The 64,360-nt window shown below is 48.9% G+C and overlaps 1 protein-coding gene across 2 annotated transcripts; it reads right to left on the bottom strand.

Annotated features, from left to right (window-relative positions):
- Positions 1–14,359: 14,359 nt before the first annotated feature.
- Positions 14,360–55,499, bottom strand: TMEM185A (transmembrane protein 185A). Of its 2 annotated transcripts, XR_011998294.1 has the most exons (8): positions 55,230–55,484; positions 30,729–30,905; positions 27,975–28,182; positions 23,620–23,703; positions 20,319–20,495; positions 19,671–19,794; positions 18,098–18,527; positions 14,360–16,184 (listed from the first exon to the last, which is right to left on the bottom strand). XR_011998294.1 is itself a non-coding variant. In XM_025989322.2 (7 exons), the coding sequence occupies exons 1-7, from the start codon at positions 55,265–55,267 to the stop codon at positions 18,283–18,285; spliced, it is 1,053 nt and encodes a 350-aa protein (XP_025845107.1). In that variant the 5' UTR covers positions 55,268–55,499; the 3' UTR covers positions 16,847–18,282. The 2 variants fall into 2 exon arrangements, 1 of the variants encoding a protein (XP_025845107.1); XM_025989322.2 differs by lacking the exon at positions 14,360–16,184 and having other exon boundaries at positions 16,847–18,527; positions 55,230–55,499.
- Positions 55,500–64,360: the final 8,861 nt, after the last annotated feature.

Here is a 64,360-nt window from a genome sequence, read left to right as displayed (position 1 = left end):
AACCAGCTGGCCAAGTCCACCTTCGTCCCTGTGTGGGTTCCACCCGGATCCTCATCCCAGGCAGGGCATTGGGACAGAAATGGGTTGGGAAGCAGCAAGGACGGAGGGGTCAAAGGACCGGGTCGGGTCGTGCAGCCAATAAAAAGGAAAAGTCTTTTGTTCTGGCTTCCTGTGCCTCCTGGCCCGTTCATTCTGCAAGGGCCCAAGGAACCCGGACCCGTGTACTCCGTCATGGGCAGGGGCTGGTGGAAAGGACGAGAAAGGGCCCGCGGGAGGCCAGGGGAGCCCTGCTGGCAGCTCCCTCAGGGCCACACAGGGCTGAGCTCTGCTCCCTGCAAGGCCCTGTGTGTGAGCAGTGAGGACACGAGGGGCCCGGGGCCACGCCGCCTTCCGGGAGTGTAGAGGCCGCCTGCAGGGAGGTGGCAGGGGTGCCCTGAGGCCTGCGCCAGCCCCATGGGGCAAAAGGGTGAGGGGGGTGGTGCCCCCGGGGCCTCTGTGAGCAGGGCGACTCCTCCTGTACAGCTGAGGAGCAAGCAGCGGGTGGGGGACAGAGGCCGGCCTCCACTCTGTCTCCACTCTTTCTGTCAGGAAGCGGGGAGCTGAGTCTTTTGGGGGGGGGACGCGCGCAGACTGCCTGGCGAGGGGTGGGTTGCGCCCAGGCCGGCCAGAGTCCCGGGAGGAACCCCGGGAGGTCGGGTGGGGGGCCTGACCTCCCAGCCTGAAGGAGCGCCCCGCCAGCCTGCTCCCCAGACGCCCAGCCCAGAGCCCATCTCCGCTGGACCCACCTGCTGGGAGCGCTTGTGACCCCTGGCACGGGGTCCGGATGACACGTGGGCCACGTCTGCCTTGGAGGTCTGAGAGAGCGGAGGGCCTCGCGTGGGGGTCGGATTGGGGTCCCCGCCGAGCGAAGGCGGGCAGGCCCGGGCTGGCGGCAGCCAGGGGAGCAGGTAGCGCCCGGAGTGGGTCCGGAGGGCGGCTGGAGGGGGCCTGTCGGGAATCCCGAGAATCCACCCGGGGGAAGGCGGGGCCGCAGCCTGGAGCTGAGGGAGGCCCAGAGGCAGGACAGGCCTGGGCCCTCCCCAGAGCAGGGTGAGGAGCTGAGGGAGAACGGCGGGGGTCCCCCACCTCACCTTCATGCCTCCACTCCTCCCTGAGAGATGGAGGTACTGGGCCCCCACCTCGGGGCTGGGGGGCGGCCCTGGGGAGGCCGGACACATGCTGCCACCCAGGAAATGCGCCTCGGGGGGTGGGGGTGGGGACCGAAGCCCACAGAGCTCAGGAGCTGGGTCTGAAGGTAGGTTTGCGGGGCCTGAGGGGGGCAGGGGCTCAGGGGGTGCCTGTGGGGGCGGGGTGGGAGGGCAGGGACACAGATGCCCAGGACAGAGGGGATCTGGCGAAGGTCAGGGCCCACGGTGAGCCCGGGAATGCCGCGGAGGAGCGGGATGGAGCCAGATGGTGGTGGCGGGTGTGGCAGGCCTGGCACCACCGGGTCCCCGAGAGCCTGCGGCCTGGTGTTGCAGGAGCAGATGCTGAGGGGGTGGAGGGAGGGTCCAGGGCTAAGGAGAGGCGAGGGATGGACCATTGACAGGGACAAAGGGGACCCCGTCGGAGGGTCATAAGAGCTGTGAGGCCCCCTGGGATGGGGACTTGCCCTCACTTGGGAGTATGGGTGCTCAGACTTCCACATCCTGGTCTCCCGAGAGACTGGGGGCCCCTGGCTTCAGGAGCAGGGCCTAGGACACGGGGGCAGAGGGGAGGGCCCCGGGTGCTGCTGGGATTCCCGGGGAGGATGGGGAAGAGGCCTAGGGGACCCCACACCCCAGCCCAGAGTCGTCCCTGGAAGGTCGTGGGGGGGATGGGAACACGTGGTGAGGCCCCACTTTCGCATCCGGGCTCTGAGAGACCAGGGGGCTGGTGTTCAGAGCAGGGCTTCCCTGAGGGGGCAGAGGGTGGGCTCAAGTCCTGCTGGGTTCCTGGCAAGGATGTCCATGGAGGACGGTGGGACCCCGCACCCCAGTCCACAGTCAGTCCCGGGAGGCAGGCCGAGTGGAGCCCGGCAGAGGCCCAGGCACCCAGGGAGCCCCACCAGCAGGGGTGGGGAAGAAGGGCCCAAGGAGCCTGTCCACTGCCCCGCAGCTGAGCCCCCTCTGTCAGCCCTGGGAAGCCCCCAAGCTGTGTCATGGTCCTGATGGAAAGAAGGTCACTCCCTGTCCCCGGTGGGGTCTGGGTGGAGGGGAGGGCCTGGGTGTGAGCGGCCTGGCCTCCAGTCGTCTGCCGAGGGGGCCAGGGTCAGCTAGGGCTGGAGGCGAGGAACCCCAAGGGACCAAGACCCCCGAGGGAGTGGGTTCCCAGGGAGCCCCCAACACCACGGCCCTGCCCCTGCTTCAGTCTCGGGAGCCTGCCGGGGGGGTGGACAACTCCCGAGCTGCATGAACGCTTATGCGACAGGGCCTCCCACACTGTGGCCATTGGGCTGGAGCACTGCCTCCAGGGTGTGGGAGGCGGTGGGGTCCGGTGGGGTGGGGGGCAATGGCCCTCGTGGGGCTGGAGGCCAAGGCCAGGACCACAGGGGCACAGCAGTCCTAGGGACGCAGCCTAGAATGGGCCCTGGGAGCCCCCGGGGCCCGATGACCACCTGGGGCGTGCCCTGGCTTGGCAGCCAAGTCTCCTAGAGCCTGGGGGCTTGGAGGAAGGAGCAGGGTTGGAGACTGCCCAGGGCCAACCCGGGGCCTGAGGGGATTGAAGGTGAGGACCAGAGGGAGGACTGACGGACCCTGGGCCCCAGCACGTGCAGTCCAGTGAGGCAGGAGTTCCCAGTGCAGGATGAGCCCATGTTACGGTCCTGATGTCCACCTCTGAGTGTTAGGGCCTGAGGGCTTTTGCTTCAAAGGAACAGGGCCTCGGGGTTGGTTGGAGAGGGTGTGTGTGGAGGGCGTATGGCCAGCGGGGAGTCAGGGTGAGGACCTTGTGGACGTCCTGGCTGGCCCCACCTGGCGCATGAGCAAAGAAGCCAGCGCAGTGGTGTAGGACCCTGCCCTGTGGGTAGCCCACGGAGGATGGGAGAGCGCTGGCCCTCAGTGGCATGCTCACTTGTCCCAGGGGCAGGTGGGCGGCAGGAAGGTGGGCTGGCCTGGGGTTGGTATGGTCTTGGTGTGAGGGGCACGTGTCCTCTATGGGAGGCTGGGGGCCCGGAGGAAGAGCAGGCCCTTGCAGGATAATGTTTCAGGGAGGGGAGGGCCTGGGCCTGAGGGTGTGGACGCAGGTCAGCAGAGGAGGCGGGTGCCCTGCCCTGGCCGTGGACCAGGCACTGGCGACAGTCGACGTGACATATGAGGGGATGCCTCCCACAGCAGGATCCCTAGGGACCAGGCCGCCCCAGCCGTTTGTGTGGGCCTTGGGGAGAGGCAGGACGGGTGGCCCAACTGATTTCTCTAGACTTTGGCTGGTGGGGGGTCGTGGCAGGGGCCCTTGTAAGGAAAGTGCAAGGAGGGTGGCCTCAGGGCTAGCCGCAGAGTCTTCCCAGGCCTTGTGTGGGGTCCAGGTGAAGACCCAGAGGTGCCCCCCCCCAGCCCAGATGGAAGCCAGAGCTGGCCCATCCCTTATGCATGATCCAGGAAGAATCCTGGAGACTTTGGCAGGTGTGGCCACGGCTGGACCCCTGACTTCCTCCTGTGGAGTGTTGGGGACCTGTGTTCTTGCAGGGACAGTTTGGCCTAAGAAGGACCAGAGCCGGGGCAGTCTTTTGAGAGGCTAAGGAGGGGACTCCCCACCTTGACAGTTGGAGACCTCCCAGAGAATGTGCCAGCCCTCCTGTCCACACTGGGCCCCAGGGCTGGGCTGGCAGTCTGCACCCTGAGGACCATCCTCCTTCCCTCCTACAGGGACTTCAAGAACTGGCAGCGGAGGCCTCGGTCTGAGGCGGGGGTCCCTCAGGACACAGAGCTGAGGAGGCGCAAGGCAGAGCCACTTATCCAGGTGAAGTGCACCCTCTCTCTCAGCCTGATGTCAGGGGTTCTCCCAGCCCAACACAGGGGAGACCTCTGCAGGGGAGACGGGCTAGGCCCCCTGTCAGACCTGGCACCTCGGGGAATCTTGGCCGGGCTGCCCCCTGACAAGCTCTCCCAACTCTGTCTTCAGGTTCAGCCCAAATCTGACACCATGCCCCTGAGGAATAGCAGCGAGCTTTGGAAGCAGGGAGAAGACCTAGAGGAGGCCCAGGGCCTGGTGGATGCCCAGCTGTCTGGGGCTGAGGAGGAGGAGGAAGGGGAGGAGGAGGCTCCACCTCCCCCCTCTCCCCATTTCCCCGTTCCCCCTATCTCATCTCTTTCTGTCCCCCTCCTCCTCCTCCTTTTTCTCCTCCTCCTCTTCCTCCTCCTCCTCGTCTTGCCCTTCATTGTCCTTCTCTGGCATGGTCTTTGGCCCCCTTAGAGGAGGGGTCTGCTACTCCCATGGCCCTGAGTGCTCCCCAGAGCTCTCAGAGTGCTGACTCCTCCTCCAGTGTTGAGGCAGCCGGTGGCCTTGCCTAGCCCCAGCCTCCTGGCCCCAGCGGCCCAGGGGAGGCACGAGATGAGGAGCCCTTGGTGGAGGGCAATTTCCACATGAAGACGGCTGCCTTGGTGGTATTCCTGTTCCTCAAGTATCGCACCAAGGAGCCCACCAGCAAGGCAGAGATGCTGGAGGTCTTTACCCCAGAACACCAGGACAACTTCTCCACCATGTTGAGCCAAGCGTCCATCTGCTGGTGGCTGGTCTTTGGCCTAGATGTGATTGAAGTGGATCCCAGCAAGCACTCCTACATCCTCAACCCCATCCTGTGGCTCACCTGGGATGGGATGCTGAGCGATCAGTGGGGTATCCCCAAGACCAGCCTCCTGGGGCTGGTCCTGGTGTTGATCCTCCTGCAGGATGGATGTGTCCTCGAGGAGGAGGTGTGGGAGACTCTGGGGTTCGTGGGGGTGGCAATGGCCAAGAGCACATCGTCTATGGGGAGCCCAGGGGCCACTTCACCAACGTGTGGGTGCAGGAAGGCTACCTTCAGCGCCGGCAGGTTGTGGACAGTGACCCTGCCCACAACGAGTTCCTGTGGGGGCCCAGGGCCTACGAGGAAACCAACAAGTTTCCACCGTAGCCACGTGAGTGTGTAAAGTAGCGACAATGAGATGTGATCCTGCCTTGGAAGCACCCACCCCACAGCTGGTGGGCATTTGGGGGCATTCTGTTGATGAGCTGCTGTGTCCCGCAGAGAGGGCCAGTGGGCAGTCCTTCCTGCCACCTGACCCTTGGGTCCCCGAGACACGGCCATCAAACCCCTCAGGCCCCGCACGTGGTTCCTTTGGGAGGCCGGCAGCCCAGTGCCCCGTGGCTGGGCCAGGATTGCAGACATCCTGCTCCTGGGGCCCAGCTGGCAGCTCCCATAGCCCCTGCTGCCCGCCCTGCCCTGTCTCTCCTGACCGTGGCTTCAGCCTGTAGATCTTTGGGCTTGGTCCTGTCTCCCTACTGCCAACTGCTCCCTCCCCAGTGCTGCTGCTCAGGGCACTCATCTTGCTGTCAGGGTCCCCAGACGGGGATCCCCTCTCTGCCTACCTGTGCTCCAGGAGTGCTGACCAGGCTGTGCCGCCTGTGGTGCGTGTCCTAGGGGCTGGTAAATGACACTCCTAGCTGGTGACCCTGGCGACTGTGCCAGGTGGATATTGTCAGAGAACTCCTGGGTCATAGCCATCGTTCTGTGAAGCTGGTGTCCTCGTGAAGGCCACTGCTAGGTTGGCTCTCTGAGGCTGATGCCGAGACAGGGTGTCTACCTATCAGCCATCCCCAGAGCTGCCGGGACCCTAGGGTCCCGAAATGGCACTTTGAGCAGAGGAAAGTGTAGTGGGTGATGTCGGTGGTCACCTGGATGCCCCCCCACACCCCGCAGGTCCCCAGGCTCACATGAGGATTTTGTAAGCAGCCGGGCAGGAGGGCCTTTGGGTCCCCTGGTGACAGGCAGTGCAGAAGGTCGGTTGCCCCACGAGAGGGGGGAGGAGGAGCACCCGCCGTCCTGAGGCTGGTGGCCTTGGCACAAGTCCAAGGAGCAGGCCCAGTGGGACAGTCCTGGGGGGAAGTGACTGCTGGGGCCCGGGGTTTGATCCAGTTCACCAGGGAATGCTGACAAGCAGCACTCAGGACGCCCGAGCACCAGCATGTGGGTCCTCGGGGAGGCATCTCCGGGGTGCAAGGTCCTGTCCCACAATATCTGTATTCACACACAGCGGCCAGGTGTCTGGCAGTTGTCAGCAGGCCAAGATGGATTATGCACGATGTCCCCTGTCCCCAGCAGGAAGTCCTGACGTTATGTAAATGCCCTGAGCTGGGGTCCTGACAGGCTGGCACAAGGCACCTCAGCCATAGTCCTGCTCCTCAGGAGACCTCATTGCAGAGCGATGGCCATGCCTGCTCTGAATGCACCCCCTTGGCTGGTCTCTGACCTGCTATCTGGCCTCCACCTGCCTGCCCTGTGTGACAAATACCGCTGGCTCCCGCCCTGGGGTCATTCCTGGGCCCGACTTGGGCCTCCCTGCCTGTCTTCAGGCACTGAGTTGGTCAAGCCAAGCTGGCCCCACCTTCAGAGAGAGGGGGTATGCCACGGGTCCTCGGGACTGTCCCCTATGGGGATGTAGTTCGGGTCCTGAGACCCCCTGGGTGGTGTATTGATCTGCTGGCCTGTTGGGTGGCTGATGTGGCCTGACCAGGGCAATGAGCCTGTGGGATGACATGGGGCACCAGTCAGCTGGGAGACAAGGGGCCAGACTGGGCCAGGGTCAAGCCTGAACCCCAGGGAGGTCCTCAAAGGGCCACAGCTCCTCCACCCCCCTGCGTGTGCGATCCTCTCCCTCCTCCCACACTCAGTCCTGCTCCCACACGGCCCCGTGGCCTGGCAACGAAGTAGAAAGGATGGTGACCCTGAGGCGCTTCTAAGAGGCCACGTGGGTGGGGGTCTGTGTCAGGCTGCGTGTGGCATTGGTGCCCCACCCTCCCACGGTCCCCCAATCATGGGACGTAAGCGTTGGTACGATGTCCTCCCTGGAGGACAGGTGGACTCCTACAGATGGCAGGGAAGACCCTCGGGCCCAAGCCACCAGGCTTCACCCTTGGAGGGCGCTCAGCTGGACGGGGTGTTGTACCGCTCCCCCTGCCCCGATGGATGCTTCGCGAGGCTGACCCTGTGCATGGTCACACGGGTCACACGGTCACAAGGGTGACACGGGAATAGTCTCCCTGTAAGGTCAAGCATTGCTGTGCGTTGGGCAGGGTGACACCCGGACGTACAGGGCCCGGTCCACATTGGCATCTACAGACCCCGCAGTCGTTAGCATGCATCTCGGGCCTGCTTTCCCCGGGTGTGGAGATTGGGAACCAGGCAATGGTTGTCTTCTGATCCCTGGGTCTGGGGAGGAAGGAGGTCCTGCTCTCCTGCTGAGGATGTGTTACCCAGGCCTGTTCCCCTCCCAGGTCACAAGTGAGCAAAAGTGGTCCCTCTTGCCTGGAGCTGGCTAGCGTGACTGTCAGGTCCCTGGATGGGACACAGAGAGTCCAGCGCTGGGCCGGCCTCTAATGTCCCTGGGCTCCCTGTCCTGCTGTGGACGCTCAGCCCAGAGTTCTCAGAGCACGGTGGAGTCCCACCTGGAAGCTGTGAGGACGACACCTGCTCCAATGCACCCCCAGGGATGCTCTGATGCCCCCTTCCTTGGACGGGCCCCTCCTGAGCATCTGGTTTACTCCAGGCTGCAGGGACTCAGCTAGGCAGCAGGTCCTCATGGGGTGCTGAGCTGGGTCCTCGAGATGCCCTGGCTGAGAACAACACCTGCCCAGTACCCGTAGGCAAGGGCAGGACCGGGGGGAGACCTCGCTGTGCGTGGTGTCTTTGGATAAGGCCTCGGAGTCCTGGGTGGGCCCACGAGGGCTTCTTCCACTGGTGAGGGTGGCGAGGAGCTCTGTGCAGACGCAGGACACAGGGGCGCCTGTGTACCAGGAAGGCCCTTTGGGACCCCCACGTGGAGGCTGCCAATGGACCTGGGCTCTGAGGGAGCCCCTGCCACAGTCCCACTGAGCTAGAAACAAGATGAGTTTTCACCTGGCCAGGCCTGCAGGGAGGGAGCGGGTCCTGAGGTGTGTGCGAGGCAGAGGAGGCCAGAGTGGCAGCTGGGTCCAGCTTTGAGGCACCTGGAGGACAGACGGCTGGAGTCACCCTGTGGATCCTTAGGCGTCCTGCCGCCCAGTCCATCTGTGTGTTGGCTTCGGCTCTTGCTTTTTAAAACGTGTTCATCACCCATTGAGTTCTGTACATTTCCGTGGACTTGATGTCGGAGAGTCTCGTTTGCACAGAAAGTGTGCTCGCCTTGCACAGAGTCTCCGGACCCTGCCGCCCCTGTTCCCCTGGCACTAGCATCGCAGATCTTGGGTCAGGAGGTACGACTGGAGAGCTCTCTTCCTTGGGATAGTATGAGCTCAAGGTCACCAGGTCCTCAGATTGCCTCCGTTTTCTGCTTGCTGCGCCTGTTTCCATTCCAGCATCCCATCCAGGGTGCCCCACCCCAGCGGGTGGTCGCGGCGTCTCCCTAGCCCTCCCCTTGGCTGCGGGAGTCTCTTGGATGCTGGTGTTGATGAGCTTGCCATTTCTGAGAAGTCTGGTCGCAGGCGCAGTAGGATGTCTGTCACCTGGATTTGGAGAGATTTCTCCAGGCTTAGAGGGAGGCTGCAGCTTCCCGAGAGGAAGAGCACAGAGGAAAAGTGCATTCGTAGCACGCCATTGGGAGGGTGAGGACAGATTAGGAGGAGGGTTTGCCTCTGTCCATGAAGACCTTGACCTTGTGGAGGAGGCAGAGGCGGTCAGGTGTCCCCAATGCAAAGTGACTCTTGGACGTGCCTGTTCCACATTGTCCTGTGTGGCAGGAGGTCACTGCACAGCTCACCTCTGGGGTGAGGGACGATGCTCCCCCTCTTTGAGGGCAGATATCTACCCTGGTTCTCTGGACTGTTCCCGCAGGGCAAATTTGTCTTCTCCCATGCATTTGTTCCTTTCCCATCCATCACGTACTTCTCTCGCTAGGGACTCAGGATGTTTCTTTGAGTTGTAGGTTACATTCCTAAATGACTTTATTTGGTCGGTCAGCTGCTCCCAGCGTCGCTCATTGGAAGGTGTCCCAGTTTTCTTTTGAAGAACAATGTGGTTGGATTGGAGTTTTGTTTTGTTTTTTGTTTTTTGGTTTCTTTGTAACCAGGTCCCTACTTGGAGGCACTGCAAGATGCTCCAGATGCTCCGGGCTCCTTGAGAAATTAGAATATATGGATTTCTAGATTTCTAGATCTCTGTGTCTATATTATGTCTGACTCTCTCTCCATCTCTGTCTTTTTCTCCATTGCACAGGTGTCTGCCCCCGCTTCCTGACACAGGCTCCTCAAGCCCTTGTCCACGGGGGTGCTAGGAGGCTCTTTTGCCCGACCATGTAGTCCTTGACCTGTGCTTTGACACAGGGCTCCTAAGCCCTTGTCAGCTCCCAAGCTATAGGAGAATGAGGGGCACCTTTTGTCCTAACCAGAGGCCCTGAGGGGGGCTCCAGGTGGCCCCAGAGGGGGATTGCTCGCCAGAGAGACTAACCATGATTAGAAGGTTGGAAAGTTCAGCCCCATCCCACCATTCTCCAGAACGTGAGAGGCCCCGGACAAGCAATCAATAATCAATCATGACAACACGAGGACGCCTCCATGAAATCCCAATATTAATGGGGTTTGGGGCTTCCAGGAGAATGAACACCTCTACATTCCGGGAGAGTGGTGCCACCCAAGTCCTGGGCATAGGTGGGACTGTGCTCAGGATCCTCCCAGGCCTCCCCTGGGGGTTGTCTTCACCTGGCCGGTCCTGCCTTCTACTAGAAGAGTAAACATGTTCCTCTGAGTTCCTTGAGCTGTTCTAGCAAATGGTCAGCTCCACGGTGGGAGGGCAGAGGGAATCTCTGGTTTGTAGCCCTCTCGGTCAGAGCCGTGGGGAACCTGGAGACCTGCTCTATGGGACAGGCATCGACGGTGGGATGTGGTCTTGTGGGCCTGAGCCCCTGACCTGTGGGGCGTGGTGCTGTCTCCGTGTATAGAGTGTGGGAAGCGAATCACTAATGGAATCGGGACACCCAGCTGGTGCTGCAGGGAATCGCTTGGGGCGAGGGGTGGGGGAGGGAAAGCCCACAGAAGTGTTAGATGTGTTTAGGGTGTGGCCGGGGTGTGGGAATAGAGGACAAGCTCATGGGGGGAACCGTGACCGTCTGTTAGTCGCTCATGTGGCATATCTCCTGCCCCAGTCCGGAATCATCCTGACGTCTGAGGGCCCTGCTTACTTTCCTCCATGAATGGTTTAGACGCCAAGATGTGCCTGCTGGGTGCGCTCCTGGCGACTGGGGTGTTACTAGTTCTTGGCTGTGTCTGCTGACAGAGCGGGGAAACCTATACCCGGACCTCAGCCCTGTGTGTGTCCCCACACATTTCCTGTGCTGTGATCTACTGTTTCTACAGGAAGCTTCCAGTGGCCTCTTGCTGACCACCCCCACTCACATCCAGTTCCAGCTGGATCCTTGTAGGCTCCTGCCCTGGTTGAGAAGTAAACACCCCTTTCAACAGTGAGAAACCCGGCTCCCCCAGTGGCCACCATTTGCATACTTGTCCATTCGGGTGTTTCTGTCCGGCAGCATCAGCGGTGTTCACCTGTGTTCACCATCTCGGGGAGCAGCTCCATGGACTGGAACACTGTGCTTATGTCATCCCCTGGGGCTTTATTCCCGCAGAGTCCCCTGCCTCCAAAGCTCCTTAGCTCAGCACACCACTCCCTGGCCCCTCCCGTGACGGTGAGTGACAGTTTTGTAATACTTCTGCCAGGGTTGGGTTCCTGGGACAGGCTGCGTGCCTCCCTGGGATTTCACCGATGGTCACCGTGATTGCGCATGTGCACTGCGTGTACCTGAAGGTACCCTCTCATGGGTGCACTCTCTGGGTTTAGAGAAGCGCGTGACACCGTAGAGCCACAGGGACAGGGTGGCACCGAATGGTTTCAGTGTCCTAATGTATCCCCGGCCTTCTGCTATCGGGTCCTTCTTCCCTTCGCCCAAACCCACGGTACTAGCCCATCTTTTCAACCCGTTCTGTCATTCAGCCTTTTCCAGATGCCACACACTGGGACCCACAGCGTGCGGGACATTTAAGACTGGGAGTAATTCGAATGCTCTTTCTCTCTCGGTGAGTCTAGCTAAAGGTGGTTCACGTCTCTTGATCTTTTCAGAGAACAAACATTTGTTCACCTCAATCTTCTGTATTTCCTTTGTCTTTGTAAGGCCTTTCCGTGCAGGGAGTCTCCCACCCAGTGTGGGGCTGCAGTGTCAGAGCTGCGCTCCCCCGACGGGGCCAGCCGGGCGCCCTGTTGTCTCTCTGTTCTGTTTCACCTCTGTGCACTCTGTTCTCTCTCACTGCCTTCCCTGTGCCTGCTTAGGGTTCGCTTTGCTCTCTGGCCAGCTTCCCAGTGTTGAGGGCTAGGTGTGTGGGGTTTGTGTTTGTGTTTTGGGCCTTTATACTTGGAAAATTCTCGGGGCTGCTTTGGCCTCATCCCGTAAGCTTCGACACGCCTGCCAGGGGTTTTGTTCATTTCAAAGCATTTGCCAGTTTCCTGTTGACTCTTGGGGTGTCCACTGGTCATTGTTAGGGACCGAATAGCCGTGCCTCCCAGATTCACATGTTGCTGAAGCACAGTGGGCACGGCCCTTCCGGGGACCTGACCATGAGGTCCATCCCAGCAACATGGCCCCCCGATCATTTCTGAGGACCTGTGCTGGGCCGAAGGTGGTTGCCCGGGGTACATCCCTGCACCTGTCACCACGCCACTGACCTCCTTGAGCCAGGGGTATGGACGAGACGCTGGTGGGGCCTCTCTGACACTTACCTGCTGGTGCACACTTCCCCGCAGAGGCCTTCCTCCTGAAGGTTCTCTCCAAACCCCGCGGCTGTCCCCCTCACCCCAGCGAGAGCCTGAGCCCGGTGCCCGAGCCGGGCGCCCGAGCCCCAGCCAGCGTCCCTCCCCACAGGCCAAGCCCCTTTAGTGCCCCAGCCTGCCGGGGCTGTGGTCGACCTCCGCCGTTGATGTAGTTGAAGCACCGGGAATGGACTAGGTGAGGAACCTCAGCACCTGGTCTCAGACTTCTCTGGGGCCCGCAGCCACCATCGGTTGGGGCTGCGAGCTTGGCCACCAGGCCATGGAATGCAAGCTGCTCCCTAGCTGGAGACATGCCACTCTGCCCGAGCGTTGTCCACATGGTGGCCTCACACCCCTGAAGGCCCAGCAGGCCACCGGCTCACGGGAAGGCCAACCACCTTTCTGGAGGACCTAGAATAGGAGACCCATGGGTCTGCGGCTCCCAGGGGCCCAGTGCTGAGCCCCAGTGGGGTGGGCAAATCCATGCTAATCGGGAAGTTTGGAGGAGGAGGCACTAGTAGGCAGACTGGAGATCTAGGGACAGGGCAGGCAGGGGCAGCTGGCTCTGCCGTGTAGCTCCGGCCAGGGTCCCCTGGCATCACCCCCTTCCCTCTCAGCCGGGTAGGGGGACGAGTTGAGGCAAAGCAACACCAACCAAGCTCTGTGCAGACGCTTGGGAGGGTTCTGGAGAAAAATCCTTGCACCTCCCCGCCCGTGGGCTTTATCTGAATCTCCAGCCCCAGGTGTCTGGCTTCTGAGAGTGGCCTGGATCGGGAAGTGGTTTTCCTTTCAGGGAAGGACATGTAAGAATAATTCTTGCCCTGCCAGAGTGTAGAGATGAGGCCCGAAATCAGGTTGGTGGGTCCACCGGATGGACCTCTGTCCTCTGTGGGGAGGGAGCCTCATGGGGGCAGCACAGGCTCCTTCCCCATCTTGTGTCATAACCCCCTCTTGGGATGGGGCGCTGAGGGCTGTCCCTAGCAGTGGGTTGTGACCGCCGCCATGGGGCTTGAGAGGGGAAGATTCACAGAGCTCCAGCTCCTAAGCTCACTGCCACGCCATCCTGGCCTAGAGGATTTTCTGTCTTTGCTCCCTTGCACAACCCCAACTTGGGCCCCATGTTCCGCAGGATGCCAGCTGCACTAACTGTGTGCGAATGACAGATCTCGTGCTTTCTTTTTTGGCGTAATAGAGATATTCTGCTTCTGTGTCTTGTGTATGTTGATCAAAGGCCCTCGATCCTGCACCGGGCTCTCAGGGACACGGGCAACCCCAGGGATAAGTCGGCAGCAGCTCCAGGTCTGCAGGGCAGGAATGCTTTGTGCTTTCTCAGCAGGGAGAACGAGTATGTGGAGTGCGTAGCCTACTCAACGACCTCGTTTTTTCCAATTAGAGCTGGCTCTTCTGCCGTAGTGTTCTCTTGAACCCCTCGACCTGCAGTGTTCCACGGGAACTTAAGTTCCTGACTTAAGTTGCCAGGTCTTAAGTCAGTTGCGCCATGACGTGACCTCCCCCCACTGGAGGATGGGAAATTTGTCTGAACAGGAAGAGCTGGAACAGGAGGCAGGGTTAGGAGAGGCCCCACCGGCAGACAGGTGCCGGGGGAGGCCGGGATGAGTCAAGGGTTGTCCAGACATGTAACCCGAGATTCCTGATCCGGGCCCAGGGCACGGGCCTCACTTTACATACCAGACCCATGCTTTGCTGGGTTGGGCTGGGCCGACCTTGCACAACAGGGCGTGTGTATGTGCATGTGTGTGCCCGTGTGTGCACGTGGGTGCGTGCACGTGTGTTTTAAACATGAGTTGGTGAGGATAGGTTATGGATAGTAACCCTGGACCCAGGTCGAGCTGCCCGGGGATGGGGGTAGGAAGCAAAGGCTGATTGTCTTAACTTTAGCAATTTTGGGCTTTTCCTGGCTTCCAGAGAGACCATAAGACACAGCTCCTTTGCAGTGCCCAGAGCCAGAGTCCTGTCCTGCTGCAGCAGTGATTAGGGTCATGGTAGCGAAAGGATAAAAGGAGGTTGTCCTCACCATGCGGCCAGATCACCACAAACCTACTTCACTTGTGTTCAAACGGGGTACATACCCTGGAACGCATTGCAGGGTGCGTGTCTGCCCCTGGGTCCCTGTCTCCCCTGTTGCAGCCCCCTCTCGTGACCCCATTTGTCTGGGTTTTGTAGGACTTCATGGATGGCTTTCCCTTTTTGGGCCAGGTCTTGGGTCCTTAAATCTTGGTTCTTCCTTACCCCTCTTCTATCCCCCCTGCCAAGAAAAGCCCCACAGTCTGAAAAAGCAAAGAACACTTCCTCCCTCCTTCCCCATTTCCTGTGTGGAGACTATTGCTGGGTGTGATTCATACTAATACACTTGTATTTGCATGGAGTGAACCTGCTTTAGTCTCCAGTCTGACGGTAGAGGGAAGCAGAAGCAACGAAGGGAGACTTGCATGTACACAGGAGGTGCGGAAGACCCAGAAATGGGAGCTGAGGGTCACACAGGAACTTTTATACAGGTGCTAGAAGCTTCTGTCAACGTGGCCGCAAGGCCCTTTAACAGGCGACAGGCGCATGTAACTCCCTGTGGACTGCCACAAACCAAAGCTTTGTGTGAAATCTCCAATTTCTTGGGGTGGTCGGGGTCGGGGTGCATCTGGAAAGCTTTAGCTCCCTGCTCTGAGCCTGCTCCCTTCCCCTCAGCTCTGAACTGCAGGACCCTGGGCCCTACGGGGCTGGACCCCCTCCAGCTCTGGGGAGAGTTTATTTGCTGGGTGATGTTGCTAGGCGGGCACTTCTTTCCCACTTGCTAGTGTCTTGTAACACACATGCTGACCCTTTTCCCTCCTCTCTTCACCCCGGGAAAATACAATAAAAACCTATCGCTACTGGAAAAAAAAGAGCCTCAGAAACTTAGCAAAGAACAGAGGAATAGGACACCTGGGAGGCTCAGTGGTTGGGTGCCTGCATTTGGCTTGGGAAGTGATCTCGGGGTCCTGGGATCGAGTCCAACTTTGGGCTCCCTGCAGGTAGCTTGCTTCTCCCTCTGCCTGTGTCTCTGCCTCCTCTCTCTGTGTATCTCAAGAATAAATAAATAAAATCGTTAAAAAAATTAAAAAATAAATGTATGATTATAAATGTTTTGAGAGAGGGATTCCCAGGTCCAGTTGCTGGGGCAAAAGTCAAGTGTAGGTGCTACCGTCTGGGTACCAGCGAGCACCCCTGCACTGCAACGCTTGAGGGTTCTGGGGGACACTGTCCCCACCCGCATCTTGGTGCTGGGGACTGGGGGGCACCTGTGAGCCCTCCGCTCCAGGGAGACCTGACATCCTGGTGTGGGGAACGCAAAGGCCCTGTGGGACCCAGGCCCCCACTCGACAGGGAAATGGGCCTGCTGGGCAGGAGCACAAGGCCCTGGTTAGCCCTGGGCCCTGATGCCCGGTTCTTGGGCCCACCCAGCGCCTCCACACACCTCTGTTGGAGCAGAGGTGGGACCTCGGGCACCTAAGTGAGCATGCAGGGCCCCACACATGCCAGCGGTGGACCACGATCCATCCTCACCCAGGGCAGCAGTCAGAGCTCTGGCTGCCCGGCTGCTTGGCAAGAAACGTGCCAGAGGCCGGGAGTACCTGGCTTCAGCAGACAACGGCCTGGTCACCGTCCAGTTTATTGCCCTGCCCGCGGTCCGAGCCCTCTAGCTGCAGTAGGGAGAGCTGTAGGGGCAGTCTGGGCGCCCAGCCATAGGTGGCAGGTATCCCAGGAAACAGTGGCACACCGGGCAGTAGGGGAACGGGCCCGGGGAAGGAGGTATGGGGGGCCTGGGGGCGACAGGCCCTGCAGCCACGACGGGCAAACACAAGTGGCACAGAGGTAGCAGCTCAGCCACGGGGAGCACCAGGGGCAGAGGGCGCCTGGCTGCCACCCCGAGGATGGCAGGAGGGGCGGACTCACTTCTGACCTGGGTGGTGGGAAGGTCTTGCTCCGGGCCACCTGCCGGCTCCCGCTGCTGCTCCCGCTGATGCTCCCGCTGGTGCTCTCTGGGGGCCAGGAGCTCCTCTGGTGGCCTGCTGGTGGGCTCCGCCTCTGCTGGGCTTCCTAACTCTTCCGCCTTGTCCTCATCTTGCCTTTGGGCCGCCTTCTCGCCCACTCTCCTCTTCTTCAGCAGGTGGGGGCAGTCCTTCCTGAAGAGAGGGCTGCTGTAGAACTGTAATTGAGGTTCCAAATGGAAAGGGGGACAGAAACTCCAGGTCATGGCAGGGCCTGGGGCACCGGCAAGATGGCTCTGAGCCCCTCCGGGCTCTCAGCCAAGTGTCCCGGGGCCTCCCTCTCCGGGGGTTGCAGCCCCAAAGGAAAGCTGTGCACCTGCTGTCGCCTAGGCCTCATTCGCTGACTTGAAAGCCCCAGCGCCTTTGGCGAGGACAAAAGCCACCTGACCTGGGATTGCAGACAAGCCCACGGGGGAGTGGGGTTGGGGCTTCCTGAAGGAGCATTAGGGGACACTCAACTGCCCCCCGGCGAGCTAGCCAGTAATCACAGGGCATTTTATGACAACGTAAGTGGTTCTCAGCCTCTGGTCTCACCAGGCGATGCCTCAGGACCACCAAAGTGCCCATTTCAGGGTAGACTGTCTCAAGCCTCGAGAATCCTCTCGGAAGGCTCCTCAGCTGTAACAAGGTGGCTCCATGGTCCCCAGCCCAAGGTCGAGTCTCCAGGGTGTCCGTCTTTCCCTCTACACTCTGTCCGTTCAGGCTGTACCTGAGGACTCATCAGAGATGTTTGGCCGCCCAGGGCCACCCGAGGCCATGTGCACACTGGCTGGGAGTTCCCGTGTCCTGGACCACATCTAAAGTAAGATGCACACGGTAGCATGGAAAAGGAGGAATCGGTTTATTGAACAGCTGCAGGGAGCAAAACTAGTGGACTGCGCCACCTTTGTCACACACCAGGCAGGGAAGGCTTTGCCACTCCAGATGCTCCCCCTCTCCCCCGGAGACGGCAGTCTGTCGGGACCCAGGCCCTGGGGTACCTGGGGTGCTGGGCGTCAGTGGGGCCAGGCTGAGACACGTCTGTAGCTCCCTGCAGTAAACCCTCCCCTCCTCTCCTGGGTGAGACGGTCGGTGCCCCTTTCTCTCCTGTAACAAACGGCTGCTTGTTCTCAGGCAGGAGGCTCTCAGCCTGGAGGATCTGAGTCCCTCTTTGCTCATTCAGGGCTCTCCCAGCAGCTCTCGGAAGGACTGTGTTCTTAGTTAAAAGCCTGGGGCATCCGGAAGGCTTTTTGTTTGGGGTAGACAAAAGGCCTCAGACCTTTGCAATTCCACAATCCAGTGGCTCTTCCCAGTCTCCGCAAGTCCAGCACTCTAGTTGCAGGTCATGCTGGATAGTTTTCTGACAAACGAATATTCCCAGAACGTAGGAAAAGCATAAACCATTTCTTGCTTATTGTGGCTGTTCTGGCAGTAGCAGCTACTGTGTATGTGGAGGATTTCAGGGGGGAAATGATGATGTCCCATTAAGGGGTGACACCCCCTTTGTAGGACAGGTGTGCCAGCAACTTCTACTTCTGCAACAGAACATGTATATCTCCAATACAAGCTCGTAAAAAAATACTTTAACAGAATATACTGTACAGAACTAGGATTTAACACGGTATATTACAATGCTAAAATATTTGTATAAATACTATACAGGCTCGGAATCACTCCATTAGAAAGGGCTCACCAATGAGGCCATTAAAAACTGCTGTCAGCCTCACTGGAAGAGCAACTACTTCCACAGCAGGAACACAAACAGTAATAATGACAGTGGGTACTGGAGCTTGATGCTCTCAAGGAATATTTAGGTTCCTACTGACTATTCTGCAACAGCAGATGCTAAGCTACGTACTGAGGCCAGCCTGGTTTAAAAAAACCTTTTCAAAGAACACTTTTGATGGGAATTTTAGCACTTTGAAAACCAATTCCTCCTGTGGCCTGATCAGCCACCCCTAAGAGATCCAAGTTGGCTCCTGAGGCACCTGCCCAGAGGGGGTTGCTTTCTCCTTGTCCCTCGCACTCCCTCCGTCACACCCGCGGCTGCCGACACACACCCCACCCCAGCCCGGCTGCATGTGTCAGTCACCTGCCATTTGTGTGTCCCATCATGGTGAGTCACTGGTAGGCATTGAGTGCAAACAAGGCATGAGATGGAAGTCCCCAGAGCCCCAGCTCCAGCTCCAGTTCTGGGTGGGGTAAACAAAGACGCAGAGGAGGGTAGAAGAGAGCGTGTGTCCCAGTCCACTGGCGTTCTGCCCGCGGGAGTGGTATCTAATCTGGCATTTCAATATTTAATTTGGGAGGTGGGAGGACATATTTCCCAGGGCTCTGGGTGATAACCACCCTGGTCTTCTTACGGAACATTGGGGCAATCTTAGGAGGTTCTGGAACGGGTGTTTCTTCTGTTTCCTCATTATCTTCATGGTGGAGGTCATAGGAGATGTTCCCATATTCTCTCAAAAACGGGAAGAGTTCAAGCAGAAACTGACAGAAATCCTTGCGAATCCCAAACCACCCTGAAAAACAAGGATGCACTTGCTTACCACACTGGCCTCCATGGGATCTGCTGTGGCTGTGCTACCCTGAACAGGAAGTTTTACTTGGACCACGTAACCCTTTCTCCCGATGCCTTAGAAATGACAACTAAGCAAGGCTTGGATACCCATGAAGGGCAAGAAGATGGGCCTGTGGCTTGCAGCTCTCTAAGTGGGGCTCCCGGGCTGGCCCACTGCGACCCCATTAGAGATCAGAAAGTGGGGGAGGTGGGGTGGTCCACTGACACAGGCCTCCCGGGTGCTCTGATGGGGGTCCCAGCAGTCAGGACTGCTCTAGTGAGCCTCAGACACATTCCCGAGGCATTGGGACTACGTCAGCATCCTCTCGCCTTCCCTATCTGGGATATGCTCACATACGACAGAGAATGTCACCGGAAAAAGGGACTTGTCAGCATCTGGCAGGCACTGGTCCAGGCCAGCCGGCAACCCGAGCTCACAGGGCCCCCTCACAGCTGCTCCTCCGAGGCTTTGTTCGTGCTACCTATACCACAGGACCATCCACTCAGTGCTGGCTCTCCCAGTGCACCCCCCACCATCCCCTGGCTTCCAGAATGGCATGCTCTGGGGCTACCTGCAAAGGAGCCTATGGTCTAGTGAGGAAAGGACTCTTGTCAAAGATCACTTCAAAACTGAGTGTCCCATCACACAGGTGGAGAGAAGGGAGAGCAAGCAGGGCCCCACTGACAAGACATAGTGATGTCGGGAATGTCCCTGGGGAGGGCAGGGCGGGGCACAGAACCTGAGTGGACTCCCAGGGTTTGGAGGGTGATGTGGATTTTTTTTTTTTTTTGTGATGTGGATTTTTATCTAGTCCTCAGGAGCCCCTGGAAAGCAGGTAACTTCATCCTCATGTTGCAGCAGAGGGGACAGGGCTGAGAGGCCTACCTCAAATGGCACAGTGTGCCATAGGAAGGGCATGGGTCAGAGAAAGCAAGGTTGACAGCGCACTCTTCCCTCAGAATATTCCAGGCCTTCCTCAGGCCTACATTTCCTCTGCGACCTCCCTAACTGGGACTCTCAGGCTCACTGTTCATAGAATAGGGCCACATGCACACATGCACAGAGACACACAGGTCGAGGGCTTCCGAAGTGCTGAGTACATACAGTGGTTTCCTCCCTTCTGTCCAAAAGTGGTTGCCATCAGAGTGATTAAGGAGAGCCAAAGAGGGACAAATATTGGGATACAAGAGAACGCGTTGTGGCCATCCAGTTTGTGAACCAACAGGATCTAAGGAAAGAGAAACAGGTGAGGTCCTATTGATAAAGCATCTGAGGACGGACAATGTCTAAGGCCAGTCCAGCCCTCCCTTGTCAGGTCTCACAAGGGGTAAGGTCAGCTCCACAGAAGACTACAGATACACTCTATCTTGTGGGGTAGCATGACACCTACTTTCATGTCCTTCTTCAGGACCAAGGAGAATCTGTATACTTGGGAGGCTTCCAACAGCAGGACTGTTATGGGAAGCTCCTCCTGGTGATCGTTCTGAGGAGTCAACGGTGCCCATTCTATAAGAATGCTAACGAAAAATAACCAACTCTCTTTCTAGATATAGACAAATCCACACGTACTGATGCATCACGGCCACAAGGACTCACTTCTCACTGCCAGTCCCCCAAAAGAAAGGATGCTCTAATTTTGGCATCATGCCCTCCATCCCCACCCCCATTTACCATGCTTTCTAGGTACACAGAGTGCTGTCACAGGACAGGGTGGGACCCAAGGCCTGAGAAGTTCTGCTGTCGAAAGCTTACCTCAAAAGTAAGGAGAGGCACGACGATGGTCATCCAGCTCAGTGCCATTGTTATGTGTGTCCTTCGCTGTTCTGCAATCACGTCCATGGAACGCAGGAACAGGACAGACCACACAATGTAATAGAGGACCACCAGGCACAGAAAGGACATGAGAATCCAGAGAGGGACACACACGACCTGAAGGAAGGAGGAGAGAGAAAAATCTTTATAGTTTGTGCCCAGTACTTGAAGGGAGGCATAGCCAACCCCCTGCCGGACATCTGCAGTTAAGACAGTGCAAGCATGAATGAGGATGGCCACCAAGCATCCCAGGACTGTGGGGACACTGGCTCAGGGCCGCCACCTGCTCCAGGACATGCTCTGCCATGGGCCACACTTGGGGAGAAGAGCTTGGTGGTTGCCCTTCTAAGATATGCTCTCACTCAGCCTGCATCTGGCTCTGCTGCAAGGGAAGCAGAGCAGTCTGTCACCCTCAGCACACCCTCTCCACAGCTGTTTGCCCATCCTGCTGGAGGCGCCATGGTGGTAGACCGTGGGGCCCGTGCCCCTGGGAACTTCAGCTGCCCTCCACTCACAGGTGCAGTGACGCTGAGAGTGCTCTGCCTCCCAGTCCCTGCCCCCTCGCCCAGGCGGGTCCCATGTCTGCTGCTGTTGCACCAGAAACACCTTGCTTCACCTCCACATGAGCCCACAGGAGAAGCCCAAGGGGCCTCACCAGGCTCCCCGGTTAGATCATTCTCCCTCCTGCACTGCTCCTTGGATCTGTCATCCCTCTGTCTTATGTTATCACACAGTCAATTGTTTTCTTTTGGTGTACAATCCTATGACTTTTCACACATACGTGTGTAGAGCTATGTAACCCCAGGCAGGACACAGGACAGCTTCTCCACCCCACAGGACTCCCTCATGCTGCCCCCTCACTGTGTCCTACCCTCACCCCACCCCCAACACCTGGCAACCACTGATCCACTCTCTATCACTACACTTGTGTTTGTTCAAGAGCACAATGTACATAGCATCACACAGCGTGTCACCTTCTGAGACTGCCTTCTCTCAATCCACAGAACGTCTGTGAGGTTCCTCCACGTTGTTACATATAACGACAGCCTGTTTCTTTTTATTGCCAAGTGGCATTCCATAGAATGGGTGCACCCACTGCCTGTTTGTCCAACCACCCGTGGAAGGAAATGTGGGTGCTTTCCCGCTTTTGGCTGTCACAAATAAAGCTGCTACAAACACTAACACATGGGTTTTTGTATGGCTGTACATTTTCATTTTCTAGGGGAAATACCCCAGATCGGCATTGCCGAATCACGTTCACTCCAGTCTGTGTCAGAGTGCCTCTACAATTCGGCAATCCCAGCAGTGAGGTGCCAGCATCCCTGCCCTCCACACCCTCACCTGCACTCCACGCTGTTTAGCTTTGCCATTCTGATGACTGTACTGTGGACCTCATCCTGGTTTTTATTTGCCTTTCCCTACTGGGTAAGGATATTCTGTTTGTGCGCTTACTTGCCACATGTATATCCTCTTTGTGAATTATCTTTTCAGGTCTCTTGCCAATCTTAAAATGAAGTGTTTTTTTTTTTTGTTTGTTTGTTTGTTTTTTAGTTTTGAGAGTTTAGATGTTTTGGATACAAGTCCTCAGCTGGACATGTGCCTTGCGAATATTTTTTTCTTACTCTGTGGCCTGTCTTTTCATTCATTTCATTTCCATTCTGACCTTCTCTTATGGACCTTACTGTTAGTGTCACTTTTAGGGACTCCTCATCGAACCCCAGGCCCCAAAGGTTTTCTCCTATGTTTTCTTCAGACACTTTTTTGGTTTTCCATTTTGTTTTTAGACCTAGGACTTGAATTGCTGTGTGGTTTTTAATACTCTCTAGTAGCTTGGAGTTCCTGATGGTAGATTTTGCTATAAAATCTATGGAGAGTCTCTTTCCTATGCCCCTCCTCACTTAGCCACACTCACATGGGGGCCCCCTTCAGGTGGAATGCTAGGGAGCGCAGTGGCCTCCTATGGTCTCTCTTGGTCACTGCAAGAAGCATGCACTCAGAGTGTTCCATTTGCTGGGACCTGCCCAGAACTGGGGCTGGAAAAAATCTTTTCACTCACTTACAGAAAACATTCATAATTCTTAATCTTTTTTTTTTCTGATTGCACCTTACACTAAAAGTTTGTCTGATATTTGTTTCCTCCACATCACAACAGAAAATCCTGAACCCAATTACCATACTCCAGATACATCACCCTAAGGATGTAGGACAGGTACCTGAACTTTTTAATCATAATTATTTTATCAAAGACTTTGGGCAGAGGTGAAGAGTCTTGCCTTTATTCATTATGGAGATGACTATGTTCCCTTATTTTCTTCCCTGTCACCAAATGAATATTTTTTTTTGGTATACTTGTTACTTTTTAAAAAGGTAAACCATGTTCATAACAGAAAATGTCTTATATGCAAAAGTACACATCCAGCAACACTGATATGACCTCATCTCCCAGAGGCACATCTTCCACCTCAGTTCTCACCTGCTTTCTAGGCATTCATAGTTGGAAGTCCAAGTCCTACTGGATTCTCTAATTTGTAGCTTACATGTATATATAATTACATATGTTTGTATCTAGACCGATCCATCCTCCTATCCACCTGCCCTTCTCTCCATCTATGCAGTTTTAACCAAACACCCAAAAACTGAAGGAGCAGGTTCCAAGCATGATTTAGACCTTGCCCCGGGCAGGAATGTAAAGTGGCACAACTTTTTTGACAAGTTGACAGTGTAGTTTGTATTTAAAACCTCAAAAAGTTCCCACCCTCTGGCCCAGTAATATGGTCTCTGGAGTCTTTCCTAATAAAACAATGAAAAAAATTAGGCAAAGACTTTTAGGCACAAAAATATATGTTATATCGTGATTTATAATCACACTGGTATCAACTTCAGTGTTTGGAAGGAAGGGATGGTTTGGTAAATGCGTTTGAAGAATACTACATCAATTAAACTTTAAAAATTATGTTTACAAAGACCTTTTATTGCCATGGGAAAATGCTTTGGAATGCATTAGGATAAGAGAGCAGCACACCAAACCGTGTGCGTACCACAGGCTCAGCTACCTTCACAAAGCAATAACCTCCCTCACAGGAAACCCCAAACACTAGCCATACTCTCCCAGTGGGTTACGGGTGATTATCATTCTATTACCTAAGCTCGTCTGTCTTTTCCAAGTTTTCTACAATGAACACAAATTACTTTTATAATTAAAAAAAGAAAAGTTTATTTAAGGATTTAAAAAGTTACATACAAGCCAGGGCCAGTGGATGATCTTGTCCAGTCTTAAGGCAATGAATATAAACTGCAGGATGTTGACAGAACACAGTATTTCTAACTAAAAATGAAGAGAAGAATCAGTTAAACAAAGTAAAAGTTGCATTCAATACTGCAATTATTTGGTTAACACACTAAAAGGCAATGCAAATTATAATATGGTAAAAGCTTTATTAAGTTATACTGGGACCTCTTGATCTTCAGCATCAAAGGAGTGAAGCAATGCAGCAGCAAAGAGAAACCTGTCCCCCACCCCAAGTCTCCTGCCTCGTGCCCTCTGCTTACTGGCTGCCCTGCCCTTTCTGTGCTCTCTACATGTGCTCTCTACAATCATCTTGTTTCCAGGTTCGTTGAATAGAGGCAATCTGTGGCAGGCACTCCAAGCATCCTTCCTGCCCCCACCCACAAATCTCTATTCCATACCTGTACTTCCTTCTCGTACCCAGGGCTCAGTTCTGCATCCCACCCCTTCCTTTCTGGCTCCTTGAGGAGCCTGTCACATCAGGACATCAATTCTTTACCTCATCTTTAATCCTGCCTTTTCAACTGATCCCTCCCAGAAGCATAGAAACAAATTCAGCTCAGTCCCTTTAAACACAAAAGAACCCCAAGACCAAATGAGCCCATCCCTCCCTCAAGCTTGTATCCCTCCCAGTGCTAGCACTTGGCTTTGTGAGACATCATGGGTGCTCAGGCCCCCATGGCCTCCCTTGCCATTCTGAGCTCTCAGCACTGTGGCCCAGCCTCCAGCCCTGACCACTGGCAACTGCTTCATCAAGGTTCCCAATGCCAGATCATCCTACGGGGCACATGTGAGGCATCTCTATGAACCCTGCACGGTTTCGCCCTCCTCCTGAGGCTCTAGGTAGCTCTTTTTCAGTACCCTCCTCTCCTTGAACCCTGATGCCCCCCAGCACCTTCAACCCAGTCTTCCGTCTCTGTGAGAGACACAGCCACAAACCTGTGTGCGTTCAGTTGCTCAGCCTGCTGTCCATGGCTCTGACTGGCGTGACTGCCTGCTGGCTGTTGCTACCAGCTGCCTCTGACACAGCCTTCCTGCTGCATCCCAGGCCCAGCTCTCGTAGAGATGCCGCAGTCAGAGCCAGCCTCAGACTGAGTCCATTAACTGCTCACACCTTTACCCTGTCCCATTCCCTTCCAGAGAGTCCCACTCCCTTCCAGAGCCTCCCCACCTTGCTGTAAGGCACATTGGCAGCCCAATCACCTGAGCCACACCACCAGCAAGCACCCTGTATTCCTCTTCCCACTCCTGAAAGCTGTTACCATGTCCTGTCCTCTCTACCACCCCAACAGCTACTGCCTTGTCAGGCCTCTCTCCTCACCAGCGCCCCCAAATGCCTCCAACGCCTCCCACCTCCCCACTAGCCTCCCAGTCTGGAAGGCTCTCTGTTCCTGCCACTGCCTGCAAAATGAAAATCACAGGAAGCTGACTCATCTGGCCTAGAGTTATCCCAAAGTTGTCAGTTCACAGGGCATTCAGTGAGGAAGCCATTCTTTCCTAGGCCTCTGGGCTGAAAGAAATCCTTAACAAGTTCCATTGGATTAAGTAATTAAATCTAAACTTCACATTTATATCACTGGTAGCCGTCTAAAAAAATAATAAAAGTCATATAAATCAAAAGGAAAAATGATTTTTATTTCGTTCCTAAATAACCACAACTGATTCCTAAGAGGATACATGTGCCTGCTGGTACTGTACCATTTCTTAAGGCACTGCCATCCTCATTAGCTGTTCTCCAGACAAATTCTTACATAGTAAGTACTACCCTCCCCTCACAGTAACTACCAACAACTCCGCTTCTTCTACAATATCATCAAAACTAATGTAGGATAACCTAATAATAAAACTGTAAACGACTTGGAGGTAGTAGTTCATATCATATCCCCACAGCAGGTTGGTATCACGTTGCTTCCCCCTCAAAAATGGCCAATATCCCATGGTGCCCTGAGAGCTCACTATGGAGGTCTGGGGCAACTCGGTGCATGCTCTGAGGACTGAGGAGCTGGCCTCCCTTCAGCCCAGTTCCTCTCTACATCCTTCCTCTCCCCCAGCTCCCACCACTCTCTCCTTTCTACTTCATGCTCCAGGCAATTTTTTTAAACTGTGTGGTAAAATACATACAATGGAAAACTTACTGTCTTAGCTATCTGTAGCTATAATAGCTCAGTGTCACTAAGTACCTTCATACTGTTATGTGACTGTCATCAACATCCATCTCTAGAAGTCTCTTTGTCTTGCCAAACTGTGCTCCAGTCATCTTGGGGTCACAAGAGCTCACTGTGCGTGACACTTTCTCCTGCCTCTACATCTTTGTAGAGTCCCTCTGTCTGGGAAATATCACCCCCTTCCACACCTGCATAGGGTGCGCCCTGGCAAAGCCCACTGTTCCTTCATGTCTCTGTGCAAGCCTATCCCGTCACCCCTGAGTAAATGTGGGACTCTTCTCCCCGGACACAAGCACCAGAAGGGAGCTCAACTCCTGACATAGTGTTTCTTCTTCCAGGTCAGAATGCCGAGGGGGATTATATGAATGACTCACTTTTTGTAACTCTGCATTGGGAAAATATGGTTTCATGCCCAATGCAGTCCTAGCCCTTGTATATGCTTTTACTTTCTGAAAAAACAAGTTCCAAATTTGAACATGTACCTTAAACTGCTTCCTCAGTTCCTATCCAACTATATTTGGATGGTCCCCTCGGTGCTTTTCGACCTGAGTGACACTGCCCCTGCCCCAAAGGCTAGGAACTGAGCAGGGGTGCCCTTGGGTCTCATACACACTAGTGGCAAGAGCCTCTCCACCGACATTTAGTGGAAAGAGGGCAGACAGAGGTATCCTGCCATGCATTAGACAGTCCCATTCAACAAAACATTTCCTCTCCAAAAGGCCAACAGCACGTGTCCCTCTCCCACCAAGAAATGTTGAGCCAAATAGAGAATATCTGGGACACCTGGGTAGCTCAGTGGTTGAGCGTCTGCCTTTGGCTCAGGGCATGATCCTGGAGTCCCAGGATCGAGTCCCACATAGGGTTTCCTGTGGGGAGCCTGCTTCTCCCTCTGCCTATATCTCTGCCTCTCTCTCTCTCTCTGTGTCACTCACGAATGAATGAATAAAAAATAATTTTAGAAAAACAAATAGAAAATATCTGGAATGTGTGATCCCAATGATTTTGTTTAATGTTAAGTTTTTGCAAATCATTTTTGCAGCTTGGCTTTGCTTCTTCTGCTCAGGTAACAGAGAAAACATGCAAAGCAACATGGGCATAAAGGAGAACAGTAAGGATGACTGGGTGAAAATGGTGCCTTTAGCCAGCACAGGGAGTAGAGATTCAGGTGAAGTTGGAAAAGGAGTCTGGAGCTCACGTGGAAATGTGAGTTCAGCAGTGGGAATGCTGGAGGCGACAGCGCATAAGTGGCAGTGGAGACAGGAAGTGTAAGCAAGACCATCCCTGAGGAAGTATGCACAGTGAGGACAGAAAACAGCCAAGCTTAGGCTCCTTAGTGGTGAGAATGGAGCCAAAGCAGAGGCGGCCAGTGTAGTGAAAGGCCCATGAGTGGCAGGAGCTGCTGCGTGGCTGGTGGCCAGAAAAAAAGAGCTGAAAGGGCTCACTGGCTGTGGTCGGTTTCGGGGAGTATGAGGCTGCACAGGGAGCTCAGGGTCAGAAAGGCTCTGTTGTAGGAAGCCTTTCTGTGAATGAAGAGAAAGGCACAGGAGCCAAACAGACGACAGAGAAGCTTTCACTGCTGTTGTTCAGTTTTCTCTTTCAGATGAGAGAGCCCACAGTTAGCAGACACAGCGTGGATGAGCTTGGGAGCAAATGCTCAGAGGCAGCAGAAGGGGAGAGGGGGCTTCCTGGAGAGGAAGAAATTCTGTCGCAAGACAGCAGCAGAAACTCAGGCTGCATCTTCTACCTGCTGGTCCACCCAAATTTCAGACCTGTCAGCCCCCTCCAAGTCCACAAGCCAGCTCCTTAACTTGAATCATTCTCTCTCTCCCTTTCCCTCTCTTCCTTCCTCCTTCCCTTCTCCCTTTCCCCACCTCTCCTACTGGTCCTATCTCAGGAGAAGCCTAACTAACACAGCTGGCTAGGGAAAGCTGCAAAGGTGGATGAAGCCTGAGGGGCTGGGTGAAAAGCCCGAGTTCTGAAAGAAACTCTTTGAGAAAGAAACACAATTATTTTCACCATTTTTAGTTTCCTTATATACCACAATCTAGAGGTAAAGCTTTCCGACAAAGGGCAAGACATCTACATTACATTAGCTGACCAAAAGATTTCACTTTTTATAACATCCTTAAATAGATGAAATCTCACCTCCAGCGACCTGTCATGTCGAAAGCCCCAGACGCAAGCCGCAACGGACACGGGGGACACAAAGAACAGCGGCATGAAGACCAGCAGCCAGAAGTGGCTTCCTCTCTCGATCCGGTCACAGACCAGGACCTCAAACAGCAAGAGCAGCAAGTGGATACCCACTGCAATTAACATGGCCTTAAACTCCACACATGTTTCTCCTTCTGCTCTAAAAAGGGACGGTAGAAGAAGAAGAAGAAAAATGCTCAGTTCAGAATCTCCAAAACAGGTAGGCTGTCTGGGCAGACACCAACATAGTATCGTTCGATACTATGAACGATAACTATAAAGCCAGAGTTATTACTTCCCTGATGGGAAACATTGATGCTTTTGTTCATGACTTTAAATTTGACTATTTCCAAGATCATTCAAGTTGATTGCTTCCACTACTAAAATGGACAAATATCTCTTAAATCTCATGATCCTCATCTCTCAATGAATTAAAAACCATGCAGATCACATTTCATGCAATACTATAAAAATTACTAGCTGTATGAATGTGTGGGTTATAGTTCAAGAAAATACAGTAACTATTGTAAAGTACTATTCAAAAATGCCAATAAAACTATGAACGTCTTTTTTATATTTTCCTTTCTAGTCCATTAGGATGAATTAACACCTGCAGATGAAAGAGAAAGAAGAGCAGTTAAAACTGCTTCTAAGCAGAATCGGTTTAATTAGCTGTTTAAGTATCAGGCAGGAACTTATCAGATTAACAATTGAAAAATAATTAGGCTGCTAATCAGGATAATGCTTAAAGATGCATTCGGAAAGCCCACAGTATTTCATTCAAAATACAAATAAACATTTATGAAGTATGTACTTGGTGATAAATACACCTGAGCTTAGGACACAGAGAAAATGAAGCCAGTGGTCACTTGTACAGGACCCAGCAACATTCCACTGGATAATGTTAACACTGGAATGACCATTCCTGCACAACTCACTATGTTCAACTACACACATACAATTCCTTTCCTCAATCAAAAATCTTCAATTAAACCAACAGGGAAAAGCTCAAATAGCTTCTCAATATCAATTAGCAGAATCTGAAATATTTATTTAAATTTTCATTCTTGGGCAGCCCAGGTAGCTCAGCGGTTTAGCGCCGCCTTCAGCCCAGGGCGTGATCCTGGAGACCAGGGATCGAGTCCCACGTCAGGCTCCCTGCATGGAGCCTGCTTCTCCATCTGCCTGTGTTGTGTCTCTGTCTCTCTCTCTCTCATGAATAAATAAAATCTTTTATTTATTTTTTTTATTTAAAACCTTTTTCTAAATTTTATTTATTTATTTATTTATTTATTTATTTATTTATTCATTGAGAGAGAGAGAGGGAGAGAGAGAGGGAGGGAGGGAGGGAGGGAGGGAGGGAGAGAATGGCTGGGACACAGGCAGAGGGAGAAGCAGGCTCCATGCAGGGAACCTGACGTGGGACTCGATCCCTGATCTCCAGGATCACACCCCAGGCTGCAGGCGGCGCTAAACCGCTGCGCCACTGGGACTGCCCAATAAAATCTTTTAAATAAATAAATAAATAAGTAAAATTTTAATTCTTCAAGTTGTAAACATTAGATATCTGAAAATATCTCATAAAAAAGAAAAGATTTGCAAACTGCACAGGTAATCTCAAAAACAAATGAAGAAAGAAGAAAGAAAGAAAGAAAGAAAGAAGAAAGAAAGAAAGAAAGAAAGAAAGAAAGAAAGAAAGAAAGAGAAAGAAAGAAAGGAAGGAAGGAAGGAAGGAAGGAAGGAAGGAAGGAAGGAAGGAAGGAAAAGGAAATCTAAGGACTTTAAAACAGCTTACATACAAATGTCCCCCATCTGCCACGGCTCCTTGTATGTCTATTTTAAAGTTCTCAGATACATACGTGGTAATGTATGTTACATGGGCTAACTCTTATTTTTAAAGTTAACCAAGGTTTAAACAGCTGCACTTTTCTCCCAGGACCAGCGCACATGTCCCACCCATCTACCGGGCATTCCCTCCCTCCCCATCTTCCCAGGGAAGGTGGAGAACAGCCCCTCAAGCCCTTCTTTTCCCTTTCTGGAGTGCCAGTCTCTGCGAGGGAGAAGAGACTCTTTGCGTCACAGCAGCACCAGGCTATACCCCATGGCTGAGCTGACTCCAGGACCTTGAACAAGCTGAGGCAGCCAAGAAGAAAGGCTCAGCCCTCTGCCCGGCCCCCAAAGGCTCTGCCCTCCTTCACAGCATCTAGGCCTCATCTCCCTGTCTCAGGGGCTCACTGTTTCCTGGCCAAGCTACCCCCCAACACCCGTTGCTAACAGTCCTAAAACCCCAGGACTAGGAGCCTGGGACAAGGGGAACCTCAGTTCTAGGACTGAACTGGAGACAGATGTAGCCCTGATGACCAAACCAGGCCTTTGTTTTATAGACCTGCTCCTGCAAACATGGTAGTTTTATACTTTCTGGTCTAGCATAGTATAACAGTTCGATATTTTGGATGCATTTTAGATTACATTGGCTTTTGTGGGCTGGCTAGGATCTTAAGCACCCCAAACAACACTTTTATTTAAAAATGCATATCAAACACCTAATTTTTTTTAAAACGTAGAACAGAACTCAGTTTGCCTATATTATAGTTCTTATAAAACCCCAGATAGGCAAAGAAAAATAGTCCTTAGTTAATCAAAAGTGAAAAACAAGATATTGCTCCCTGAGGGTAGAGACTGATAGGTTTCATAAAGCAGCATTACCGATATTGGGGATTCCGTGCCCAGACTCCAGTCCCAACTGAGGCTCCCACAATGACCATCAGCTTCCACAGCCATATCGGAGCGAAGACAGCCCAGTAGCTCCACTGAATGATGCCATCCAGACGGAGGGCCAGCAGGACAGAGAATAGCAGGAGACAGGCGTAGATGAGGAATTTACTAGGAGAAAAGTAAAATGATTAACGAAGACTCACTTTTACAAATATATGACACCGAAGGGAGAGTACTGACACCAGTATTTGTGAGCACGCATGGAGTCGCTAGTTCAACAATCATGTACTGGAAGGTTCCCTGTAGTAGGTGCACTGGGTTAGGGGGCTGGGAAGTACACAGAAGAACCAAAATAAGGTCCCTGCTTCCCAGGGCTTCCTGGTGGGTGGGTGGGGTGGTCTACACCAAAACAGAGCAGTACAGTAGGGCCTGTGGTGTGCTGGAACACTGCTCGGGTGCAGTGTGAGGTATCCTAAAAGACCACACCTGGCTTCCTTCCGTCTGGGGGCACCAGGAGGCAGAGAAGTGGTGCCCCTGGAGCGGGTTCCAGAAGGTATGTGGGGAACTGCTGGGCAAGACAGGCCGTGAGATGAGGAAGCATTGCGAACAGAAGGAACCAGACATACCAAGACATGGAGGCTGAAAAAGGCTGACATGTTAGGAGATGGTCAAGTTTTGTCACCGACTCATCACTGGATTCTATTTTTAAAAGGGTATGGCACTTTTAATCTGCAGTGTTCAGATACAGTCACATTTTAGTACATGTATCATACTTTCTGTGATTGAACAGATCACACACACACACTCACATTTCCCATAAAAGGGGAAGAGGATGTCCTTGAAATATCAATTAGAAATTACACTGTTGAGGAATTCTAGTTCTAGCTTTCACAAAGTAAGGGGCATGGGGTTTTTCTTCTCACCTTAAATAATAAACTGGACAAAATTTATGAAACAAGAGCTTTCAGATACTGGACAACAAAGGCTGGTCCAGCAGAGGACTGTGATGACAAGAAGGAAGGGAGGAAGGAAGAAAATAAAAGCGGTAAACTTTATTACGGCTCCAGCTTATTGCCTAGAGGCAGTTCCCAGGATGCAGCAAGAAAGCACTTAACTCCCAACCCTACTGATGATTACTTGAAATGTAAATGGTTTACCAGTTAAAAGACAGATTATCAGATTAGATTAAAAGGCAGGACAACTATATGCTACCTGTAAGAAATCCACTTCATCTACCTATAAAATCACAGACTAAAACTAAAAGGACAGAAAAAGTTATACCAAGAAAGCACTAACCAAAAGAAAGCTGGAGTGACATATTAATATCTGTTCTAGTCTTGTAGTGTTGCTCTAACAAACCACCGCAAATGTGGCAGGTTAAAACAATACAAATGTATCATCTCATGGCTGTATATGTCAGAAGTCCAGAAAGGCTTGGTTGGTTTAGCTGTTCACATGCTTATGAGGCTGAAATCAAGATGTCAGCTGGCTGGGCTCTTACCAAGGGATTCTTGGAATAATCTGCTTCCAAGTTCACTCAGGTTGCCGGCAATTTGGTTTCCTGTGGCCGTGGGACTGAGATCGCAGTTTCCTCACTGGCTGTCAGCTGGGGCTGCCCTTGGGTCCCCTAGGTCTCTCTGGTCCCTGCGTATAAGCCTTCACGTCTCAAAGCAAGCAACAGCATACAATGAGAATCTTTCTCACACTTAAATTTCTTCTGGCTTCTCCTTCTGCCATATCGCTCCTGCTTCCAACGACAGTTCTCTGCTTAAGAGCGCATGTGATTAGACAGGGTCCACTTGGATAATCCAGGCTACTATTCCTATCATCAAGTCCATAACTGCAGTAGGCAGAATGCTAAAGATGTTCCCCAAGATTCCTGTCCTCTGCTTATTCAATCAAACACTAATCTAGGTACAACCACGAAAAGACTTTGTAGATAGAATTAAGGTTACTAATCAGGTGGCCTTAAAATAGGGAGATTAGCCCAGATTATCCAGGTGAGCCCAATGTAATCATATGAATCCTTAAAAGCAGAAAAGGGAGGCCTACGAGTGAGTCAGAGAGAGGTAGCAGAAGAGAGAGGAGGCAAAAGGGGAAGTCAGAAAAATTCTAAACATGAGAAGGATTCAACCTGCCTTTGCTGGCTTTGAAGGTGGAGGAAGGGAGCCATGAGCCAATAAATGCAGGCAGATTCTAGAAGTTGAGAATGATTCCTGCTGATCCAGCAAGAAAAATGAACCGGTTCTTAGCCCTATAACTGGAAGACACTAAATTCTTACAACAACCCAAAAGAGTCTGGAAGCAGATTAATCCCCAGAGCCCCAGAAAGGAATGCAGCCCTGCCAACACCCTGATTTTGGCCTTGTGAAACTCTAAGCAAAAAAATCCAACTTAGCACTGCTCTTCCTATACTTCTGAACCACAGAAATGTGAGATAATAAGTTCTGTGTAGTTTTAAGACACCAAATCTGTGGTAATCTGTCATGGAAACAACAGAAACAAATAATACAACCTTAGATACTTCTGCAAAGTCCCCCTTACCATGTAACTTAACAGAGAGGTTCCAGAGCCTAAAGCCTGGAAATCTTTGGGGGGCCACTTTGCCTGCCACAATATAAAACAAGGTATGTGGGTTTTTTGTTTTGTTTTTAAAGATTTATTTAGTTATGAGAGAGAGAGAGAGAGGCAGAGAAGGCAGAGGGAGAAGCAGGCTCCCTGTGTGGAGCCTGATGTGGGACTCAATCTCAGGACCTGGGATCATGCCCCAAGCCAAAAGCAGTCACTCAACCTCTGAGCCACCCAGGTGCCCCAAGGTATGTGTTTTTGAATAAGAAATATTACCAGGGACAAATAGGGGCAGTCCATAATGATAAAGAGGTCAATTTGTCAAAGAGGATCCAATAACTGTAAATATTTGTATACCTAGTAACAAAGCTTCATAATACATGTAGAAAATATTAAGGAAAAATGGAAAAATCCACAATTATTATTGGAAATTAACACTTCTTTCTCAATAACTGATGGAACACATAGAGATTACTAAGGATACACAAGTTTGTAATAATCAACCAACATGACCTAACTGATATTGATATAGCATTCCTCCTCCAACAGCAGAATACAAAATTCCTTTCAAATGCACATAGAATACTCATCAAGATAGACTGAATTCTGGGTCATAAAACAAGACTCAACAAATTTAAAAGGATCAAAATCGTTCAAAGTAAATCTCTACACACAATGAAATTAAACTAAAAATCAACAACAGAAAGCTATCTGGAAAATTCTCAAAATGTTTGTAAATTAAACAACTCTGTTCTAAATAATCCACAGACAAAAGAAAAAAATACACAAGAAGCATTTGAAAAATTCCAGACTAAATGAAAGTGGAAACAAAGTTTACTGACACTTGAGCTCCAGCTAAAGTGGTACTAAAGGGAACTTTATAGCATCAAATGCTTTCATTGATCTAAAGTCAATGTTCTAAGATACACTTTAAGAAACTAGGAAGAGGGGCACCTGGGTGGCTCAGTCCTTAGGCGTCTGCCTTCAACTCAGGTCATGATCCCACCAGTCCAGTCCAGTGGGGTTCCCTACTCAGCTGGGAGTCTGCTTCTGCCCTCCCCACACTTGTACATACAAATGTGCATGCTCTTTCTCTATAAATAAATAAAATCTTTAAAAAAAGAAACTAGGAAGAAAAGGAGATTTTTAAAAGCAGAAGAAAGGAATTCATAAACATAAGTACAGAAAAAAAAATCAATGAAACTAAAACCTGGTTCTTTGAAAAGATCAAGAAAAATAGTAAACCTATATAGTCAGAGTGATCAGAAGAAAACAGTAGACAAAAATCACCAATATCAGAAATGAAAGCAGGGGCATTACTACAAATCCTACAAACATTACAGGGATTAAAATGGGATACTAATGAACAAGTTTATTCAAGTAAATTTCTTGGAAGAAAGACATTATCAAAATTTACACAAGAAGAAATATTTTCATATTTCTTCACAGCTACAGGGATAGCTATAGATAAACTAAAATTGTAGTTAAAATCCTTCTCACGAATAAACTGTCAGGCTCTGAAAAAATCTATCAAATACATAAAGAAGAAATAGTACCAACTTTTCACAAATTCTTACAGAAAGAGATGAGAGGGGGATAATTCCCAATTTACCTAATGAGGCTAGCATTACCCTGATACCAAAATCTGACCAAGAAAGAAAACTATTTTTCATAAACATAGATACAAAAAATAAAAACCTTAAAAATTATCAATCTGAATCCAGCAATATATAAAAAAGATATTACAGTATGACCAAGTGTGGTTTAGTCAGATGCACGCTTGGTTTAACATTTGAAACCAATTAATGTAACTCACTGTATTAATAGAATGAAAAAGAAAAAACATGATTATTTCAACAGTTCCAGAAAAAGCACTTGACATAATTCACTATCCACTCAACATAAAAGCTCTGAACAAATTAGGAATAGAAGGGTATATATGAAAATAATGTTTAATGCTGCAAGACTAAATACTTCCCCTAAAATTAGAAACAAGGCAAGTACCTCTACTTCAATACATCTATTCAACATTTTACTGGAGGTTCTACCATAAATAATATATAAGAAAAAGATATAAAAACGATAACGAATTGAAAGGAAGGAGTAAATCTGGTATTTGAAGACAACATGACATTATATGTAGAAAATCCTAGCTAATCTAACAAGAAAAAAAAAAAACTGCCTCCAAATCAAATAAGTGAATTTAACAAAGTTGCAAGATACAAGGTAAATGTACAAAAAATATTATTATATTTCTTTATGCTAGCAATGAAAAACTGGGACACTGGTTTTTTTTATAAACTATCATTTACTGAATTGGTATCATGATGACACTAAATTCATATCTTTCAATAGTAACTCTGAACGTGAATGGGCTTAATGACCTCAGCAAAAGGCGCAGGGTTTCAGGCTAGATGAAAAAGCAAGACCCATCTATTTGCTGTCTACAAGAGACTCATTTTAGACATAAGGACACCTACAGCCTGAAAATAAAAGGTTGGAGAACCATGTACCATTCAAATGGTCCTCAAGAGAAAGCTTGGGTAGCCATTCTTATATCACATGAACTAAAGTTTATCCTGAAGACTGTAATGAGAGATGAAGAGGGACACGATATCATACTTAAAGGATCTATCCAATAAGAGGACTTAACAATCATCAATATATATGCCCCAAATGTGGGAGCTGCCAAGTATATCAATCAATTAATAACCAAAGTTAAGACTTACTTAGATAATAATATACTTATACTTCATGACTTCAATGTAGCGCTTTCTGCAATCGACAGGTTATCTAAGCACAACATTTCCAAAGAAACAAGAGCTTTAAATGATACACTGGACAAGATGGATTTCACAGATATTTCCAGAACTTTACATCTAAACGCAACTGAATACACATTCGTCTCAAGAGCACATGGAACTTTCTCCAGAATAGACCACATACTGGGTCACAAATCAAGTCTTAAAAGATACCAAAAGATTGGGATTGTCCCCTGCGTATTTTCAGACTATAGTGCTTTGAAATTAGAACTAAACCACAAGAAGAAGTTTGGAAGGATTTCAAACACATGGAGGTTAAGGACCATCCTGCTAAAAGATGAAAGGGTCAACCAGGAAATGAGAGAAGAATTAAAAAGATTCATGGAAACTAATGAGAATGAAGATACAACCATTCAAATTCTTTGGGACACAGCAAAAGCAGTCTTGAGGGGGAAATACATCACAATACAAGCTTCCATAAAAAAAACTGGAAAGAACTCAAATACATAAGCTAACCTTACACCTAAAGGAGCTGGAGAAAAAACAGCAAATAGATCCTAGACCCAGCAGAAGAAGAGAGTTAATAAAGATTTGAGCAGAACTCAATGAAATCAAGACTAGAAGAACTGTGGAACAGATCAACAAAACCAGGAGTTGTTTCTTTGAAAGAATTAATAAGATAGATAAACCATTAGCCAGCCTTATTAAAAAGAAGAGAGAGAAGACTCAAATTAATAAAATCATGAACAAGAAAGGAGAGATCACTACCAACACCAAGGAAATACAAACGATTTTAAAAACATATTATGAGCAGCTATACGCCAATAAATTAGGCAATCTAGAAGAAAGGGACGCATTTCTGGAAAACCACAAACTACCAAAACTGGAACAGGAAGAAAGAGAAAACCTGAACAAGCCAATAACCAGTGAGGAAATTGAAGCAGTCATCAAAAACCTCCCAAGACACAAAAGTCCAGGGCCAGATGGCTTCCTGGGGAATTCTCTCAAAAGTTTAAAGAAGCAACCGTACCCATTCTTTTTTTTTTTTTTCTTTTTTTTAAATGATGTTATCAATTTACACGCCCAATAGCATGGTTTTGTTTTGTTTTAATATTTTTTTCTCTATTTATGATAGTCACACAGGGAGAGAGGCAGAGACACAGGCAGAGGGAGAAGCAGGCTCCATGCACTGGGAGCCCGACGTGGGATTTGATCCAGGGTCTCCAGGATCGCGCCCTGGGCCAAAGGCAGGCGCCAAACCACTGCGCCACCCAGGGATCCCCCAACCATACCCATTCTATTAAAGCTGTTCGGAAAGATAGAAAGATATGGAATTCTTCCAAACTCATTCTATGAGGCCAGCATCACCTTAATTCCAAAACCAAAGACCCCACCAAAAAGGAGAATTATAGACCAATATCTCTGATGAACATGGATGCAGAAATTCTCAACAAGATACTAGCCAATAGGATCCAACAGTACTTTAAGATTATTAACCATGAGCAAGTGGGATTTATCCCTCCGGGATGCAAGGCTGGTTCAACACTCGTAAAACAATCAATGTGATTCATCATATCAGCAAGAGAAAAAACAAGAACCATAGGATCCTCTCAATAGAGGCAGAGAAGGCAGTTGACAAAATACAGCATCCATTCCTGATCAAAACTCTTCAGAGTGTAGGGACAGAGGGAACATTCCTCAGCATCATAAAAGCCATCCACGAAAAGCCCACAGCAAATATCACTCTCAATGGGGAAACACTCGGAGCCTTTCCCCTAAGATCAGGAACAAGACAGGGATGTCCACTCTCACCACTGCTATTCAACATAGTACTGGAAGTCCTAGCCTCAGCAATCAGACAACAAAAAGACATTAAAGGCATTCAAATGGGAAAAGAAGAAGTCAAACTTTCCCTCTTTTCAGATGACATGATACTCTACATAGAAAACCCAAAAGCCTCCACCCCGAGATTGCTAGAACTCATACAGCAATTTGGCAGTGTGGCAGGATACAAAATCAATGCCCAGAAGTCAGTGGCATTTCTATACACTAACAATGAGACTGAAGAAAGAGAAATTAAGGAGTCAATCCCATTTCCAATTGCACCCAAAAGCATTAGATACCTAGGAATAAACCTAACCAAAGAAGTAAAGGATCTATACCCTAAGAACTACAGAACACTTCTGAAAGAAACTGAGGAGGACACAAAGAGATGGAAAAATATTCCATGATCATGGATTGGAAGAATTAATATTGTGAAAATGTCAATGTTACCCAGGGCAATTTACATGTTTAATGCAATCCCTATCAAAATACCATGGACTTTCTTCAGAGAGTTGGAACAAATCACCTTAAGATTCGTGTGGAATGAGAAAGGACCTCGAATAGCCAGGGAAATATTAAAAAAGGAAAACCATAGCTGGGGGTATCACAATGCCAGATTTCAGGTTGTACTGCAAAGCTGTGTTCATCAATACAGTGTGGTACTGGCACAAAAACAGACACATAGATCAATGGAACAGAATAGAGAATCCAGAAGTGGACCCTCAACTTTATGATCAACTAATATTCGACAAAGGAGGAAAGACTATCCACTGGACAAAAGTCTCTTCAATAAATGGTGCTGGGAAAATTGGACATCCACATGCAGAAGAATGAAACTAGACCATTCTCTTACACCATACAAAATGATAAACTCAAAATGGATGAAATATCTTAATATGAGACAAGATTCCATCAAAATCCTAGAGGAGAACACAGGCAACACCCTTTTTTTTTTTTTAATTTTTATTTATTTATGATAGTCACAGAGAGAGAAAGAGAGAGAGGCAGAGACATAGGCAGAGGGAGAAGCAGGCTCCATGCACCGGAAGCCCGACGTGGGATTCGATCCTGGGTCTCCAGGATCGCGCCCTGGGCCAAAGGCAGGCGCCAAACCACTGCGCCACCCAGGGATCCCGGCAACACCCTTTTTGAACTTGGCCACAGTAACTTCTTGCAAGATACATCCAAACTATCATTTACTGCAAATTTCCTAAAAATCTAAAACTATTCTAAAATTAAAAGTTCATGAAGACTGCCATTTAAAAACATCATCAAAATATGAAATACTGAAATAAATGTTAACAAAAGATGTGCAAGACCTGTACACTGAAACCTACCAAACACTATTAAAGATCTAAACCAATGAAGAGTTGCCATGTTTATAGATTAGAAAATTTGGTATTGTTAAGATTTACATACTCTGTGTATTAATTTCCTATGGTTCCTATAACAAATTACCACCAACTTGGTGGCTTAAAACAATAGATGCTTATTCTCTTATAGTTTTGGAGGCCAGAAGTCCAAAAATAGTTTTCACTATTTTTACTAAGGTGTCAGCAGGGCCCATCTCTTTTTCAGTTTCTATAACTATATTCCTTATACTCCTTAAGCCCCTTCTTCCATCATCAAAACCAGCAGTGCAACATCTTCAAATTTTTTCTCTGCTCACATCACATTGCCTTCTTGTGTTAACAGTACATCCTTCTGCCTTCTTCTTATGTGGAAACCCATGACTGCATTTATGACCCACTTAGATAATCCTAGATACTGTCCCCATCTCAAGATCTTTAACTTAATCACATATTGTATGACATAAGCTAATATTCGCCCTTTTACCATAGAAGGTAATATTCCCAAATCCATGGATTAGGAAGTGGTTATCTTTGACAGCCATTATTTTGCCTACCACAGTCATAAAATTATTCTAAAGATTCAACAAAATCCCAATGAAAATCCCTCTGTAGAAACTGACATACTGATTCTAAAAGTTATATGAAAATGAAAGGACCTAATGGGCAAAACAATTGTGAGAAAGAACAAAGGTGGAGAATCTATACTACGTGCCTTTAAGGCTTATTACAAAATTACAATTATCAAGACAATGTGGTATTAGCACCAGGAGAGACATAGAGAACAGAATAGAATCCAAAAACAGACTTGTACATGTATGATCAGTTAATTTTTGACAAAAGTTCCAAGGCAATTCAATGGAGAAAGGATTGTGTTTCAATAAATGGTGCTGAAACAACTGGAAAGATGAGGAAAATGCACCTAGACTCTTGACCTCATGGCTTATATAAACACTTATGTGAAATGGATCACAGACCTACATGTAATAGCCCAAACCATAAAGCATCTAGAAAACATAAGAAAAAACACTTGCCACCTAGGGTTACGAAAAGATTTCTTAGATGGGATACAAAATTAGACTTCTTCAAAAGTAAAAACTCTTAATCTCCAAAAGAGACAGTTAAAAAAAATGAAAACCCAAGCCAAAAACTGGGAGAACATATTCTGAAAACATATATCTGACAAAGTACCTGTATCCAGGACATATAAAGAACTTTTACAACTAAAAAATGAGAAAACAATTTAAGTCAAAAATGGCGAAAAAAGAAAATAAGAACAGACACTCCATCAGAGAAGTTATTTAAAGGCAAATAAGCATCTGAAAAGATACTCAGAATTTTCAGGCATTAAGGAAATACAATATCAATGCAATAAAATAACAAGATAAAACTACACACTCACCACAATGGCTACAATTAAAATGATCAACTTAGACAACAGTTGCTGAGGATGTGGAACAACTGGAACCCCCGCATATATTGCTGCTGAGAATGCTGCTGAGTATGGTCACTTTAGAAAACACTTTGGCAGTTTTTTATAAAGTTAAGCACATACTTACCCTATGGCCAATAATCCCATGCCTAGGTATTCACTCAAGAAAAGGAAAAGTATATGTCCCCACAGACTTGTATTCAAATGTTCAAAACAGCTTTATTTGTAACAGCCACTGGCACCAACCCAAAAGTCCATCAATTGGTGAACAGGTAAACCAATTGTCGTATTATCTGTTCAATGGAATAGCAATGAGCAGTAAAAAGGAACAGAGTAGGGATGCATGCAACAACATGTGTAAACCCCAACTGCATTATGCTAAGTAAAATAACTCAAACTGAAAACACAACATACCGTATGACTCCATTTAGTTGATGTTCTAGAAAAGGTAAAAATATAAATACAGAAAACATATCAGTGTGGTTACCAGTGGCTATGCTGGGGAAAAAGTGGACTACAAAGGGACATGAGGGTATTTTCTGCAGTGGTGGAACTGTGCTATGTTTATATCTTTGGGTGGTTGCTACACAAATATATGGACTTCTCAAAACACAGAAGGCTGTGCACTAAACAAGGGTAAACTTTACCACATGTAACATATACATACTTCAATAAACCTGGCATATCTACCTGTGCATGTACAACTACCTCAGTAGCTGAGAGTTACAGGATGTTTATGACATGTCAATACTGGGCTGCTCTTCATACAGGATCTCACCTAAGGCTCACAGCAGCCCTGCAAAGGAGGCACCTTGAATAATCCCATTTTACGAATGAGGAACAAAGGTTTAGATGTTAAATAACTTGTCCCAGCAGCTAGCAGCTCACAGAGCTGGGATTCAAACTTAGATCTACTTGACATTTGACCCCAAAGTCCTTTTAATACTGACATTATACTGATAAATCAACATTCTTGGAAAAGCATCAGGATGGATACACAATGAGAATTAACAGCAACCTCCAGCCCAGAGGATTAAGGACAATCTTTACATTCTTGTTTATGACTGCTGATTTTTCTTCAAGGTGCAAGTACTGCATTTGCATTTGAAAAACAACAAAAGAAACTTGAATTGGAAAAGTGGGGGAGGTTGTGAGGAGATGGGACCTACAAAAAACTCAACTCAAAAGCAAACCTCCATTAATTAACTGAATTTGAATTTTAAAAAGTTAAATGAAGTATAAACTCAAGTACAAAAGCTCAAAAATATACATAGTAACACTTATAATGAGATTTCCAAATCTCCTTTAATACATACAGTAACAATTACGATGGTAACAATTAAAAAAAAACTACAGTGGGAAGACCATCAGATTTGGAAAGGTTGCTATCGAGAATATAATATACTGCCTTTTTGTGTCACAATATTCTCGTCTATAAAAATCAGAGTAACATGTACCTCACAAGGTGGTTGTAAGTTAAAGTAATGAATACAAAAAATGCTTTGTGTAAAGCACTACATTAGTGGTTCTCAAAATTGTTTGTATCAGGATTCCTTTACACTCTTAAAAATTACTGAGGAACCCAAAAGCTTTGTTTATACGGGTCATATCTATTGTTATTCACTGTATTAGATTTTGAAATGGTTATTTTTGAAATATTTATTAGTTCACTTAAAAATAATAAAGTCATTATATATTAACACAAGTAACATAATTTTAATGAGAAAAAACATTTTCCACAATTTTTATAGTTTTGAAATTTTTTTTATTTTTATTTATTTTTATTTATTTATTTTTTAATAAATTAATTTTTATTGGTGTTCAATTTACCAACATACAGAAAAACACCCAGTGCTCATCTCGTCAAGTGTCCCCCTCAGTGCCCCTCACCCATTCCCCCCCACCCCCCGCCCTCCTCCCCTTCCACCACCCCTAGTTCTTTCCCAGAGTTAGGAGTCTTTATGTTCTGTCTCCCTTCCTGATATTTCCCACACATTTCTTCTCCCTTCCCTTATATTCCCTTTCACTATTATTTATATTCCCCAAATGAATGAGAACATACACTGTTTGTCCTTCTCCGATTGACTTACTGCACTCAGCATAATACCCTCCAGTTCCATCCACGTGGAAGCAAATGGTGGGTATTTGTCGTTTCTAATGGCTGAGTAATATTCCATTGTATACATAAACCACATCTTCTTTATCCATTCATCTTTCGATGGACACCGAGGCTCCTTCATGTTAGGGAGTATCCCCCTTTATTTTTTATTTATTTATTTATTTTTATTATTTATGATAGTCACAGAGAGAGAGAGAGAGAGAGGCAGAGACACAGGCAGAGGGAGAAGCAGGCTCCATGCACCGGGATCCCGACGTGGGACTCAATCCCACTCCAGGATCGCGCCCTGGGCCAAAGGCAGGTGCTAAACTGCTGCGCCATGCAGGGATCCCTAGTTTTGAAAATTTTTTAAATGTCTGGCTTCATAAAAGACACCTAGATTTTAATATCTACATCGTGCATTCATTCTATTGCAATATGTTGTTTTGATTTGAGCATATGAAGGAAATCTGGCTTCACAGAGATTTGTAGTTAGAAAAGAACTGAGTATTTTAATAGCTCTTTCAGATAATGGTGGATATTCTTCTTTGACAGGATACCAAAAGTCAACCAGTGGTACTTTCCTGAAGGTTAACTGTGATGTGGAATCTGAAACCCTATCAATGAACTTTTTGTAGTCCACTACATTAAAATCCATGGGTCTCTTGCACTTAGAATGAATGTTTTATCCCTGCGTAATTATAATACCATGTGGGTTGATTGAAAAATATTAGTTCACTGAGTAATAAAAATCTTTCACATGTTGACACATTTCACTATACAAAGGCAAAAAAATCACAGTAGTTATTATCACAACCCATTATATAAGAAATATGTTAAGTAATGGGAGGCTGTCAAATTCAAGGGTAGATAAAACTTTTCAATAACTCTTTTTTTATAAGATTTTATCCATTCATTCATGAGAGACACAGAGAAGCAGAGACACAGGCAGAGGGAGAAGCAGGCTCTCTGCAGGGAGCCCGATGCAGGACCCAATTGCAGGACCCCAGGATCACATTGGAGCTGAAGGCAGACGCTCAACCACTGAGCCACCCAGGCTTCCCAAAACTTCTAAAAAATTCAGATTTTCCCTTGAAAACTCCAATTTTACTGTTTACAAAAACACCATCAGTTGTTTTCCTTGTTGAAAACACTGAAGGCACTCCAACAACAGTTGTTTGAATTTTAAATTAGGTTTGTGTTTATTGTGTATCAGTGCTGTTATTTCCAAGCTACAGGTTCACTTGGATTTTCAGGGAAAATGTCTGCCAAATGCCCTAATACAAATAGCCATAGTCCTGTTAGTTGTTCTCCCAGGTAAAAATGGGTGTTCCATGAAAAAAGGCAGCTTGTAGCCCAGGCACACAAGTGGGTTTTCTTTTGTTGTAATTTATCTCTACACCCAACATGGGGCTTGAACTTAACAACCTTGAGATCAAGAGTTGCAGACTCTACTGACTAAGCCAACCAGGCACCCCCACAAATGTTTTCCCTTGAGTCAACCACTGTACTTCAGTATACAGCAGACAGACTTTTTGCATTCTTCCTATTTTGTCACACAGAATATTAAACAGATGTTTGCTCAAAGGTCAATATTTAATGAGACTGGTATTTTTTTATACTTTATTAAGGACATCCTTATGTGAACTGGCTTAAAAAAAAATGCAAGCAGACCGCAGTGAAGAATCCAATGACTATTAGCATGGTTTCCTGTCACCAGCTTGATTCATGCTCAGGTGCCAGCAGTTTACCCAGCACTGCTTTTGTATCATCAGTGCAAATGTCAACACAGACAGAGGCACAGGACATCCTAGTATTATGAAAACAGCTGTGGGGCAGCCTAAGGTGGCTCAGCGGTTTAGCGCTGCCTTCAGCCTGGGGCATGATCCTGGAGACCCCATATGGATCCCACATCAGGCTCCCTGCATGGAGCCTGCTTCTTCCCCTGCCTGTGTCTCTGCCTCTCTCCCCCTCCCTCCCTCCCTCTCCCTCTCTCTCTCTCACACACATAAATAATAAAATCTTAAAAAAAAAAAAACAGCTATGGCCTTGCAGAAAGGATCTCAAGCCCCACCCCCAAGGGAGTCTGCAAAAAATGGTTTGATAACTGCTGCACTAAATATATGTTATGATTATTAATTCTCAAACCAAGGGAGGCTCTTTGTGAGGTGCTACAAAGCCAAAGAGAACTACCACTGAAAGCTGCCAAGGTAAGAATGACCTCACCACTAGCCTCTAAAGAAGAAATAGGCTTGAGGGGGACTCACAAGCTAATGGAAATGGAGTTATCACCACAGAGAAGGAATCAGCAGAAGCGACTTTTTCTCTCTGAAAGCACAAGGGAGATATAGAGAAAAAACTAGAAAACCAGACTAATTTGTCAACCAAAGCCTATGGCTACACATACCATTACCAGAAACCATGGATGGACTTGAAAACAGACTTTTAGAAAAGATAAGTGAATGAGAACATTAACAAATGCAAGGACAATGGTAAACATAGGATTCATAGGTAAATTAAATAATACATAGAGGTAAAATTTTTCTAAAGAATTTTCAAACTATAAACAAAAAATAGATGAGATACTGGGAGAGTAAACCCTCCAAGCTAAACTCATGATCTTCCCTGAAAGAGGTTTCTTTTAATTTAATTGAAGAAAATAGTAGGAAATTATGAGAATAGAAGTACCAAAATGTTTAAAATGTTGGGAAACTGATTACTTCATAGTTTTTGATGTAGTTTAAAGGGAAATTATGGGACGCCTGGGTGGGTCCTCGGTTGAGCATCTGCCTTTGGCTCAGGGCATGATCCCAGCCCAGGGATTGCGTCCCATATCGGGCTCCTCACAGGAAGCCTGCTTTTCCTTCTGCCTATGTCTCTGCCTCTGTCTCTGTGTCTCAAATAAATAAATAAATAGGGATCCCTGGGTGGCGCAGCGGTTTGGCGCCTGCCTTTGGCCCAGGGCGCGATCCTGGAGACCGGGATCGAATCCCACGTCAGGCTCCTGGTGCATGGAGCCTGCTTCTCCCTCTGCCTATGTCTCTGCCTCTCTCTCTCTCTCTCTCTCTCTCTGTATAACTACATAAATAAATAATAAAAAAAAATTAAAAAAAAATAAATAAATAAAATCTTTAAAAAATTTTAAAGGAAATTAAGAGCTCCGGGTCTATTACATGAAAAATGAAAAGCAGAAACAAGATGAACTTACAAGAGGACAAATAATAATACAAAAATATAATTCCTACTTCAAATACTGGGGTTGAAAAATACAAATAGGATGAAACGTTCTATTTTTTTAAAAAAAATATTTAGTTATTTATGATAGACACAGAGAGAGAGAGAGAGGCAGAGACACAGGCAGAGGGAGAAGCAGGCTCCATGCCAGGATCCCGATGCGGGACTCGATCCCGGGACTCCAGGATCACGCCCTGGGCCAAAGGCAGGCGCGGAACCGCTGAGCCACCCAGGGATCCCAGGATGAAACGTTCTTATACTACTCACCTATTGCTATCAAAGTTACCACCAACATAATGACTTTAAAAAGCATAAATTTATTATCTTTACTGTTCCAGACATCAAATGTCTGAAATGGTTCTCTCACTGGGCTAAAATCAAGTGCCACCAGAGCTGTGATCCTTTCAGAGTCTCTAGGAGAAGACAGTTTCCCTGCCTGACCAGCTGCCAGATGCTGCCTTGTAGCCCCTTGGCTCATGGCCCCTTCCTCCAGTTTCAAAGCCAGTGGGGGAGAGTTCAGTCCTCCTTACATCGACTCACTCTGGCCTCCTCTTCTGCCTCCCTCTTCTACATTTAAGACCTGTGATTATTGGCCTTGCCAGGGAATCCAGAATAATCTCCCTATTTTCAAGGCAGCTGATTAGCAACCTTAATTCCATCTGCTACATTAATTCCTCTTTGCTATATAATGGAATATATTCCCAGGTTCCTAGAATTAGGATGTGTGTATATTTGGGGGGGCATTATTCTGCCTATCACAGACCTATAATAAGAAAGTTCACTTACTGGATTAAAAAATTAAATCTGTTGCATTCAAGAATCACATTTGCAACTGATTTCAAAAGTCAAACCAACTACAAGAAAGGAGATGACAAAGTTTATCATGTCTAGGTGAGGGTAAGAGCAGCAGTCTACTAGTAATCTGGTAGATTTCAAAGATAAATTATTAAAATGTTAAAATGACTAATAATGAAAATGTAAACAATGAAAACCTAGCAATATGGCCACAGACTATGACACTAATCTGACCATTTTTCTTTTAGTAATATACATAGATATTTTCATTGTGGGCCTCTACATGCTACTATTTATTAAATAATCACGGATAAAGTTGACAAAATTCCTAAGGAAACTATGGAAATGAACACTAGAGTACATAAAAATAGCATGATTCTCTCTACAGAGAGTGTCAAGTAGCAGGAAAAAAATTAGGCTTTCTTTACATACACACAGATTTTTCCAGATGGGGGACAAAAAGGATCATGAGGCACTGACACACAATAAACACAAATCTAAGGAGGGCAGATGTAAGGAGTACTGTGCATTACATGCAACTGATGAATCACTAAATTCTACCCCTGAAACTAATAATACACTATATGTTAACTACAATTTAAGTAAAATCTTTCAAAGATAAAATAAAATTTAAAAAACTGTTTGAGGGGATCCTTGGGTGACTCAGCGTTTTAGCGCATGCCTTTGGCCCAGGGTGCGATCCTGGAGTCCCAGGATGGAGTCCCACGTCGGTCCCGGTATGGAGTCTGCTTCTCCCTCTGCCTGTGTCTCTGCCTCTCTCTCTCTCTATGGCTATCATAAATAATAAAATCTTTAAAAAAAAACTGAGTGCTTTCAACGTATGGAATGTATAAAAATGAAAAAGGAAGTCTCTGCCCAGAAGTTAGCTCAAAGACTAATAGGAACAGAGGGAGGAGATAAGATTTTTTGAAGTATTAAACAGTTTTGCTGTATCCCAGGGGACTGGAACACTCAGAGTAAATTCTGTAAATCTTGCGGGGGGGGGGGGGGGGCGGGCAGGGGGAGGCGCAGGAAGCTAGGCAACCAGGAAGTAAGGCACCAGAGAAAATAAGGGGAAAGTATGCTGGGGTAACGAGGTAGAGGGATTTGAATACTAAGGTAAAGTCCTTGGAATTTATTAACAGGCAATGGGGAGACCCTGAAGATTTTCTGAACAGAAAAAAGGCATAGAACAATGTGTAAGGTAGATTGTAACTGGCAGAGATTGGAAGCAGAAATTCTACACAATTCATAATAAACTGACAACAATAGACTGAATGCTGCCTAACCATATGGATCTTTTTCAATGTCCACTTGTGAAGCAGTGCAGCAGAGCCAAAGAGATTATTTGTGCAGCTCTGTTTGAATTGTCAGTTCTTCATGGAGCAAAATGCAGACAATACTATCTCTAACAGGCAGTGCTGAGGTAAGAATTAAATAACCTATCAGAAAGCACCTATTGCAAGGTCTGGCACCTAGCAGATAAGAGCCAATAAATGCTTGTTTCCTTCCTTAAGTAATGACTAAATCCACGATGAAACAGAACACTATTGGAGAATATTTAAAATACTACTAAAACATTAAAACATCCGGGCTGCTGCCAAAGCAAGGTTCAGAGAAAACATAACCACTCCAAAAGTAGAACTAAAAGCAAAAAAGAAAAGAAAAAAAGAGGCAAAGGGAGAACTAATGAACTAAGTCTTTATCTAAGAAATTTAGGGAGGGGAAAAAACTCAAAGGAGCCAAAATATGGAAATAGTAAAACTAAAAGCAGAAATACAGATACAAAAGTGAATCAATCAGTAACACCAACAGCTGGTTCTTTGAAAAAATGAACTACAAAGTTGGTCAAATAACATACAAAGTTGGTCAAATAACATACTCAGAAATTTTAGAAGATGTAATTTATACACACATTTGTAATTGGGGAAGAAGGTATGTCAACTATACCAACACATTTGAGAGCCAAGTTAAAAAGATGACTGCATATCCAATAGGGAATTCCAAACCTCACTGGCAAGCAGAGAAGTGATGCAGTAATAAGACAATGACAAGAAAATTTATTTAACAAAAAAGTCACAGTCAAAGCCTAAACTACTTTGAGTCACTTTTCAAGAAACATTTAGACCAGAGTCCAAGTATAAAAATAGATTTTGCTTAATTCTCCACAAACCAGCAAATGGAAGTTCCGCTGGATATTGTGGCATAAACCACTACTTCCTACATTTCACTTTTCCAATTATACCTTTACAGTGGATGTGTTCCACTCTATAAATCTGCCATGCTAGTACACAATCACTATGGAGTGTTACAGGGGTCAAACTACAAAGCTAGTATCCTCTCTGAAATGTATACGGAGCTTTCTGCTTGAGGCTCAAATTCTCTCTCTCCACTTTGTTGGGAAAATAAAGGGATGGAGGGAGGGAAAGGTAGGAAAGAGATGACTCTGAGTGTCAAAGTTCCAATATCTGTTTTCTGCAAATCAAAAGAATGCAGATGGACTCATTTTAGATCCATCGGTCTTTTCCAGTTACATGCAGCAGGCATACACACATGCACATGCATACACATGTACACACAAACGCACGCATGCACACATACTTTGGGTGACACATCCCTGTGGGTGCCTCTCTGTCTACTACTTCAGAGAATGGCTCCAACTGACAAACTGCTGACACTCTCCCAAACTGTTAAAGGGATTGTATCTCTTACACTGAGCAGAACCTTACTGACAATATTTAAATTCTCTTAGTGCCAATTTTAATTGGTTTCATTAAGATGAAAAATGTTTAAAAGCATATAACCATAAGATGTAAGAAAGCACAAAAGCCCAATAAAAACAAGTCACTTTTAAGGAGAACTAGAATGAGGCCAGACTGGAAGTTTACCAGCTATGCAATCATGTGTGTGTGGGGGGGGGGGAATTCACTCTCCCTAAGCCTATCTCCTCCTGGATTTGCTCACATATTAATTCACTAAGATTGGAGGATGTGGAAGCCTTGTGTAAATGATCGATTTTACCTATTTTTTTGCTGCCACGAGTACTCTAAAAGAGAAAAGTTGTAACAATCCCACTTAGCAATTGTTTTTCTCCCTACTAGGCCATAGCTGACAAAATAAGAATCATTAGATATAAGGAGCCTATCTCAAGTTCAATTCAAGGCTTGCATCTTGAATTCTAGTACAGGTACAACCTATGATCAGGCAAGGCAACTGGAAACCTCAAGCTCAGTATTGGGAGGCTTAACTCCTAGAGTCCTAGGAAACCATCTAAAACTCCTCCCACCCACTGTCTCTCCCCTATAACAGAGTCTCCGATGGTACATGTCTATTTGTACTCAACATTCACTCATTCAGCGCATTTATTGAATGCCTCAACATCCTGGACTTCAAAGAGCTCACAGCCAAGAAAAACATGTGATATGTGTGTAATTATCAAGTAATGGGAATGATATTTTTAAAACCAGAAATTATGCATTCAAATGGGACTTGTCACCTTTAAACAGTCCCCCTGGGAGGCAATGAGCTAATTCCACTTAATTGTTCAAACCACCTTTAGAGCTTTCCTCCTGGAATCGCCTTAAGAACCTGCAGTCTCTTCTTTTGAATATCCTCAATGGTGCCAACTCTTCACTGAGAGTGAATTCAATTTTTGGAAATGGCCAAAAGTCAATCAGAGCCAAGTTTAGTGAATAAGATGCATGATCAAACTAGGTGGCACTATTTTCGTTCAAAAATGATCCATGATTATTAAGCAACAAGACAGATTTCCTTATATGATTCGTAATCTGACTCTGAAGGAAATTTCAGATGAGTAACAAGGAATATGAGTAGTGGAATTGGTAGATACATATTTCTTTTTCCTAAGTAACTTCTTAGAAGGATAATATTCATTGGATGTGTAAGCTTAGATATAAGTTTTGCTTTGTGTAATCACAATTCATAAATAGAAGGCTCCTTGGGATGTTGGACCCATTGTGTCATGGGCAGGCCTGTCTCTGAATTAGAGAGGTCGCATGGCACGCAGGAATGAGCACAGGCTTCAGAAGATCAACTGACTCACGTCAGAATCCTGGCCTGGCCCCTTGCTGCCTGTGTGACTTCAGGAATGTAGAAAGGTCTCTAAGACTCTGCAAAACAAGGCTGATCATCTAACTTGCAGGGTTGTTGCAAAGATGTGAGATAATGCCCAACCCATGCTAGGTGCCCCATAAGTCACACCAATGATTAATAATAACCTCAGCATAATTGAGAGGTTTTCCTTACTCTAGGTGGCTTGCAATGACAGAACAACAGGTAAACAAACAGAAATTTGGGTGGTGGGTGAGTAGGTCATGAAAAGAACCAATATACGCTCACTACCTTTGGGTCTGGAGCCGGCTTTAAAACAAAAAAAAGTAATATGTAAACAATATTTGCAGTAATCATTATTAATACCACATGTACTATTTTTAAATCATAGGACATGTGCCACCTGCAATGCTGCCACCACACTGACATTTCGTCTGAGCATACCAGGCCCTCTCAGGAACCCTATGCCTCTACATCCTCTGTTCCTCCTAACATGCCTGCTCTCTTGTCTGACAAAACCCTACAATTATACCCTTCAAGATCACATCATGGAACCTTCCTTTACTGTTCTGCCAGAACTGGTGGCTCTACCCCTCGTGCTTCCACAGCATTTGGTTCCCATCTCTGGAATGCCTGTTTCTGTGGTGAATTTTAACTTCTCTTCCAATTTCTGCTTCTACTGCCAGGCTTGAGCATGGAGAGGAATTGTTTCTGTACTTAGAAACACCTAGAGCATCTCTTGGCACACAGTAGGAACTTGGGAGATGTTTGATGAATGCTTTAAATATAAATATTTTATAAATGACTGGTAAAGGCCAGGTAGCTACCTTTTGTTAACAGTTACCAGAAATCACATCCATTTTTCCTAAATTCAAAGAAAAGACAAGATAACTTACACAGACAACAGAATGGATTTAGAAGTTGTGGCATATGGAAACTTCTAAACACTACTGACCTCCTTAGTACTCCGTGCTCCCATGAGCAGCATCCCTCAGCTTTCATCCCAGACCAGGACACCTGTGGGATGCACCACAGTGTCAGGAGCTCACTGAAGATGATTCAGAAGGCCTAGCAGAGTTCTCACAGCCTTCCAGCACTGCCGGGCTACCATGGCTGAAAGGCCTTCTCCAAGCCAGCAACTCCAGCAAGTTAGCAGAAAATATCAAGGCTCCATAGTGTGGCCAGGGTGCTGGCTTAATGCCACCTACTCCCAGATCCCCATCTCCTACAAGCACCTCAGAATCAGTCTGCCAATTCTGTACACTACTGATAGTCTCCTATTCAATGAAGAAGGCTCCCTCACTGTTATGTTAGAAAGCATCAGGCATTCAGAGAAGGACTTGGTGGGTCCAGTGTGCCTGTTTCAGCGAGTCTTAACCTGCGTAACTAAAAAGAAGTTCATGATCAACCAGTTCTGTGCCAGATGGAAATAGGCAGAGGGTCAGCTGGCAGCCGTGTGCATCTGAGTGCTGACATTTGTGAATCATTGTCTGTTACTGCAGTTTTCCAGAGCCCTGGTAATACAGCAGTGGGTTCAGACTCATCAAGATCAAAAGACTGGAAAGGAGATTTGGAGCCATGGCCCTTGCCCTGGGACCCACAAAACCATGACAGTGACTATTTTTGTGACACACATAATCCACAGAGTAAAGGCAGCCACGTTCTGCCTTAGCGTCACGGTCTTTCCTGTCTCTCTAATGGAATGACTGCATTCTGAAGGAGGGCAGCATACGAGAAGAAAGAGAACCAAGCCACAGACCACCAGAAAAGCCATGATTGGAGGAAGCTGTTTTAGATTTCTCCTATAGGCTCTGGAGAGTCATCCATCCATTTTGTAAATGTTTACTGAGTCAGGTGCTATTCCAGGTATGCAGGATAACATAATGGACAGAAATCATGGCCATGGCCCCATGAAGCTTATAGTTTAGTAGGGGAGAAAGGCATTAATCAAATAAGCACACAAATATAAGGGTACAAATAACTGCTATGATGGAAGAATTCAGCATACTACAGAGACTGTATAAACAGATATCAGTGGACTTATTAAGTCAGAAAGGCTTCCCTCAGCAAGTAACAAGTGAGCTGAGTTCTCAAGGATAAATAAGAATTAACTAGATCAGGAGGAGAGGAGAGGGAAACATTCCTGGCAAAGAGAACAGCATGTGCCAACGTCCTGGGGTTTCTACCCAGGGGGATGTTGAACTGGCTCCAAATCAGATGCAGGGAGAAAGGCAGCAGCACCAAGGTTAGAGACCCTGGCACAAGGTATCTTCCTGTCTACGCTCCCTTGGTTTGCACTCTAGTTGTCTAGAAGGCCCTCCTCAGCATGGAACAAGACTAAAGAACAATGTCAAAAACTAGGTGTGCCCCCAAGGCATGACACAACAGACCTGCCAATATTACCTGGCCACTGTCTTAGCAGTCACCACAGGGAAGCAACAGGACTCACTCCCACTGAAGCAACACTGTATCAGGAAAATGATGCCCTATAAAAGGTCTATAAACTTAGAGATACATTTCAATCCCAGTAGAATTAAAGTGTTGGTAAATATATTGATGATTACTATAAATCCTTTTAGATAACTAATATTTCATTGTAATTTTCATACACCAATTTTTGGGGGTGGTGAAGGGGCTGCAGGAAAAGAAAGTGGTGAAGGATGTTATCTTTGCAGCACTATTGTGCTTTGGCAACTGTCAGCTAGTTAGAACACCTGAGGCAGTTCTTGGGTTCTGAATTATCTGTCACCTTGCAAAATAGTGCTGGAACTATCTATTTGTAAAGCACTTTGCAATCAATCATTAATTTGGCTTCCCATCCTGCTGAGATTATACTCATTGTACAGATAAAGCAGATAAGCAAGTGGCCCAAGGATACAAAACAATTCAGGTTTTACTTATCTTTCTTACCACCCTCGCCAAACAATATAGACACACAAGGCCCTTCCAGCTCCAGCCCCAATCCTGCTACCCTGTAGATCAATCCTCAGCCCTAGGAGCAGCAGAGGAAGGTGCTGCAGTCCTTCTCCCTCACTTGCTCTCAACACGCTCCTCTATGCAAAATGCCTTTGAGGCCAACAATGATAATGACTACACTGTGATAGGGACACTGGCACTCCAGACTGGAATATGAACTCAGTAGTGCTCAAAGAGGTATAAGAGCACCTAGGAAGTCACAATGGCTTGTAGTTTAAAATGTCACTGTCCCCAGGGAGTCTGCACTCCTAACAGTCTCTCCCGAGACTTCCCTTCATCCCCCACAAGCAACCCAGGCAGTGGTCTCCTCAGGGCTCCCACAGTGCAACACTGCACAGTGCTGTAAATCATTGATTTACATATCCTACTCCATCCCTAAACTGGGACCTCCCAGCATCTGAAGCACCTCGCATGGGACCTAGCATACAAAAGGCTGATTGAGGGCACAGCTTCCCATCAGCAAATAAGGGAAACAGGTATCTCTTCACAGACTAGTGAATTTAGAAGATCAATTAGGCCAACTCCTTATTCTTCAGATGAGGAGAGAATATGTAACCCAGTCACATGGGGCCTGGTCTTCAATCCAGGTCTTTTGGCTCAGTTTAGTTCCACAAACATTTTATAAGGGCCTGCTCTGTTTCAGATGCCGCCGCCACCGTGGGAGGTGCTGGGAATAGTGAGATATGCAGGAGATGGGTCTCAGCTTCAGGGAGCACACAGCCTGGGGGAGGGAACAGAGTTACAGAACACTTGGGCAAGTACAAGGACAGGCGCTGGATTCCTTCCTTAGTCAGTGTTCTCTCCACATAGTCCACTGGATATTCCCCAGCTGGGAAGCAGGAGGGCAATATCTACTTCCTGCAAATAAACTTACAGTGAAGACTGATGAGAAACGGCGCACGGAAAATCGTCAGGTTCACCCCCAGAGGCATTATGTAAGGTATTGCCATACCCTGATACCGACTCCAAGGATTCAACGACGTTTCAGATATCACCCGACAAAGCAGCAAACAAGCGAGGGGTGGGCATACATCCAAAGAAAACCTCAAGGGCTCAGAGAAACTGGAGGAAACAGTTGGGGGGGGCAGTAGGGGTGTTGGGTCAAGCGACAGGGCCCCGGCGCGTGGAACCGAGGGCAGGCAGCGGGTTGCGGGAAGAGGGGACGCCAGGGGAGCGTTGGGCCAGCAGCGGGGGTGGGCTGGCCAAGAGGAACCCGGCTCCCGCGGGGCCGAGGCCCGGGGTGGGGTGGGGTGGGGTGGAGGCGCTGAAGGCACCGGGCGCGGGAGCGGGAAGTGCTGCCCGGAGCGCCGCTTGCACCGCGAGGAGCTACCCCGCCGCCCGCCGCAGCCTCACGGCCGCCGCGCCTCCCCAGCGGCGCCTCACCTCGGGTTGAAGTCCTGGAAGAGGCCCCTCAGGTTCATGGCGGAGAACTTCGCCGCGGCGGCCTCCTCCTCCCCCCTCCCCCCGCGCCGCGCAGCCTGCGCGTTACAGCGGGTTCATGGTGCCAGCGCGAGCCGTGTCCCCGCTGCCGCCGCCGCCGCCTTCACCACCTTCGTCGCCGTCACCACCTTCGTCGCCGCCGCCGCTGCCCGGAGAAACCTGAGCCACCGCCCCCCGCCCCTCCTTCCGGGCTTCCGTACGGCGGCGGCGCATGCGCCCAGCCCCGCCCCGTCGGCCGGGGAAGCGCCGCGAGCGAGCCTCGTGCGACGCCGCCCTCACAACTGGCGGCACGCGGCCCCGGGTTCGTGCGGGGGCCGTGGAGGCTGTGAGAGACGGGGAGCCCGGGCGAGGCGGCTCGGTCCAGGCCTGCGGGAAAGGAGCGCACCACCCGGAAAGGTCTTCGCAGGCACCTGTCACCTTAGCCCGCGCTGCCTTCAGGAGATTTCCCCTGGGACTCGCGGTGGGGCTGGGGGACTTGTGGCCACGGGGACTCGTTGCGCTTTGGCGATCTTACCCCAGGCTTCACGTGTCTTGTCGGCGACTCCCAAGTCTGCGTCTCAACTTCCCTCCCAAGGCCCAGCCCAGCATATGGCCACATGCTGCTGGGCGGTCCCACACTCCGGTTACCCTGTGCCACAGTCATCTTTCCTCCCAACCGCCTTCTCCTCCTGGGCTGCCCTCTCTGTTGGCAGCAGACCTATTCATGGGGGCATGTCACACTGGGGATCGGGTAGTCATCCTCCCATTTGCTAACCTAGTTAGAGACTCCTTGGCCCCTGCCTAGGCTTTGTAGTCACTTCCCACCTGGACTCTTCCTCCACTCTTAGCCATCCTATTTATAACTGCTAGCTTCATCTCCCTTAGACAAGTCAACATCTTTACGCCTCAATTTTTCTTCTCTGCAAAATGGAGATGATAAAACCAACTTCCTAAACTTTGATGGCATAGCATGCATAGCACTGCTTGGCTCACGCCAGGTGCTCAGGGAGTGCTGTTACTCTCCAGCGCTCTTCCCAGGCCCTACCTCCTCAAAGAGTCTATTTACTTTTGGAATTCGAGAGCTAGACAAGTTCACAGCAGGTGACCTACTCTACCTTCTTCACTTCCGGCTTATTTAAGACTTTCCATGAGCACAGCAATACCTTATACATTAGTCTAGCATCATTATGGATAATAGTTGTACTTTGTTACAATAACAGAGTTTCATGAATGGCAATTTTTATATGGGTTAGCCCTGGGGGCAGCTTGAGAAGATCACAGTTATTATGATAGTCATACCTTGTCATGATGTATCATCTTTCTTCTGAGAAACTGAAAACATTTCACAAGTGGTAATTAGGCTTCCCAAACCCACTGGAGAATGGATATTACCACAGGAGCTGCTTTTAAGGATGAGTAACCTGAATCAGGTTTGTCAGCTGCTGAAGCACCAGAAACCAGTCCCGGGCTTTTTGGTCCAGCTCCCTTGCCCATCCTCTGGGTACAGTCTAGTGTCTACCCCTGAGGAGGTTCTCAGTGAACATTTAAATACAGAAGAGAAAGCTGAGGCACAGAGAGGTTTGTATGGTGTGCCTTGGGCTACCCAGCTAGTACAGGCAAGTGGGAGGCTGCTGGAACTGTAGCCCACACTCTGCAAAGAAGTACTTGCCAACACCATCTTAATTACCAGTGACCTCCCATAAACAGGCATTAAGATGGTTTGTGCTAAGATGCTTTAACAACAGCTACTCTTGCCCTTTCAAAAACTTCACCAACCGAGACCAAGTAGGCTGCTCAGAGGCCAGAGTCTTGAGGGCAGGCACTACTTTGGTAAGGTCCCAGGGAGTCCCAGAGCTGATGCACAGCTCTGCAGCTCACAGTCCCCCAGACAGGACCAGATATGAGGGCTGCCCGGCCTGAGGAACAGAACACTAATGCACAAACCAATTGTTGTAATCTTTTGCTCTGATGAGCCAAATTGCTGACGGGAGCTTATAGGCCTGTCCATGGGAACATAAGGGAAGCATTGGACTATTCCAAGGCCTCACATCACCAATCCTCACGAAGTGGATGTATCTGGATTGCCTTGGGTTTACAGGAGGCCCAGCCCTGTACTCTACTGGTGCACTCATGGAAATAAAAATCAATATCCAGGTGTCCCTCTTGTCCTCTCTCTGGCAAGTGCAAAAGACCCTGCTGCCAATGTACTGCCAACCCCGGACCTCTCATTCAGTGTCTCACCCTGACCAAAGGCCCAAAGCTTTACTGGCCTGTGTGCACAGACCCATGAGTTACCCAGACATTGAGGAAAGATTCTGGGCCATACACAGGATGATGCCCACATCATCTCCCCTAGCAAATTTTGATTCACCACCAAATTTCAGGGCCATCTTACTACAGATTCTTAATGTTCCCTATTCAAAGGCATGAAATGGCACAGAATTGAAAAATCATGACCCCAAATAAGCCAGAAAGCACATCCATGTGGCTTTGGAGTGGGTACATGTTACAGTGTCCCAGAAACATCAGCATATAACATGGTTTTGAAGACTACCTTGGATTTGTACCATCCTTCTGATAAGTTGGTGGCTTGTCCAATTCAACATTCACACTGGCTCCAAAGTGATTGTGTGGAGGGCAGGCTTCTGAAGAGCAGGGCTGTGAAGGAGAGAATCTGGTACATTCAGACACTTGGGTCATAGAGGGCCTGGGTTAGGGGAAAGAAGTGGCTGTGGCCTGGGGCACAGCAGGGTGGACAGAGCATGGAGTTATAAGACTCAAACCAGCTTCACCACTGCTCCAGTGGAAGGAGAAAGACCTGGGATCCAATCCTGGGGAAGGCCAGCAAGCCCCCTAAACTCCCTGGGGGGGATCAGCTTGACAATGTCTTCAGCCAAGAGACACAAGATGCCAGCTGAAGGCTAAGTCACTTTCAACCCAACATTCTCCACTCTAAGTTCCCCAAAGTCCACATCCTGAATTCCACCAATTAGAGAATCACAGGAGTCCCCAGGACTCTGCTTGCAAAATGCACCACTTGCTTCCTGAGGCAGCCCTTTTTCTGGCTACTTCAAGTTGACTTGAGTAAGTGTGTCATCATTCTGTTCCTGAGATCTCCCTGAGATGTGGCTGGAGTCTGGACAGGGGGGCTGTAGAACATATAGCTGGGTTTGGGGACTCCAGGAACTTGGGGAGGAGGCTAGGATCAATGGAAGAAGCCAAGAAGGTAATATGTATGGTTCTGCTTGGATTTCAAGCTGCAAATCCTTGGTCTTCTTCAAGGGCCCAGAAGGAGCCACTCTTTATCATGGAGATGTCCCCAAGGACCTGTAAATTGCAACCATGGAGAGATGAGAGGGAAGGAAGGCAGTCCCAAAGCACCATTGGCCCTCTTGTCACGAGGGCGAGGGCGGCTCAGGAAGCAAGTGGGCCAGCCTCCTTTCTGGAGCACACTTCCCAGTGAAGGGAGCAGGGACTATTTCCTATTGGAAGGTGGAGTGGGCAGGCTGTGTCTGGGCCTACAGAGCCACCATGGTGTCCCTGTATTATCCTCCCTGGACCTCCCCTGTCACCAGGGGCTCCAGGAAGGCTTCCCAGGTGGAGAGGGAGGCTCCCTAGGACCTCGTCCTCCAGTGAGATGCGCCTGTAATGACCAGGTCAAGTACATGTGGCCAGGCCTCCTGGGCAGACAGGAAGAAATGTCCCTGTAAGAAGTCACCAAGCAGCTGCCCACACAATTCCCTTCTCTCTTCACTCCTGTCATGTTCTCATTCCTGCATCTCCACTCATGGCTTGCCTTTTGCCCTTTGTGATTCCATACTGGCTTTCTGCCACATGTCTCTGGGACCCTCTGCCCTTCACATAAGATGCCCTCTTATTTCTCATGTTTTCTCCTTTAAAAAATATTTTATTTATTTATTCATGAGAGACACAGAGACACAGGCAGAGGGAGAAGCAGGCTCCCTACGGGGAGCCTGATGCAGGACTTGATCCCAGGACCCCGGGATCACAACCTGAGCCAAAGGCAGACGTTCAACCACTGAGCCACCCGGGCATCCTCCCCCATGTCTTCTCCTAATGCACCCTTTTCGCTGGGGCAGCTTGCAGCCTTCATTCCTTCTGTCACTTTCAGCTAATGTCTTTCTCAAAGCATCCGCTTTGTGCCTGGTGCTGTGAAAAGCACTGTTAATACACCGTGTTGTATGTGATCACCTTCCAGGACAGGAGAACTGCTGAGCCAGTAAAAGAAGAAAGGGGATTATAGGCAGAGAGAACACTTGCAAAGGCACAGAGGTCATGCAAGTGGAGGCAGGTGGAGCTTTGGAGAAAACTGTCATCTATGTTCATTCTATATGGAGTCTGAGTCTCTGTGGAGTGTGGAGGAACCCTCCTTTCAGGCAGGTCCTCTAGGCTGGGCTCTGAGAGCTCATCACAAAAGTGTTTTCCTGGGGCGCCTGGGTGGCTCCGTTGGTTTAGCCTCTGCCTTCAGCTTAGGTCATGATCCTGGAATATCCTGGATCGAGTCCCACGTCTGTCAGGCTCCCGGCTCAGTGGGAGCCCTTTCCTTCTGCCGTTCCCCCTGCTTGTGCTCTCTCTCTCTTTGTCAAATATATAAAAATATGTATTTTTTTAAAAAGTATTTTCCTCAGCCTGACCCTGGAACAGAACAGGAACTGACCTGGGCCATGCGAGATCCTGTGTGCAAACACAGCATATTGAGCCAAGCAACATGAAGCCATGTTTCAGTGAGCTTGATCCATACATTTCTAATACAGGTGGATGTCTTTCTCTCAGTCTCCAGTCCATCCTGGGATCCTGTGGCCTAAAATGATTATTTTCTCTGGCTTGACATACAGCACACTCCCCCCTACCCTGGTCTATTTGCAACCCTAGGCCTGTGCACAGTGAGGACTCAGCTCCTGAATCCCATTAGCCAGCAGCTCCCTCCCTGCATCCTGCATCCAGTCAGTAACCAGGGAGCCCCTGGGGGATACAGGCGGGAGTCACAATGTCCCAAGATCCATTCAAAGAAGCAGGGCTCCCTCCCCCAGGCCTCAAACTGGGACCCCGGCATCTGCCAGGAGCAATGATCTATTATTCCTCAGCCTGTAGTAGCTGCAGACTTATCTGCAGGCACCCACTCTCCTTTCTGCTCCACATTCTCCAGGTCACTGACACACTGAGGGTTTTTAAGTGTTATTATATAATAAGTTAGACCACGTTTGCACATGCCCATCCACTTGAGATGGACCATCCATTTGTTAACTGATTGTCAAGGGAGGAAAACACTGCATCAGCCAATTTACATGTGGATTGTAAATTGTGTAAATGTGTAAATTGTTGGATCAGACATAAACTGATTCAACAATATTAAAATGTGGGGGAGAATGTATATCTCAGATGCTCAGAAGTAATAGCTCCTTAGTGCCCACCTACTTTGACAGTAATTTTATATACAGATGACAGCTTGTATATAATTTTTCTTAGGGGTTGAATTACACTCCCCTGAAAATTATGCTGAACTACTAATCCCAAAGAAAAGAGAGGTGACCTTATTTGGACATACCATCTTGGCAGATGTACTCCAGGTCAGATGAGCTCATTAGAGGGGGCCATAATGAGTCTGACTGGTGTCCTCATAAGAAGAGGGAAAATTGGACATACAAAAGTACAGAAGGAAGGCAGCCATGTGAGAAGGAAGAGCCTGGATTGATGAGACTGAGAGCCAAGGAAAAATTGGGGGTGACAGATGCTGGAAGAGACAAGAACAGAACCTTCTCCAGAGCTTTCAGGGGGAGCATGGCCCTACAAACACCTTGAGTGTGGACTGTGAGCATCCATAATTGTGAGAAAAGAAATCCACCCACATTCAATTTGTGGTACCTTGGTAGGTAGTCCTAGGAAATGAGTATAGTCTCAAGTCAAGGCACAAATCTTCCCCATCTTACCAAAGAGGAAACAGAGAGCCAGATACTGGACCAGCTCATGTGTCCCTTCACAACCCAATTGGATCACCATGTATTCTGAAACGGAGATGAGGAGTGATGGGCTCTAGGACAGAAGGTGTAAGGATAGTTTTCACTTGGAGGTGAGTGTTGAACTGTGGCCACTGCAGGCTGCTCATGGTTTCAGGCCTGGCCACTGCTCTCGGGGCTTCCACTCCAGTCTGGTCCCCTTCTCTTCCAGGCAACTGGGAGACCCAATGTTCTCCTGCAGGCCCACTGCCCAGAGAGGTTGGAAGTCAGACACACAGCAGGCCAGTAGTTTGAAAAACATACCCACCCGGCCTATGCAAATTCACTGCATCCCCACAGTGAGAGTTTCTTATAGTGACTTAGGACAGACTCTCCATCTGAGTGCTAGGTACATGTGCCTTTGACCCTGGATGCTATTTCAGGAGGTCCCTTGGAGTCACACCCCATACATGCTCTTGAAGAGTTACAGGGCAGCTGCCTGGGAATCTGTCACAGAAGAAGGCAGGCAAGACCCAGGAAAGAAGTCAACTCCTCCCCAAGGAGGCTGGAATGTAGGGCAGGATGTGTCATGGCTGGGGGATGGGGGCTTAACAGAGAAGCAGAACCATGGATGAGACGCCCCAAGGCAGAATATAAAGTGGCAGGCTTGGGGCATGTAGGGAAAGTTAAGACTTCCTGCTGAGGACAGGGGATCTCCTGCCTAATCCACCTTGGCCTGGTGACAACTGCCAGACACCTGGCCACTGTGTATGAACACAGACATTGTGGGATAGGACCTGGCACCCTGGAGATGCCTCACCGAGGACCCTCGTGCTGGTGCTCGGGCGCCCTGAGTGCTCCATGCCAGCAGTCCATGGTGGCCTGGATCAAACCCTGGGACCAGTAGTCACTTTCCTCCCAGGACAGCACGCAGGGTCCCGGCATCCAACCACGACTGGCCCACAGGCCTGCACCTGGGACTTGTGCCAAGGCCACCAGCCTCAGGATGGCGGGTGCTCCTCATCCCCCCTCTTGTGAGAGGGCCGACCTTCTGCACTGCCTGCTGCCTGGGGACACAAAGGCCCTCCTGCCCGCCTGCTTGCAAAATCCTCAAGTGAGCCTGGGGGCCTATGGGGTGTGGGGGAGCATACCAGTGACCACCGCCATCACCCACTACACTTTCCTCTGCTCAAAGTGCCATTTCGGGACCCCAGGGTCCGAGGCAACTCTGGGGATGACTGACAGATCTACACCCCCTCTCTGGGTCAGCCTCAGAAAGCCAACCTCACAGTGGCCTTCACAAGGACACCAGCTTCATGGAGCGATGGCTATCACCCAGAAGTTCTCTGACAAGAACCACCAGGGACAGTCTCCACAGTCACCAGGCTAGGAGTGTCATTTACCAGCCCCTAGGACACGCACCACTGGCACAGACTGGTCAGCACCCCTGGGGGCACAGGTAGGCAAAGAGGGGACCCCTGTCTGGGGACCCCCACAGCAAGATGAGCGCCAGTGAGCAGCAGCACTGGGTAGGGAGTGGTTGACAGTGGGGAAAGAGGACTAAGCCATAAGGTCTGCAGGCTGAGGCCACAGTCAGGAGAGACAGGGCAGGGCAGGCAGCAGGGGCTGTGGGGGCTGCCAGCTGCACCCAAGGAGCAGGACGCCCCCAATCCCAGCCCGGCAACTGGTCAGCAGGCAGCCGGCCTCCTGAAGGAGCCTCGTGTGGGGCCTGAAGGGATTGATGGCCGCGTCTCGGGGACCCGAGGGTCAGGTGGCAGGAAGGACTGCCCACCGGCCCTCTAAGTGGGGTACAGTGACTCTTCTGCAGAATGCCCCCAAGCGCCCACCAGCTGTGGAGCAGGTGCTTCCAAGGCAGGATCACATCTGATTGTCACTACTATGCACACTCACCTGGCTGTGGTGGTTCAGGAGTAGGGATCCCTCCTCACTCCTAGCACCTTGCTGCACTTCCTATGGCAGGAACCTCGAAAATCTCCACAGGCTGACAATGTGCTCTTTCCCCTGATGCACTGCCACCTGCCAGTCTCTGTTACTGTCCCATTTCAGGAGAGACCGGCACACGGGACCACTGTTCAACTGAGGACTGTTAGTGGTTGGGAGAAGGTCCAGCCTTATTGTAACGTCCACCACCACACCCCTGCCCTAAGAATTTGCTGTTCCCGTGACATATCCCAGGATGGGAGAGCAAGGGGAACCGAAGAGAAACTGAACAGAATGAGCTGTCTGCACACGACCCTCCCAGACCACATAGGATTCAATGGCCGTGACGCTGGGGCAGGCTTCTTGCCCTGCTGGGGGCAACTCAGACCTCCCACAATTCCAGGAAAAGCTCTGGGCTGGTGGGCTGGTGGGCTGGTGTAGGTCTCAGGGCACCCCTCCCTGCCTTCCTGTGGGATAGTGGCCGCTAGACACAGTCCCGGAAGGCAGTGTGACCCCGGGCCCCTCATGTCCTCTCTGCTCACACACAGGGCCTTGCAAGGAGGCAGCTGCCAGCAGGGCTCTCTTGGCCTCAGACAGGACCCTTCTCTTCTGTTCCTGAAAAACCAAGTGAATGCAGGAGCGAACATCGACGTTACTTTGGAAAAATGACACATGGCATAGGTAAGAAGCAAAAGTGAACAAGGTTTATTTTCCTATTTCCACACTCCAGCACTTGCCTGCTGCATTCTTGGTCTTTCCAACAAATTCCAATGATGCCCTGTGATTTCATCCAGAACCCAAACAAGGAGGGAAGGTCTCCCAACTTGTATCCAGGACATGACAAAACTCTTAACTCTTGAACTGGGGAAGTACGAACGGGAAGGGGTGCATGTCACTCACACTGGGCTGCAGAAAACTTCTATCCCAAAGAACAAACATGGAGAGCTTCCTCAAAGCAACCAAACACTGGATGTCAGGGTTATCGCAGAGCCCAGGCCCCCAGAGAGGCTCTTGGCCCTGCTTTCCCCCAACCTGCCTGGCCCTTAACTCCTGAGAACACCCAGGACTTTCTCTTTACACACCCAACAGGACAACACAGGGAGGAAGCACCCTAAGGCCTCCCTTCATGCTGACCCCAGCAAAGCTTGGAAAGGGCCTAGCTACCCCTGGGGCTCTGGCCCCATCTTCCTTATCCCCCAA

This window comes from Vulpes vulpes, chromosome X, assembly GCF_048418805.1.
Source record: "Vulpes vulpes isolate BD-2025 chromosome X, VulVul3, whole genome shotgun sequence".
NCBI lineage: Eukaryota > Metazoa > Chordata > Mammalia > Carnivora > Canidae > Vulpes > Vulpes vulpes.
This window is presented reverse-complemented; position numbering and strand designations above follow the sequence as displayed.

What these genes read in the sequence shown, in the direction of transcription:
- TMEM185A (XM_025989322.2), bottom strand. Translation starts at nt 55,267, where the DNA reads ATGAACCTGAGGGGCCTCTTCCAGGACTTCAACCCGAG. An exon ending in TCATCCACTGGCCCTGGCTT is followed by an intron (nt 20,496 to 23,619) that starts GTATGTAACTTT and finishes TCCTTCCTTCAG; the next exon opens with GTCGTGTGTGTCCCTCTCTG. An exon ending in ACAGAAGGGAGGAAACCACT is followed by an intron (nt 18,528 to 19,670) that starts GTATGTACTCAG and finishes CTTGTTTTTCAG; the next exon opens with GGTGGTTTGGGATTCGCAAG.